Source organism: Rana temporaria, chromosome 7 (assembly GCF_905171775.1).
Source record: "Rana temporaria chromosome 7, aRanTem1.1, whole genome shotgun sequence".
Classification (NCBI taxonomy): Eukaryota; Metazoa; Chordata; class Amphibia; order Anura; family Ranidae; genus Rana; species Rana temporaria.
In genome coordinates, this window is record NC_053495.1 from 13,383,176 (window position 1) to 13,455,264 (window position 72,089).

General features: G+C 47.4%; 2 protein-coding genes across 6 annotated transcripts in view; one reads left to right on the forward strand and one right to left on the reverse strand.

Annotated features, from left to right (window-relative positions):
* The first annotated feature begins 14,895 nt into the window (after positions 1 to 14,895).
* On the forward strand, positions 14,896 to 45,315 carry DALRD3 (DALR anticodon binding domain containing 3). Of its 2 annotated transcripts, none has more exons than XM_040358926.1 (13): positions 14,896 to 15,141; positions 18,171 to 18,478; positions 19,784 to 20,076; positions 21,492 to 21,550; positions 23,067 to 23,183; positions 30,279 to 30,346; positions 33,072 to 33,130; positions 35,009 to 35,091; positions 35,570 to 35,693; positions 35,837 to 35,895; positions 39,570 to 39,683; positions 42,653 to 42,721; positions 44,860 to 45,315. In XM_040358926.1, the coding sequence occupies exons 1-13, from the start codon at positions 14,950 to 14,952 to the stop codon at positions 44,977 to 44,979; spliced, it is 1,665 nt and encodes a 554-aa protein (XP_040214860.1). In that variant the 5' UTR covers positions 14,896 to 14,949; the 3' UTR covers positions 44,980 to 45,315. The 2 variants fall into 2 exon arrangements, with proteins under 2 accessions (XP_040214860.1, XP_040214859.1); XM_040358925.1 differs by having other exon boundaries at positions 14,897 to 15,141; positions 30,276 to 30,346.
* Positions 45,316 to 64,775: 19,460 nt separating this feature from the next.
* WDR6 (WD repeat domain 6) overlaps positions 64,776 to 72,089 on the reverse strand; it is a 19,419-nt gene continuing 12,105 nt past the window's right edge. For all 4 annotated transcript variants that reach the window (XM_040358929.1, XM_040358927.1, XM_040358928.1 and 1 more), the window contains exons 5-7: positions 71,450 to 71,566; positions 69,248 to 69,363; positions 64,776 to 65,314 (exon numbers count right to left, since the gene is read on the reverse strand). In XM_040358929.1, coding sequence (XP_040214863.1) covers positions 64,866 to 65,314; positions 69,248 to 69,363; positions 71,450 to 71,566 — 682 coding nt within the window. In that variant the 3' untranslated portion in view covers positions 64,776 to 64,865. The remainder of the gene's footprint in view (positions 65,315 to 69,247; positions 69,364 to 71,449; positions 71,567 to 72,089) is intronic.

Here is a 72,089-nt window from a genome sequence, read left to right on the forward strand (position 1 = left end):
TATCTCTCTCTCTGGAGTCTATACAGTATTTAAATTAGGGTTGTCCCGATACCACTTTTTTAGGACTGAGTACAAGTACCGATACTTTTTTTCAAGTACTCGCCGATACCGAATACCGATACTTTTTTTTAAATGTGTCCCCAAATGCAGCCATGTCCCCCCCAGATGCAGCCATGTCCCCCCCAGATGCAGCCATGTCCCCCCCAGATGCAGCCATGTCCCCCCCATATGCAGCCATGCCCCCCCCATATGCAGCCATGTCCCCCCATATCCAGCCATGTCTCCCCCATATTCAGCCATGTCCCCCCATATGCAGCCATGTCCCCCCCAGATGCAGCCATGTCCCCCCCAGATGCAGCCATGTCCCCCCCATATCCAGCCATGTCCCCCCATATGCAGCCATGTCTCCCCCCATATCCAGCCATGTCTCCCCCCATATCCAGCCATGTCTCCCCCCATATCCAGCCATGTCTCCCCCCATATCCAGCCATGTCTCCCCCCATATCCAGCCATGTCCCCCCCATGCAGCCATGTCTCCCCCATGCAGCCATGTCTCCCCCCATGCAGCCATGTCTCCCCCCATGCAGCCATGTCTCCCCCCCATATCCAGCCATGTCCCCCTTACCTGCATCCCCGCTGCCGCCGACTGGTTAATACGCGCAGGGAACATCACAGCTTTGAATAGCTGTAATGATTCGCGCCTCGCTGCGTATAGACACTCCCCCTCGCTCGGGATTGGACATTTCACCCGAGCAAGGGGGAGTGTCTATACGCGGCGCGGCGCAAATCATTACAGCTATTCAAATGAAAGCTGTAATGTTCCCCACCCGTATTACCCAGTCGGCGGTAGCGGGGATGCGGCGTAACGGTGACGGCGGCGGGGGGGGGGTTTGGGGGAGTATTCTATTTCAGTATCGGTATAACCCTAATTTAAATGAACGTTTTTTCAGCTTAAAATTTGTTTAAAAAAATTGTCTGCCACCTTGGTGGTTCTAAACTTTAAATACAACCTAATTTTTAGTCATTGAAAATGTTTTATGTTTTTGAGTTGAAATGAGAAGAAAATCCGTCCATGAAAAGAAAAACTCGTACACAAAGGCACCAAAAAGGTCCCATCAAAAGGTCCCATCAAAAGGTCCCATCTTGAACTTTGTCGTCCTTTTGCTGTAGACAGTCAGAAGTTGGTCTGGCGTGACCATAAATTCTCAGATCACCTCTTGGCTGTGCGCAGCACTCAGGAACCAGTATAGAAATGGTGGAACGTGGTGAGCCATTGATGACGATTCAATCCTCTGCAGTTATCCAATCTACCTTCATACGCGGGGACTATCAGGATGTGCCTTTGAGGCTTGGAATTTTTTAGGAGGGGGTAAGATAAAAGTTTATCCATCCAGTATTTTTAGTGTTAAAGTGACACTAAAGGTTCAGTTTTTTTTAAATAACATACATATACTTACCTCCACTGTGCAGTTCATTTTACACAGAGTGGCCCCGATCCTCCTCTTCTGGTGTCCCTCGGCGGCTCTCGCGGCTCCTCCCCGCAATAGATAACCCCCTCTGGGAAGCTCTCTCCCTAGAGGGTTACCTTACACGCGCGCTCTCATGTCATACACTTTGCGTCCATAGCCGCCGAGTGTATGACTCAGCCCCACCCCCCAGCGACAACCTCATTGGATTTGATTGACAGCAGCAGGAGCCAATAGCTGCTCTGCTATCAATCTATCCAATGAAGAGCCGAGGAGCCATGGAGAGAGCGACGCGGGATCACACCCACGGAAATTCAGGGGGTCAGGTAAGCACAGTGGAACCTCGGATTGCGAGTAACGCGGTTAACTAGCGTTTCGCGATATGAGCGCTGCATTTAAAAAAAAAATATGTTTTTTCGAGTGTTGTCTCGCAAAGCGAGCAGGATTCAGGCCAAAGCGGTGTGCAGTACCGCTATTGGTCTGAGGTGGGGGGGCGCCGGAGCCAAATGGCGCAGATCGTCGCCGTTCGGAAATGCATGGAAAGGCCCGAGGACAGTTCAGCTGACCTCGGCAAACCTTGCAAAGGCTCGTGAACGGAGTCTTTCCGAGGTCAGCCGAACTGTCCTCTGGCCTTTCTGGCCGTTTCCGAGGCTCTCCGGCGCCTCCCCCCCCCCACCTCTGGCCTCATGCAGTATTGCATGCCATTGAAGTCAATGCGGAACAAATTATTTTAGTTTCCATTGACTTCTATGGGGAAACTCGCTTTGATATGCGAGTGCTTTGGATTACAAGCATTCTCCTGGAATGGATTATGCTCGTAATCCGAGGTTCCACTGTAAAGCGGGGGGGGGGGTATTTTTACATTTTAGAAAGGGGTGCAGAATTTTAGAGGGTGCCTTGGGTTGAGCTTTGTGGTACCCATCGTCGCCTCTTTGCACTTTGGTTCTTCAGACCACGAGAAGGGATCTCACTGTATGTGTTTATTATGTGCGTTGTGTAATTGTAACACTTGTAATACCTGCTCTGTGTTATGTCTTGTTAATTGATAAACCAATAAAGAAAAATAAAGAAAAATCTAAATTTGTATTTTTATTAGTTTACTAACTGCAGTCTCACAATATTCCTTACATAATCTGTAATAAAAACATCTTTGCCATTCTGAAGCTTCCCTCCAACCACTTTGCATGTTATTTTATATAGACTGTGATTCTGTATTTGCCAAATATGCTGCAGAAATCTCCCTGCACTGAGTCTGGCTGCCGCCATTTTAACTGTGGGCAGCTGAAGCTGCTGCCCGTTCACTTCCTGGATTTACACAGACACACACCTTCTGCCCTGCAGCTCTCATTGGCCCTCGTATGACTCACCCACCCTCCTTTCTCGGCAAACTCTCCCGTGAGAGAGAGAGCTGTGTATGATGTCATAAGCCTAGGCTAATGACCAGACAAGAAACAGGAAGTGGGCTGTATAAGGGATTTACTGGAAGAAAAAAAAACATTTTACAATCCAAAGTTAAAACAACAACAAGGGCAGAAGATTTAATAGATGGAAAGTTGAAAAAATGACTAAGGCTGCTTTCACACTGAGGCGTGCAGCCGCGGTGACGGTATAGCCGCGCTATTTGTAGCGCGGCTATACCGTCGTATTTACCGCAATATTCGGGCGCTAGCGGTGAGGTTTTAACCCCCGCTAGCGGCCGAAAAAGGGTTAATACCGCCCGCGTTTCGGGCGGTATTACCGCGCTTTCCCATTGATTTCAATGGGAAGGCGCGGTATAGGAGCGGTGAACACATCGCTCCTATACCGCGGTAAAGATGCGGCTAGCAGGACTTTTGGTGCGCTCCTGCTAGCGCACCGCTTCAGTGTGAAAGCCTTCGGGCTTTCACATTGAACACTACAGGGCATGATTTTTCATGCGGTATAGCAGCGCTATTTTTAGGGCTGTACCGCATGAAAAACGCCCCAGTGTGCAAGGGGCCTAAAGGTCCACTTTAATCTTGCCGACAGCACTGCTGTACATGCGAGGATGAACTGCCGCTCCGTAAAATGATATACAGTGAAACCTTGGATAGTGAGTAACGCGGTTAACAAGCGTTTTGAAAGATGAGCAACTTTTTTTTTTTAAATCCTGACACGGTTTGCGAGTGTTGTCTCGTAAAATGAGCAGGATTCAAGCCAATGGGGTGCGCAGTACCGCGTTTGGCCAGAGGTGCGGGGGCGCTGGTGACACTCGGAATGGTTCGGAGCCGTTTGGAAATACTCGGAATCACTCAGAAATACAGCTGAGCTGTCCCCGAGAATTTCCGAGGCTCTCCGGCACCCCCACCTCTGGCCACATGCGGTATTGCATGCCATAGAAGTCAATGTGTAACTAATTATTTTAGTTTCCATTGACTTCTATGGGGAAACTCGCTTTGATATGTGAGTGCTTTGGATTACAAGTATTCTCCTGGAACGGATTATACTCGTAATCCATGGTTCCACTGTAAGGGGCATTTCTAAAAACATGCATAGGCTGAAAAGTGGGTAACCGGTGTGCCATTTCATGTCTTATTAATAACACAAAAAGGGCCAGAGTATAGTTGTTTTGCAGCTCAATCATTAAAGCAAAACTAAACTGCATCTGAGCACCACAAACTAAAAACCCAATTTTAAGTGATTGTAAAGCTTAAATTTTTTTTTCATTCAAATAATAAACATGTTATACTTACTAGCTCTGTGTAATTGTTTTGGTCTCCTCTTCTCGGGCCCCACTCCTGGCCTCTCCCTTCTGTCCGGTGCCCCCACAGCAAGCAGCTTGCTATGGGGGCACCCAAGCCAAGCAGCTGCTCTGTGTGTCCATTCACACACAGAGCCGTGATTCGGCTCCGCCCCCTCCGTCTCCCGATTGGCTCTCTGGCTGTGATTGACAGCAGCGGGAGCCAATGGCTAAAAGCCCATCAGGAGTGCGAGTCCCCGGAGAGGCAAGGCTCTCCTGGACATCGCTGGATCCAGAGGGGGCTCGGGTAGGAGGGGGCTGCTGCACACAGAAGGTTTTTTACCTTCATGCATTCTATACATGAAGGTAAAAAACCTTCTACCACTTTAATTTATTTTTAATATTCTAAGAAAACTCCCCCATCCATTCATGTCTCAATGCTTTATTTTGCTGGAGAATAACCGTGGCCATCTTGAGTAAGGGCGGATGATTCATGTAGAATTTACTTCCTGGACACCATCTGCCCTTAGGTCTAGACATGTGCAATTCGTTTCGGTCTGAATATAAATTCTTACAAATTTTTGGTTATGCGGAGATCCGGATATATCCAAATCTCCAAATCAAATAGTAACAAATTTAATTGACATGAATTTAAATTGTGTTTCTTATATTCATTTTCTAACAAATTCCACATTTTCGGAATGATTTGAATCGGTTCAAAAATGAATTGACGATTAAAATTCTGTTTGAAGAATTGCTGGTTAAGGAGTGGACTGGGAAGCCGGCCACCACATCCTAAAAGCAGAGTTTCAGCCTTTTTTTATGTTTATTAAAAGTTAGCAGCTACAAAAAGCATAGCTGCTGGCTTTAAATAAACACACACTTACCTGCTCCACTGTCCAGCGGCGCACCGCCCGAGCTTCGCTCCTCTCCCCCCCTCTCCGCCGGCGCCTCCATTCCAACTGTGGGCACCCGGCCGTGGCAGCTTTCGGCTTCACAGCCGGGCACTCACTGCGCATGCGCGAGCGGCGTTGCGCTCTATGAGTGGTCAGGCGATCGCCTGGGACCTGTCACGAGTCCCAGGCGATCACCTGCAGGGAGGGGCCGCCGTAGGCGATATGACGTATCGCCTAAGCAGTCCCTAGTTGGAAGGAGGAAGTGGGACAGGAAGTTCCACTCCTACTGAAGCCCCCAATCCCCCCCAAAAAAATGACATGCCAAATGTGGCATGTAAGGGGGCGAGGAGTGGTTAAAGTGGAAGCTCCGCTTTAACAACCTTTGACTCGTCAGCTGGCCTCCCCACTGACAGCTGAAATGTAACCAATAGAATGCCGTCAATTAAAAATTCAGAAAACAAAAACAGCGTGGGGTCCCCCCAATCCAATCCACACCAGTCATTGGTTGTTAAGGACGTGGCGGCCGTCTTCCCGGCCAACTCCTTAACAACCAGCTATTCTTCACACAGAATTCAAAAATAGTTTAATTTTGTTTCGTATATTCATTTTCTAATTAAAAATTTTCAGAACTATTCGAATTCGGATTGGTTGAAAGATAATTGACCAATTCAAATTCTAAATGAAGATCAGCTGGTTAAGGAGCGGCCGGGAAGCTGGCCGCCACGTCCTTAACAACCGATGACTCATCAGCTGTTAGCGAGCTTTCCCACTGGCAGCTCAAATGTAAACAATAGAATGTCAGCAATGAAAAAGTCAGGAAAAAAAAAAAAAGCGTGGGGTCCACCCAATCCATACCAGTCCTCAGCTGTTAGGGCGCGGCAGCCGGCATCCCGGCCCACTCCTTAACAATCAGCTATTCTTCACATAGAATTTGAAATTCGTTAATTTCGTTTTGTTTTTTAATTGAATTCCTAATTTTCGGAACAATTCGAATTAGGATTGGTCGAAAAATGATCGACTGATTCGAATTCTGTTTGAACAATAGCTGGTTAAGGAGCGCGCCGTGAAGCCAGCTGCCACGTCCTTAACAACCGATGACTCATCAGCTGTCAGCCGGCTTCCCCACTAACAGCTGAAATATAAACAATAGAATGTCAGCAATGAAAAATTCTGAAAAAAAAAAAAAAGCGTGGGGTCCCCATGCCAATCTATACCAGTCATCGTTTGTTAAGGACACTGCGGCAGCGTGGGGTCCCCATGCCAATCTATACCAGTCATCACTTGTTAAGGACACTGCGGCAGCGTGGGATCCCCATGCCAATCTATACCAGTCATCGTTTGTTAAGGACACTGCGGCAGCGTGGGGTCCCCATGCCAATCTATACCAGTCATCATTTGTTAAGGACACTGCGGCAGCGTGGGGTTCCCATGCCAATCTATACCAGTCATCATTTGTTAAGGACACTGAGGCAGCGTGGGGTCCCCATGCCAATCTATACCAGTAATCATGACAGGTCCAGGGGTGGACTGACAAATCATGGGGCCCCCGGGCAATAGGAGATTATGGGGCCCCCGGGCAACACTAGATTATGGGGCCCCCGGGCAACAGGAGATTATGGGGCCCCCTGGCAATAGGAGATTATGGGGCCACACAGTATACATACACACAGAATACACATACACACACTGAAAAGGTACTGGAGAGGCGGGGCAGCTATAATCTTGGGATTTTTAGACCAAAAGGATGTCGGTAAGGGACATTTCAGGGACAGATGTAAAAAAAACACAACTTTTTACATACTGTCCCTGGTTTTACTGAGGCTGGCAACCCTGATGGGGGCCCCCTAGTGGCATGGGGCCCTCGGGCAGTGACCAAATGGTCAGTCCGCCCCTGGACAGGTCGCCCCTGTGGGAACCGGCTCTAACGAAATTAGTAACAGAACTAATATACCCCAAACAAAACAATTTAGCTGAGAAAGTCCCTCCCCTCTCCTCCAGATAAAAGAGAAAAAAAATGCCCATGAAGACTACTGGGATGTTTGACATCATTTTGGCCCAAGCCAGAAACCAGGGAGCAACTGAAGAAATATATAAAAAAAAAAGTTCAAACCAAGCAAATAGAATACACCAGTGGCGGCGTGTCCATAAAGGCGCCGCCCCCTCTCCCCATCCACATCCTCTATCACCAATGAATCTATCTATCTATGGCTGCTGCTGACACCCCCTATTCAGGCGCCCGTACCTTTTTCGGGCATCGGGCGCCTGAATTACAGGTATTTTTTTGAAGAACCTGATTAGAGCCATAGGCGTCAAAAAAGGTGAACAGCGAGCACCATGCTGGGCGCTTGCAGTTCACTCAGCTGTGTGTTAGGAAAGCGAATATTCATTCACTTTCCTAACACTGAATCGCCTCTCCGCCAATCAGGTGCTCGGGTCTGTTACCTGTCAACTGATTGGCTGAAACGACAGGCGCTGTAATTGGATGCCTATTAGGCGTCCAATCATAAGAAAGGATGGGAGGAGCGGGCGGGAGAAGACGTTAAGGAAGAGCATGAAGGACACCGGACAACGCTCGTCACCTGTCGCCCCACCGAGACAGAGTGCCAAGCAGACGGCGGGGGGGCAAAGTGGCAGCATTTTGAGTACAGTGGTAGCATTTGATGGGTACAGTGGCATTTAATGGGCACAGTGGCAGCATTTGATGGGCACAGTGGCAGCATTGGATGGACAGAGTGGCAGCATTGGATGGGCAGAGTGGCAGCATTGGATGGACACAGTGGCAGCATTTGATGGGCACAGTGGCAGCATTTGATGGGCACAGTGGCAGCATTTGATGGGCACAGTGGCAGCATTTGATGGGCACAGTGGTAGAATTTTGGGCACAGTGGCAGCATTTGATGGACACAGTGGCAGCATTTGATGGGCACAGTGGCAGCATTTGATGGGCACAGTGGCAGCATTTGATGGGCACAGTGGCAGCATTTGATGGGCACAGTGGCAGCATTTGATGGGCACAGTGGTAGCATTTGATGGGCAGAGTGGCAGCATTTGATGGACACAGTGGTAGAATTTTGGGCACAGTGGCTGCATTTGATGGACAAAAAAAAACACACAAAAAAAAACAGAAAAAAATATAAAACTTGCCTTTATAAAGATATGGCTTTAAGGAGAAATCTTCCAATAGGGCCAAAGTCTCAAAGCAGTGGCAACCGGTTAAGAAGAGAATTCCCTTCGCTTTGTATAGGCTTCCTCTTATTTCCTGTGGATTAAAGTAAAGAAAAATCTCACCAATGGGGCACAGACAGCAAAAATAAACTGACAGAGGTTTCAACACTTCCCTACTCCAAACTAATCCCTACTATCGAAAACTAAAAAAAAAAAAAAAAAGCGTGTACGCGGCATTAAGGTTTGACCTCATATTATATGGCTTTGGTAAAGACAAAATCCAGCAGAAAATCTAATAGAGTGTATGGGGCAGAGAGCTTCGAATATCTCCCATCTAATACTAATAACTTAAAGGAGTTGTAAAGGTACAATTTTTTTTTCCTAAATAGCTTCCTTTACCTTAGTGCAGTCCTCCTTCACTTACCTCATCCTTCCATTTTGCTTTTAAATGTCCTTATTTCTTCTGAGAAATCCTCACTTCCTGTTCTTCTGTCTGTAACTCCACACAGTAATGCGAGGCTTTCTCCCTGGTGTGGAGTGTCGTGCTCGCCCCCTCCCTTGTACTACAGGAGAGTCAGGACGCTCTCTACGTTGCAGATAGAGAAAGGAGCTGTGTGTTAGGCCCCTTTCACCACTGGGGCGGGAGGCGCGAGTTTTTCAGGCGGTATTTAGGCGCTATTTTTAGCGATGTACCGCCTGAAAAACTCCTCAGTGTGAAAGGGGCTTTAGTGGGCATCCTGACTCTCCAGTAGTCCAAGGGAGGGGGCAAGCACGACACTCCACACCAGGGAGAAAGCTTTGCATTACAGACAGAAGAACAGGAAGTGAGGATTTCTCAGAAGAAATAAGGACATTTAAAAGCAAAATGGAAGGATGAGGTAAGTGAAGGAGGACTGCACTAAGGGAAAGGAAGCTATTTGGGGGGAAAAATTGTAGCTTTACAACCCCTTTAACCACCATGTCGCAGTCACGAAAAAAAATCGCTGATCGCCGCCATTAGTAGTAAAAAAAAAAAATTAATAAAAATGCAATAAAACTATCTCCTTTTTTGTAAACGCTATAAATTTTGCGCAAACCAATCGATAAACGCTTTTTGCGGGGTTTTTTTACCAAAAATATTTAGAAGAATACGTATCGGCCTAAACTGAGGGAAAAAAAAGTTTTTTTATATCTTTTTGGGGGATATTTATTATAGCAAAAAGTAAAAAATATTGCATTTTTTTCAAAATTGTCGCTCTATTTTTGTTTATAGCGCAAAAAATAAAAACCACAGAGGTGATCAAATACCACCAAAAGAAAGCTCTATTTGTGGGAAAAAAAGGACGCCAATTTTGTTTGGGAGCCACGTCGCACGACCGCGCAATTGTCAGTTAAAGCGACACAGTGTCGAATCGCAAAAACTGGCCAGGTCCTTTACCTGCATAAAGGTCCGGGTCTTAAAGCGGGAGTTCACCTGAAAAAAAATTTTTAACATTAGATTGTTGCTCATTTTGTCAAGGGGAATCGGGTGTTTTTTTAAAAACTAAGCAGTACTTACCGTTTTAGAGAGCGATCTTCTCCGCCGCTTCCGGGTATGGTCTTCGGGACTGGGCCTTCCGACGGTCGCATACATCGCGTCACGAGTAGCCAAACGTCGGTGCGGCTCTATACGGCGCCTGCGCACCTACGCTCGGCTACTTTCGGAAAATCGTGATGCGATAGATGCGACCGTCGGAAGACTGTCAATCAAATAGGAACGCCCAGTCCCGCAGCCCATACCTGGAAGCGGCGGAGAAGATCGCTCTCTAAAACGGTAAGTACTGCTTCGATTTAAAAAAAAATACTACCCGATTCCCCTTCACAAAATGAGCCTCAATCTAATGTTAAAAATTAACATTTCTGGATGAACCTCCACTTTATGTGGTTAATTTACACAAAAAATATTTTTTTCTTATAAAATTTCGTATAAAGCGAGGGCATTTCCCAGCAAACCTCAAAACACGGGGGGGCCGGTCCCTGAAAAGCGCGGTCCTGTCCTCACCAGTACAGCTTTGTTGGAATAGAAGATCTATGTTGCAATACATAATTATGTCATTTAGGAAGTAGCTTGTGACTAATATTTTCTGCGGCTCGCTGTTGCAACCTGCCCAAAATTCTTGTAAAAAAAAAAAAGAACAAACATTACAAAATCATCATTTTACAGAGTCTACATTTCTGGCGATTTACTTTTCCCAGTCCTCTGTTTGTTAGACAAATAGTCACAGCGTTTGCCCTCATCGCACGAGGAGTCAGCCGACGCTGGGATCTCATCTGAACAAACGAATGTTAATTGTGGGAATTTGTTGGGTGACAGAAATCGGCATACAAGAGGGAGGAAAAAAAGACAATAACCTCAAGATAAAAACGGCTGAAAATGATTGACGGCCCCACGTGTCCTTGTGGCTTTTCACAGCAGATGATCCTCCTATCATCTGTACCAAAAGATTCCTAGCTGGATTCAGGTATCCGTGCCTAACGTTAGGTAGGCGTAGCGTATCTCATATACGCTACGCCGCCGTAAGTTAGAGAGGCAAGTACAGTGGGCCAGATTCATAGAAGAAATACGCCGGAGTATCTGCTGATACTTCGGTGTATTTTCAAATTTGCCGCGTCGTATCTTAATTTGTGATTCACAAACAAGATACGACGGCATTTGGCTAAGATCCGACAGGCTTACGGCTTCGTACGCCTTCGGATCTTAGGCTGCAATACTTCGGCCGCCGCTGGGTGGAGTTTGCGTCGTTTTCCAGCGTCGGGTATGCAAATTAGCTTTTACGGCGATCCACGAAGCTACTCGCGTGCGTTACGTCGTCGCAAGTCGTTTTTTCCCGTGGCAAAGTTAAGCCTGCTTTTTCAAGGCTTAACTTTACACCAGCCATGTTAAAGTATGGCCGTCGTTCCTGCGACGAATTAAAAAAAAAATTTCTGGCGCAAGTACGTTACACACGTCGCCATTCACAAACACGTCGGGGCGCCGTAATTTCGCGCAAAGCACGTCAGGAAATTTACTTAAATTTAATGGTAATTTAAATGGTACACACCCCATTTGAATTAGGCGGGCTTGCACCGGACGGCTTTACAGTACACCGCCGTAAGTTTACACGCAAGTGCTTGGTGAATCAGGCACTTGCGCTGAAAACTTGCGGCGGTGTAACGTAAAGACGATACGTTACGCCGCCGCAATTCTTTCTGAATCTGGCCCTGTATTCACAAAGCACTTGCGTCCTAAGTTACGGCGGCAAAAATTGCGCGACAAAAATGCGCAAATGGCGCGTTTTCGTTCATTTCTGTGGGAATGAATATTTGTCAAAAACACAAAAATCGGACCAATTAGAGCTACAAAAAAAATAAAAAAATCCTATTGGTTATTCATATTAACCAAATGATCTTCATACCAATACAACAAACTAAGAACAGCGAATGACAATACCACTGACCTGATGAATGGAGATTTCAGCCGGGTTTTCATCTCCAGCTGAATAAAGGTCTTTAATTAACAATTTTGCCGACTGAGTGGCTGCTAATTACTGCTGGATAATTATATGTGCAAACCACTGAATAGATCCTGAGCATATGGCCAGTGATATTTAAAGGAGACCTGCACTGTCCTCATCGGGTTCATTCTATTCAATTGTAGAAAATAACGTTTAACTCCTAAAAGCCTTCCACTCCTGTGAGCATTTGCGGCGCGGCCCGATTCACTTGAAAAGGGAAGAGGAATTTTCGCTGCTCGAACCATTGTGTCCCGTCTACGGCTGCCTATGCAGCTTAGGGGGACAATAGAAAGGTGGTTTAAAAAACAAATTTAATTACCCCCCCTCCAACTGCAAGTGTAAACTAGGCCTTAGGGAGATTTACAAAACCCACAACAGTAAAATCAGTCTGTATTAGACATGTGCGGTTCGTTTCGTTCCGAATTAAAATTTGTACAAATTTTCATTATTCATTATTTCATTATTCATTAGAAAAAAAATGCAGACGAAATTCGAATTCAAAACGTTTTCGAATACTTTTAATAGTTTTCCAAATTCCAAAGAGAATAAAATAGAATAGAAAACATAGGAATAGAATAGAATATATATGTATATTTGTTTTTTTATTCTATTTTCCATTTATTTTGCATTCTATTTTATTCTTTTTGGAAATTGGAAAACTATTAGATTTCGAAACACTATTTGAAAAACAGTTCAAATTTGAAAACTTTTCGAATCGATTCGAAAACTAAAAACAAAACGAATTCCCTGAACGAATTAAACGAAAGAAGCAAATTTAACAAAATGAATTTATGTAAATTATGAAATGAAACGAAATTAAACACATTTTTTCGTTCTGCACATGTCTCGTGTATATGCAATAAAGCATACTCACTGTGGAACATAAGGAGTTAATCCTCTGCATTGTGTAATGCAGAATCGAATGCCCCACCCCTACAGAATCTAATGCCCCTGCCCCACCCCTACAGAATCTAATGCCCTACCCCTGCAGAATCAAATGCCCCACCCCTACAGAATCTAATGCCCCACCCCTACAGAATCTAATGCCCCACCCCTACAGAATCTAACGCCCCAGCCCCACCCCTACAGAATCTAATGCCCCACCCCTACAGAATCTAATGCCCCACCCCTACAGAATCTAACGCCCCAGCCCCACCCCTACAGAATCTAATGCCATACTCCTGCAGAATCTAATGTCCTACCCCTACAAAATCTAATGCCCCACCCCTACAGAGTCTAAGGCCTTACCCCTGCAGAGTCTAATGCCCTACCCTTACAGAATCGAATGTCCTACTCCTACAGAATCTAATGCCCCACCCTTACAGAATCTAATGCCCTACCCCTACAGAATCTAATGCCCTACCCCTACAGAAGCTAATGCCCTACTCCTACAGAATCTAATGCCCTACTCCTACAGAATCTAATGTCCTACCCCTACAGAATCGAATGCCCTACCCCTGCAGAATCGAATGCCCTACTCCTGCAGAATCGAATGTCCTACCCCTACAGAATCGAATACCCTACCCCTGCAGAATCTAATGCCCCACCCCTGTAGAATCAAATCTAATTGGGGGAGGTGCTTGTACTAGAGGAAGGCATGGATTGGTGCCCCTGCTTTGCAGAGACACTGGATCCATGTCTTCTGTACTTTCAGAATGGAGATCTGCCTTTTTTTTAACAGAAAAAAGGCAGATTGTCGTTATCCCTCTATACCGAAGGATCGGCGGGTGTCGGCGGACATTGAGTCCACAGTAGCCGCCAATCAGCTCCTGCTGTATATAATCACAGCGGGAGCAGGGAGCCGGCGCACATGCGTGGCCCAGACCCGAAAGCGTCAGATCACGTACCTACGTGATCTGGTGCAGAATGGCCGCCCTGTAACAGAATATCTACGGTAAGCAGTCCGTAATTGGTTAGATAAAAATTAACTGTGCAGCTTTGACCAAAGTTGAATAATACCCTTGCTAGGTGTAGGCCATTTACGTACCTCATGAAGCCTGACTGGAAAACTCCCAGGACATTGCCAAGAGACGCCCAGCTGTTACTGTACATCCTTTACCATTACAGCTCTCAAACGCTGAGCTCAGAGCTACTGCATCCTGGGAGAGAAAGAGCATGTGAGGAGGGGGTTAAAATCAGAGAAAGAGTTTGCTCCTGATAGTGAGGGTAGTAATAGCCGGGGCTCTCTTAGCAACGTCCTGGGAATTTTCCAGTCAGGATTTATGAGGTACATAGTGTTCCAATAGGGGACAACCTGGGATTTCCTCTCACTTCCTGTTTTGGTTAGGGGACAGGAAGTAAAGGGAAATATACCCAATGGCACACAGATTTGCAACCCTCCCTTACTCTACCCAAAATGTTAAAAAGGTTTGAATTAAGTTCTACTTTCGGAGTGGGTGGATGGTTCCACATAGTGTGAAATGGGTGCTGCCATTGTTGACTGTCTGGCCTGTCCTCTGGTTTCACTACTTAGCAAGTTTCCAACCACAGACATGCAGTTAAAGCGGTGGTTCCCCTAAAAATAAACTTTTGACATTGCATTTGCTATAATAATTACAATTAGAATCGGCTGGTTTTATGTAAAAAATACCTCCGTACGTAGCGTTTGGTATATTCGTTCCCACCGCCACTTCCGGGTACGATGCTGGCGGTGGGCGTTCCTAATTCATGGACAGGCATCCGACCGACGCATCCATCGCGTCACGAGATGCCGAAAGAAGCCGAACGTCGGTGCGCATGCGCCGTATAGAGCCGCACCGACGTTCGGCTTCTTTCGGCATCTCGTGACGCGATGGATGCGTCGGTCGGATGCCTGTCCATCAATTAGGAACGCCTACCGCCAGCATCGTACCCGTAAGTGGCGGTGGGAACGAATATACCAAACGCTACGTACGGAGGTATTTTTTACATAAAACCAGCTGATTCTAATTGTAATTATTATAGCAAATGCAATGTCAAAAGTTTATTTTAAGGGGAACCACCCCTTTAAACAGAATGCCTGTGAAGACAATGGGAGTGACAACCTCATGTCAGCTCCATGTCCCTCCAATCACAGATTCACTTTGAAATATACCAGCTCTTCCCACAACAAATATGGCTGCTTCTGGACTGTCACTACCTGACGTGCTCATTGTCGCAGTGGGTCCGCGCCTTATTTCCTCCGGCAGGAAAATGTACACACATTGCGAAGGTTCCGCCTGTGAACTACTGCTATGGAGACCGGGGACGGCGAATTGCCGGGGCCGCTGTGGGTGTCGGAGACTTTGCGGGTGCTTGCTGCTGCCCTGCGGGAGTGCGGGGCGCCCTCTGCCGCCTGGTTCAAGGAAAGCAGCCAGAAGAACCTGAGGAGCCGGGACTTCCTGGTGCCCCGCGGAGCGCTGAGGAATTCCTTCCCCGAGGGAGAGGTGCACATGGCATGGGCGGGGGGCTGGGAAACCTGACAACTTAGTGCTGTCTATTGCAATGCAAGTCCCAACTTAACCCTGTTATCTATGGCACTACAAGTCCCAGCAAGCATTCCTCCCCCTAGTGTTATCTATGGCATTACAAGTCCCAGCATGCACTGCTACCCTAGTGTTCTCTATGGAACTACAAGTCCCAGCAAGCACTGCTTCCATAGTGTTCTCTATGGCATTACAACAAGTCCCAGCAAGCATTCCTCCCCCTAGTGTTATCTATGGCACTACAAGTCCCAGCAAGCATCCCTCCCCTAGTGTTATCTAAGTCCCAGCATGCACTGTTACCCTAGTGTTCTCTATGGCACTACAAGTCCCAGCATGCACTGCTATTCTAGTGTTCTCTATGGAACTATAAGTCCCAGCATGCACTGCTACCGTAGTGTTCTCTATGGCATTACAAGTCCCAGCAAGCACTGCCATTCGAGCAACATATATGGCACTACAAGTCCCAGCAAGCACCGCTACCCTAGTGTTCTCTGGAACTACAAATCCCAGCAAGCACTGCTTCCATAGTGTTCTCTATGGCATTACAAGTCCCAGCAAGCATTGCCCCATTAGTGTTATCTATGGAACCACAAGTCCCAGCAAGCACTGCCACCCTAGTATTATCTATGGAACTACAAGTCCCATCTAGCACTGCTACCCTAGTGTTATCTATGGTACTACAAGTCCCAGCATGCACTGCTACCCTAGTGTGATGGCACTACAAGTCCCAGCAAGCACTGCCACCCTAGTGTTATCTATGACACTACAAGTCCCAGCATTAAGGATGAGGTCTGGCGTGTTCGCATAGAACACGTGCAGAGCCCGCCAGGAAGTGTGCACGGCGCTGTGCTAATCACAGCCAGGGTGACATTGTCCTGATGCTCGGCTGCGGGGATCGTGAAATGTCTCCCTGGCTGTTATTAGCGCAGCGCCGTGCACACTTCCTGGCGGGCTCTGCACGTGTTCTATGTGAACACGCCAGAGCTTATCCTTACCCAGCATGCACTGTTATGGCACTACAAGTCCCAGCAAGCACTGCAACCCTAGTGTTATCTATGGCACTACAAGTCCCAGCAAACACTGCCACTCTAGTGTTATCTATGGCACTACAAGTCCCAGCTTGCATTGGATATTGCGGTGATCTTTTGCCGGAAGTGGGAGCAAATACTTGGATTACACAGGTATCGACACCCCCCCCCCCTCCCCCGGAAGGTGCCGAATATGACACCGGAGGGGGGGAGGAATCCAGACAGTGGAAGTTCAATTTTTGGGTGAAACTCCACTTTAATGACTTGGAGAGGATCTGCAGAGGAGTGGAACACAATCCCTCCTGAGATGTGCAAACCTGGTAAACCAACTACAAGAAACGTCTGACCTCTGTGATTCCCAACCAACAAGGGTTTCTCCACCAACTACTAAGTCATGTTTTGCTTGGGGATCAAATAATTATTTTGCTCATTAAAATGCAAATCAATGTATAACTTTTTTTGAAATGCGTTTTTCTGGATATTTTTGTTGTTATTCCGTCTCTCACTGTTAAAATAAACCGACCATTAAAATGATAGACTGATCGGGCCAGATTCACAGAATAGATACGACGGCGTATCTCCTGATACACCGTCGTATCTCTTGTCCTATCTATGCGGCTGATTCATAGAATCAGTTACACATAGATATCCATAAGATCCGACAGATGTAATTGACTTACACCGTCGGATCTTAGGATGCAATACTTCGGCCGCCGCTGGGGGGATTTTGCGTCGTATTCCAGCGTCGGGTATGCAAATGAGGATTTACGGCGATCCACGAAGGTTTTTGCGTTCGTTACGTCGTCGCTAGTAATTTTTTCCCGTCGCAAAGTTACACCTGCTTTAACATGGCTTAACTTTAGTCGAGCCATGTTAAAGTATGGCCGTCGTTCCCGGGTCGAATTAAATTTTTTTTTTGTTTTGGCGTAAGACGTCCGGGAATACGAATGGACGCTACGCATGTCGCCGTTCTAAAAAGTGACGTCACATCGCGCAAAGCACGGCAGGAATTTCTAAACTGAGCATGCGCAGTACGTCCGGCGCGGGAGCGCGCCTAATTTTAATGGTACACGCCCCATTTGAATTGGGCGGGCTTGCGCCGGACGCATTTACGATACACCGCCGCAAGTTTACAGGTAAGTGCTTTGTGGATCCGGCACTTGCACTGAAAACTTGCGGCGGTGTAACGTAAACGGGTTACGTTGCGCCGCCGCAAATGTATGAGAATCTGGCCCATCATTTCTTTGTCAGTGGGCAAACATACAAAATCAGCAGGCGAATACCTGTTTCCCCCTCACTGTAACCATCTTCCGAAATTAAAATTTTAAATAGAAAAGAATATAACAATCTTCCGAAATCCGAACGGAATACATTTGAATAGAAAACAATAGAATAGAGAATAAAAGAATAGTAAAAAAAATAGAATAGAAAAAAAACAATAGAATAGAATGGAATATAACCATCTTCCAAAATTCGAATTTCAAATAGAATAAGTTAGAATTTGAATAGAAAATAATAGAATAGAAATACCAATAGAATTGAAAGAATATAACCATCTTCCGTCTGAAATTATAATTTCTAATAGAATAAATTTAAATATAAGAAAATAATATAATAGAAAAGAATAGAGTAGACAATAAAAGAATAGGAAAAAAAAAAACAATAGAATGGCAGAGAGAGAATATAACCATCTTCCAAAATTCAGATTTTGAATAGAAAAATTAGAATTGGCATTCCATTCGAATTTTCCGAATTCGGTTCAATTGAGTTCAATATGAGCGAATTTGGAAAATTTGAATTAAATTCTAATAAACTAAACGAATTCTGAAAGCAAATTGAATGAGTTAGACAAAATTAACTTGGCAAATTTATGTAAATAACGTATTGAAACAAAACAAATTTTGGTTCTGCACATGTCTATACTGGAATCTTCCAGTCATCTAACGCGGTTTCGTTTCGCAGGTTCCGGCAGAGCTGATCCAGAAGCTGACGACTATAAAAGTCCCGGGAATTCTCCCTATAAGAAGATGTCTGCAGACGGAAGCCGGGCTCGTCATCCAGCTGGACAGACCTGAAACTTTCCATCGAATCCTGAGAGACTTCACGCCGTATCTGAAGCCCGTCCCGTCCTCCTCGGATGGTGTACAGACCACATTCATCCTGAACTGCGTCCCCCTGCATGCCTCCTCCAGTCTGGACACCTTCAAGCTCAGTCACCTTAGAGCCGTATTAGTAGCAGATCACCTGGCGGAGGTGCTCAGATTAAAAGGGTTCGTAGAATTATAAAGGACCGGGTTCGGTTAGAGCAATGGGCACCAAGAACAGCCAATTTTCCCAAGGAACTGGGGGGTGTTGGCTGGTGGACTGGATATTCACAGAGTCTGTCCTCAACCCCCCCCCTCCCCCCTTTAAAGCACAGTCCCGCCTTTATACCAGTGTCCTAAATTCCCCTTCACATTAAAGCCCCCCCCCTTTACTTCACAGTGCCCCTACAGTGCAGACCCCTTTACATCACAGTGCCCCTTTACATTGATGTAACAGGGACTGCTTTGTAAAGGGGGCACTGTAATGTAAAGTGGGATTGTGACGTAAAGGGGGGTTGTAATTTAAAGGGGGCACTGTGATGTAAAGGGGGGCACTGTGATGTAAAGGGGGCACTGTGATGTAAAGGGGGCACTGTAATGTAAAGGGGGATTTGATGTAAATGGGGCACTGCAATGTAAAGGGGGATGTGATAAAAAGGGGACTGCACAGTAATGGCAAGCAACCACCCCCACCCCGGCACTTACCCCATCGGTTGCAGGCGTGCAGGCTCCTATGGGTGAGTTGCGGTCTCTTATGGGTGGCGGGCAGCGACTCCTGTGTCCCCTGCATCACGTTGGCTCCTCCCTCCTCCTAGGCATCCAATAGGATAGCTTGTCCTTGCAGCCAATCAGGTGGCTGGTGTCAAAACACCCGCTTCCTGATTGGCCGGGAGGAGGATCAGTGTTACAACAGCCCCTGGGTGGGCTAAGCGCACACTCTCTGGGACCCGAGCCCACCCTATGTTGAAGCCTATTTGAGCCTCTGCCTCTAATCGGTATTTCAAAAAAACAGCCCCTCCGAATTGGAATCCATGCACCGGTGTCCTGAAAGGGGCCAGACGCATGGATAGGGAAGGCGGTGCCCGTGCACCCTTAATGTACGGGCCACCCCTGGTAAAGGTGGGTTGTGATGTAAAGGGGACTGCACTGTAAAGGGGGGCACTTTTATATAAAGGGAACTGCTCTGTAAATGGGGGGGGTCGAGCTATGCTTTGGGTGTCTACAGAAGCACACAGCCAAGCTTGGGAGCGAGCCTGCACGTGTGCCCCCATAGGAAGCAGCGTTCTATGGAGGACCCGAGAGGGCTGGTCGGGGACCCCAGAAGAGGAGATTTGGTGCCGCTCTGTGTAATACCCTTGCACAAAGCAGGTAAGTATGACATGTTTCAGCTTTAAACATATTTCTCCTTGAGTATTATATAAAGTAATCTGGTTTCTGAAGATGGTCCAGTAGCTGTAGAGCTCTCCTTTATGTTCATTTTTTGGTTTTTAGGGAACAAGTCCATCTGATTCCTCCAATCAGGAACAAGGAAGTTGGCGACTTTTTGAAGCAGCTGGGGATCACTTGGCCTTCTGATGTTAAATCTCCAGAGGTAGATCAGAACATTTCTAGGTACAAGCATTGCTTGAAGGAAGAACTTGGCAGCAACAGTGTCAGTGTGAACTCCCACCCGCCTGCAGATGAGTCTTCTGTGTCCGTCCTCTTCAGTGTACATCTGAAATCCCGCGCACAGGAGCATGGCCTCTGCCTGGAGGGATATGACCCGAATATCGACCATTTTCTGGGTAAGTCAGAGTTGTTACATTTTCATTCACAGTTTTTGGATATATACATTATCTCACAAAAGTCAGTACACCCCTCACATTTTTGTAAATATTTTATTCTATCTTTTCATGTGACAACACTGAAGAAATGACACGTTGATACAATGTAAAGTAGTGAGTGTACAGCTTGTATAACAGTGTCAATTTGCTTTCTCCACAAAATAACTCAACACACAGCCATTAATGTCTAAACCGCTGGCAACAAAAGTGAGTACACCCCCTGAGTGAAAATGTCCAAATTGGGCCCTTTTTTTTTTTTTTTGCTACACAAAAACGCAAAAAGACAGAAAAGATTGACGGTTATCGCCTTTCCTTTCCTCAGACAGTGACAGAGCTGAGGAAAGGAGATGCTGATAACCGGCATTTGTTTACATGTGATGAGCTGTGATTGGACACAGCTGATTGCATGGTAAAAGGCCGCTGTGATTGGCCCTTTGCCCCAATCAAAGAGCACGCCACTGGGGTCACAGAGCATGCCGATAACCGGCATTTGTTTACATGTGATTGGACACAGCTGATCGCATGGTAAAAGGCCGCTGTGATTGCCCCTTTCCCTTTATCACAGAGCACGCCCCTGAGGTCACAGAGCATGCCGATAACCGGCATTTGTTTACATGTCATGAGCTGTGATTGGACTTGCTCTGTGATCGAGGCAAAGGGCAAATCACAGTGGCTTTTTACCATGTGATCGGCTGTGTCCAATCACAGCTCATCACATGCAAACAAATGCCGATTATCGTCATGCTCTATGCCCCCCCTCCGGGGGCGTTCTCTGTGATCGAGGCAAAGGGCCAATGACGGCAGACTTTTAACCCACGGGCACACAAAGGGGCGGGGTTCTGGCAGTACGTTAATAGACGCCCTTCCAGAGCTGGACGACTGCGCTGTATAAATCTTTCGGGTATAGTGCGGACGGCAAGTGGTTAAATAGGAAGTTCACAGGAAGGGATTCAACAGGCCCATCAACCACGCCATCCACCCAGGTTCTAAGACTCTTGGCACGTTATCATCTTTGGGAATTACTTTGGACAGATTGTCCTTGTCCAGTCTGCGCATTGTTCTACTACCTTTGTGCATATCATGGTGGGTTGAGTCAACTACATTTGAATAAAAGTTCTCTACAAGAAGTGTGTGACAGTGCTGCAGTGATCGATGGGCATAGTGACAGGTTCACTTTTAAGTAGAAATCCATTGGAAATGTGGTGGGATAGAAGTGGCTCGCAGTTGGATGTCCAGGATTACAGGTGAAGAAGTCAAAGCAAGCAAAACAACTGCGGCAGACACATTACCAAATGACAGGCAGCCTAAGTTGCGCTTGGCGCTTGATTCTGTCTGTCTTTTCTTACTGAATCTCATCTATGCGTTTTGTCATTTAGTCAGCGAGGAAGACCTGAACCATGTGGCACAGCTGGAGAATTCTGTCAAGGTGTCTGTGGTGAGTACCTCCAGAGGTTAGCTTCTTTGTTATGAGAACTGCCTACATTGTAGCTTGCTAAATGTCTGCTTCCTCTTCCCACGATCACACTTTCGCCTCGGAGATCGTTCTTTATTGGGGTCTAAATGGTGGAATAAGGGCAGCACAGTGGTTTGGGATAACACTTCTGCCTTGCAGCACAGGGGCCCTCAGTTCAACTCCCAACCAAGACACTGGCCCGGATTCAGATACAATAGAGTATCTATCGGCGGGCGTAGCGTATCTCAGATACGTTACGCTGCCGTCACTTAGGGCGCAAGTTCCGTATTCATAAAGAACTTGCGCCCTAAGTTACGGCGGCGTAGCGTATGTGATCCGGCGTAAGCCCTCCTAATTCAAATGTGGATGATGTGGGCGTGTTTTATGTAAATTAATTGTGACCCCACGTATTTGACGTTTTTTACGAACGGCCCATGCGCCGTCCGTGAACGTTTCCAAGTGCGCCGCAAACTGTCAATGCTTTCGACGTGAACGTAACTTACGTACAGCCCTATTCGCGAACGACTTACGTAAACGACGCTGTTCGGTCGTTTCCGACGTCCATACTTAACATGACTTACCCCTGCTTTATGAGCAGTAACTTTACGCCGGAAAAAGCCTTACGCAAACGACGTAAAAAAATGCGCCGGGCGGACGTACGTTTCTGAATCTGCGTATCTACCTAATTTGCATATTCAACGCGAAAGTCTAAGGAAGCGCCCCTAGCGGTCAGCGTAAATATTGCTAAGATACGACGGCGTAGGAGACATATGCCACTCGTATCTAGGCAACATTGAGGCGTATCTGATTCTATGAATCAGACGCCGAGATGCGACGGCCCGCACTCAGAGTTACCACGGCGTATTTGGATTTCTGAATTCGGGGCTACTATCTGCATTGAGTTTGCATGTTCTCTCTGTGCTTGTGTGGGTTTCCTCTGTGTACTTTGGTTTCCTCCCACCTTCTAAACACATGCTGATAGGTTAATTGGCTCCTATCTTTATGGCCCCAGTATGTGTGTGCATGTGAGATCGGGCCCTTAGATTGTAAGCTGCATGAGGTCAGGGACTGATGTGAATGTACCATATCTAAAGTGCTGTGTAATAGGCCACATTTATACCTGTGAATGTGCTCGACCATTACAAGAACCCCAGTGGGGATTCCCAGCAATTATCTGCAGGAGACATCCGTATGAAAGACAGTCTGCATCCAGGACCGATCACTCGCAGGTGATCCTTGCATAGCTTCTACATGTGAGCAGCCTTGATTTGCAAATCTAAAAAATGCAAAAAGCACTACAAATGCCATAGGTGTGAACCGGGACTTAATGGGGCCGCCTTCTGCAGCGAACCACCGGGAACCTCCGCTGGGGATCACGCATGTAAACGCTGTCAGGCACATTTATAAGTGTGAATTTCTTCATCGATATATAAATACCTGTGATGGTAAAATATATATGTCCCATGCTTATGATGTGTTTATTTACCTCTGCAACCAGAAGGGGGCGGTACCCTGTGCTGTTCTTCACATTGTGAGCCGCGAGGAGGAGTTCCACCAACAGAAGCTGGACCTTCTCTGGAGGTTGATGGAGTCGGGAGCAGCAGCTGTCACTCAGGTAATGAACGCCGTCACCCAATACACAGACCTTGTGAAAGAAGGCAGTGCATGGAGTGGTGAAGAATGATATGCAAGGAATCCTTGACGTATTAGTAAGGTGTATCTCTAGTCAGAACTTTTTTTAGTTTTAAGCAACACATCCAGAAGTGAGAGGAAATCCTTTGAAAGTGAGGGCACATATTTAGACTTGAATAGATTAGGGTTAGAACCTCTGTCCTCCTTTTTTTATTTAAAGGGAATTCTCAAAAAAAAGGGAAAAATGGACGGGACTTTAACCACTTAACCCCCGGACCATATTGCTGGTCAAAGACCAGAGCACTTTTTGCGATTCGGCACTGCGTCGCTTTAACTGACAATTGCGCGGTCGTGCGACGTAGCTCCCAAACAAAATTGGCGTCCTTTTTTCCCACAAATAAATACTTCTTTTGGTGGTATTTGATCACCTCTGCGGTATTTAGTTTTTGCGCTATAAACAAAAATAGAGCGACAATTTTGAAAAAAAATAATGTTTTTTACTTTTTTGCTATAATAAATATCCCCCCAAAAATCTATCTAAAAAAAAAAAATTTCCTCAGTTTAGGCCGATACGTATTCTTCTACATATTTTTCGTAAAAAACAAAACAAAACGCAATGAACGTTTATTGATTGGTTTGCGCAAAGGTTATAGCGTTTACAAAATAGGGGATAGTTTAATGGCATTTTTATTCATATTTTTTTTTTTACTAGTAATGGCGGCGATCAGCGTTTTTTTTTTTTTTTTTTTTTTTTTTCCGGTACTGCGACATTATGGCGGACACTTTTGACAAATTTTTGGGACCATTGGCATTTTTATAGCGATCAGTGCTATGAAAATGCATTGGATTACTATAAAAATGCCACTGGCTGGGAAGGGGTTAACACTAGGGGGCGGGGAAGGGGTTAAGTGTGTTCCCTGGGTGTGTTCTAACTGTAGGGGGGGTGGACTCACTAGGGGAAATGACTGATCGCTGTTCATACATTGTATGAACAGACGGTCAGGCATTTCGCCCCCTGACAGGACCGGGAGCAGTGTGTTTACACACACAGCTCCCGGTCCTCGTTCTGTAACGAGCGATCGCAGGTGCCCGGCGGTGATCGCATCCGCTGGGCACGCGCGTCGGGATCAGGGATGAGCGGGGGGCGCGCCTAGTGCCCGCTTCGCGAGGCGACGAATAGCTGCGGGCTCTCGTGCAGGGGAGACGACCTGCCGCCGTATAACTGCGGCGGCTGGTCGGCAAGTAGTTAAAGGCATCAGGAGACACTTATAATTCAAACAATAGTATTGAATTACATTTTTTAATTTTTTTTAATTAAAACAAATTTTAATTTTTAATTTTAATACAAACCTTAAAATCCATATGAACTTGAAAACATGATGCATACAACGAAGTAGGCCATACATGTCAAGATCAAAAATTGCACATAATGTTGTTCCTCAAAACAATACTGCAGCACAACTATTCCCCTACGCGTTTCAACTATAGCAGGCTTCCTCAGGGAGTTCTTTGTTGAGGACTTCATTGAATGGACCCTAAAAGACAAATTCTACAAAGTCAAGTTTAGATATTTACATCAGACATAGAAGGTATGAGTATATCTTACACAATGTAAATAGGGAAATGATAAGTAGACTCCAGCTCCAAAGAAATACGAGAATCAAGAGAAGGCTATATAATATATAATAGAGATTGGATCAACATCTCATATATAACCGTACCCCAATAGAGGGGGGGGAGCCCACAATTGGTGGAGAGAGACGGAGAAAGATGTACAAAAGAATTTTGGAAAGAAATACTAATTAAATCCATAAGGGTCCAGCAGTGGTTGCTGGTGCTCAAAATTTTTGGTGGGGCGCAAACGAAAAAGAAAAAAATTGCAGCCTCAATGTGCCCATCAAATGCAGCCATCAATTGTCACCATTGTGCCATGCCATCAAACGCAGCCACTGTGCCATCAATTGTCACCACTGTGCCATCAAATGCAGTCACTGTGTCATGCCATGAAACGCAGCCACTGTGCCATCAATTGTCACCACTTTGCCATGCCATCTGTGCCATCCACTGTGCCATCAATTGTCGCCACTGTGCCAATTATCACCACTGTGCCCTTTAATTGTCTCCACTGTGCCCATTGATGTAACTGTGCCCTTTAATTGTCGCCACTGTGCCAAATTGTCGCCACTGTGCCCATTCATGCCGCTGTGCCAATCGTCCCCACTGTGCCCATTGTTGCCACTGTGCCCATTGATGTCACTGTGCCCTTCATCGCCACTGTGCCCTGTAAAATACCCCTTTCCTCCCCCCGCCCGGCACTTACCTTTACTGGAGTCAGCCATCCACGTCCCTCGATGTCTTCTCCCGCCCTCGATGACGCTTCAGCCAATCAGGTTACCAATAGCCAGAACCAGTGAACCTGATTGGCTGAGACGCCTGTCAGTCTTATCCAGGGAACGCACCGCCGGTACGTCCCGAGGATAAGCATTGGGAAGCCGACTACAGCCTGAGGGCTGTAGTCGGAAAGCCTATCGGAGCCACTGGCTCTGATAGGCACTTCCGTACAGCCAACCAGCTGCCGTTATTCAGGTTGCCGGCGCTCTAGGTCTGGCCATCTGAATAGACCAGCGGCAGCGGCGACAATAACATCGATTCATGCAATGCAATGAATCTATGTTATTAGTCAGTGGCAGTGCGGAGCCAGAGGGGGCGGCTCTCCAGCGCCCTCTATGGACGAACCGCCACTGGGGTCCAGACTTTTCCAAGGCAAAGTGGAGGAGACGCTGCGGCTCCAATGGTCAATACTCACTTTTGTTTTCTCAATAAAACAGATGTACCCCAAGGTTTCAGATTTTACAAAAAATAAAAAATTGCAGTTTGTTTGTATTTATATATTCTGCACAGACATCACTGAGCTAGGTAAGTCTTTAACATACAAGAGATGTATTCAATACGCAGCTTTTGATTTGCTGAGATTGCCATGCGGCGCACGCAGGGTTAATACCAAGCAATGGAATGAGACTTCCTGCCGTTACTGATTCCACTCTGATACTGGTCGTGTTTTCCTGTTCATGAAGATCATCAAGGCTTTGACTGCCTAACTGATATTTTTTAGTAAATGTGTCATAGGTTACACTTTTGGGTGATTGTTACACTTTAAAGAGGATCTAAACTCAAAGGGCAAACATTTCCTGTATTGCAGCTTACCAGTCCTTAGATGTGGTGGCTGCATTCGTTTTTTTTTTTTTTAGGCTGACAATATTTTCAGTAAGTAAGTTAAATACCACTTGATCTTGTAAGAAATCCACTTTTCTTGTCTATTTCTGTTTACTGAACGGAACTCTTAAACAATGTTGCTGGTCTTCCCAGCATTCTTCTGTGAACCACAGGAAACCTACCTTAGATGTGATGGAGTCTGTTGTGTTTGGGAATAAAATTAACCTGCCATCTGTTTCCTTAAAGCTGAACTCTAGGAATTCAGCCACTTTGTAAAATGTGCAGGCATAATATGAGTTAAGTCCAGTCAGGTGCATGCCACCTCTTGGACTTAATTCTTCATTTCACATTTGACAGTTTTATGGAACTCCAGAAGGACCGCTATAGCTATATTTCCAGAGCTCCAACACTGGACCTTCTGGTCTCAGCTCCTTCAGCTGCAGGGTCGCATGCAGCTGCTGCGACCACCCCTCACCTCCCCTGCAGCTGCTGCCACCACCCCTCACCTCCCCTGCAGCTGCTGCCACCACTCCTCGCCTCCCCTGCAGCTGCTGTGCCCACCCCTCTCCTTCTTTGCAGCTGCTGCGACCACCCCTCACCTCCCCTGCAGCCGCTGCCACCACCCCTCCCCTGCAGCCGCTGCCACCACCCCTCCCCTGCAGCCGCTGCCACCACCCCTCCCCTGCAGCTGCTGCGGCCACTCCTCTGCAGCTGCTGCGGCCACCCCTCTACTCCTCTGCAGCTGCTGCGGCCACCCCTCTACTCCTCTGCAGCTGCTGTGCCCACCCCTCACATCCTCTGCAGCTGCTGTGCCCACCCCTCACCTCCTCTGCAGCTGCTGTGCCCAACTCTTGCCTCCTTTGCAGCTGCTCAGCCCACACCTCGCCTGCTCTGCAGCTGCTGTGCCCATCCCTTGCCTCCTCTGCAGCTGCTGTGCCCACCCCTTGCCTCCTCTGCAGCTGCTATGTTCACCCCTCTCCTTCTCTGCAGCTGCTGTGCCCACCCCTCTCCTCCTCTGCAGCTGCTGTGCCCACCCCTCTCCTCCTCTGCAGCTGCTGTGCCCACCCCTCTCCTCCTCTGCAGCTGCTGTGCCCACCCTCTCCTCCTCTGCAGCTGCTGTGCTCACCCCCCTCCTCCTCTACAGCTGCTGTGCCCACACCTCACCTCTGCAGCTGCTGTGCCCACACCTCACCTTCTCTGCAGCTGCTGTGCCCACACCTCGCCTTCTCTGCAGCTGCTGTGCCCACACCTCGCCTTCTCCTGTCCAATCACAGAGCACTTTGTAGTCAGTGAACTCATTCACAAAGTACAAGGGCTCCTGTGAATAAGCAGCAGAGGGCAGGGGAAGGCAGAGCTGCTGTGTGTGAGAACACCGCATCTCTCCTCTCAGATCCCCAGAGTGTAGCAATTGCTATCCTCCCAGGACTCCATAAAACAGTCAAATGTACTGTAAATAAGAGAGATAAGTCCAGAAAGTGACATGCACTTCTTTGGACTTTATAGTATGCCTGCATGGTTTACAAAGTGGCTGGCTCCCCGGATTTCAGCTTTAAATCTGTTCTCCTATTACCACTACCCCATCAAGAGAAGCATGGTCAAAGTTTTTTTTTTGATCATACTTCTTTTGTGGGTCACAGGAGTGCACTTACTTTTGCTCTCCAATGACCCAGATTCAGCCAATAGCAGGCTAAAGCCTGCTGTCAGCTGACATCACAGACTCGCTCCAGGCTCTGAAAGGATCCTGATCGTATTGCTGGGATCCACACAGTATCTGATTGGCAGTTGGCTCCAGCTCTCAGCACTTGGCTGAGAGTCAAAACCAGCTGTGCCCGCTCCATCTCCAGCCTGGTGCTCCAATGAGCGTTGAAGGGGCAGAGTGGAGAGCAGCAACATCTCCTTTAACCACTTAGGGACCCCTTCACGCCGATATACGTCAGCAGAATGGCACGCGACCCGGTCCGAAGCTCTGTGACCGCGGGACTCGCGGACCCGATCGCCGCTGGAGTCCCGCGATCGGTCCCTGGAGCTGAAGAACGGGGAGAGCTGTGTGAAAACACAGCTTCCCCGTTCTTCACTGTGGCGGCTGCATCGATCGTGTGTTCTCTTTTATAGGGAAACACAATCAATGACGTCACACCTACAGCCACACCCCCCTACAGTTAGAAACAGAGATGAGGTCACACTTAACCCCTTCAGCGCCCCCTGTGGTTAACTCCCAAACTGCAATTGTCATTTTCACAGTAAACAATGCATTTTTAATGCATTTTTTGCTGTGAAAATGACAATGGTCCCAAAAATGTGTCAAAATTGTCCGAAGTGTCCGCCATAATGTCGCAGTCACGGAAAAAAATCGCTGATCGCCACCATTAGTAGTAAAAAATAAATAATTTATAAAAATGCAATGAAACTATCCCCTATTTTGTAAACGCTATAAATTTTGCGCAAACCAATCGATAAACGCTTATTGCGATTTTTTTTAAATTTATTTTTTTACCAAAAATAGGTAGAATACGTATCGGCCTAAACTGAGGAAAAAAAAATTTGTATATATATTTTTGGGGGATATTTATTATAGCAAAAAGTAAAAAATATTGCATTTTTTTTCAAAATTGTCGCTATATTTTTGTTTATAGCGCAAAAAATAAAACCCGCAGAGGTGATCAAATACCACCAAAAGAAAGCTCTATTTGTGGGAAAAAAAGGACGCCAATTTTGTTTGGGAGCCACGTCGCACGACCGCGCAATTGTCAGTTAAAGCGACGCAGTGCCGAATCGCAAAAACTGGCCGGGTCCTTTAGCTGCCTAAAGGTCCGGGTCTTAAGTGGTTAACTAATCACCATATTAGTTTAAAAAAAAAACTAATCTAAAAGCCCCTTTACTTACCTAAATCTGTAGTCATGTGAAACACCGGGTCCCATGTCTACTATCTTCTGGGCTGCAGAGATGGGAAGGGACGATCTTCGGGGGTCCTTGTCACAGTGACATTGACACTGCAATTGTCATTTTCACAGTAAACAATGCATTTTTAATGCATTTTTTGCTGTGAAAATGACAATGATCCCAAAAATGTGTCAAAATTGTCCGAAGTGTCCGCCATAATGTCGCAGTCACGAAAAAAATCGCTGATCGCCGCCATTCGTAGTAAAAAATAAACAATTAATATAAATACAATAAAACTATCCCCTATTTTGTAAACGCTATAAATTTTGCGCAAACCAATCGATAAACGCTTATTGCGATTTTTTTTTTTTTTTTTTTTACCAAAAATAGGTAGAAGAATACGTATCGGCCTAAACTGAGGAAATTTTTTTTTTTTAATATATTTTTGGGGGATATTTATTATAGCAAAAAATATTGATTTTTTTTCAAAATCGTCGCTCTATTTTTGTTTATAGCACAAAAAAATAAAAAACGCAGAGGTGATCAAATACCACCAAAAGAAAGCTCTATTTGTGGGAAAAAAGAGGACGCCAATTTTGTTTGGGAGCCACGTCGCACGACCGCGCAATTGTCAGTTAAAGCGACGCAGTGCCGAATCGCAAAAACCAGGCCAGGTCATTTAGCTGCCTAAAGGTCCGGGTCTTAAGTGGTTAACTAATCACCATATTAGTTTTAAAAAAACCTAATCTAAAAGCCCCTTTACTTACCTAAATCTGTAGTCATGTTAAACACCGGGTCCCATGTCTACTATCTTCTGGGCTGCAGAGATGGGAAGGGACAATCTTCGGGGGTCCTTGTCACGGTGACATTGACACCCCCAATTGTCTTTTCACTGGAGGGGCCCTTGGGCTCCAAAACACCGGCGCTGACTCTGTATGTTATCTATAAAGCTGAGTTTTAAAAATGTTTGTTTTCTTTCCAGAAGCATCTAATTTGTGGACCAGTGACAGTCCTCAGTCCACAGTCCCCGGTCAGCTGCGCTCAGTACTTTCAGTAAGTTATTTGTAAAGCTAAGTGCATGTTGTCTGTCATTGGTGCATCACACATATAAAGTCAGTTCTCTGATATGATGAGGTGTATTAGAGGTTCGGAATATACATATAGCGAGGGAAAAAAAGTATTCGATCCCCTATGCCCACTGACAAAGAAATGATCAGTCTATAACCACTTGCTTACTGGGCACATATACCCCCCTCCTGCCCAGGTGAAATTTCAGCTTCCGGCACTGCGTCGCTTTAACTGACAATTGCGCGGTCGTGCGATGTGGCTCCCAAACAAAATTGACGTCCTTTTTTCCCCCACAAGTAGAGCTTTCTTTCGGTGTTATTTGATCGCCTGTGCGGTTTTTATTTTTTGCGCTATAAACAAAAAAGAGCGACAATTTTGAAAAAAAAAATACAATATTTTTTACTTGTTGCTATAATAAATATCCCAATTTAAAAAAAAAAAAAATCTCAGTTTAGGCCGATACGTATTCTACATATTTTTGGTAAAAAAAAAAAAAAAAATCGCAATAAGCCACTGGTTTGCGCAAAAGTTATAGCGCCTACAAAATAGGGGACAGAATTGTATTTTTTTTTTTAGTTTTATTTTTTTACTAGTAATGGCGGCGATCTGCGATTTTTATTGGGACGGCGACATTATGGCGGACACATCGGACACATTTTTGGCGCCATTCACATTTTTACTGCGATCAGTGCTATAAATATGCACTAATTACTGTATAAATGTGACTGGCATTGAAGGGGTTAACACTAGGGGGTGAAGAAGGGGTTAAATATGTTCCCTATATAGTGTTCTAACTGTAGGTGGAGGGGGGGTGACTGGGGGGGTGACCGATCTGTGTCCCTATGTACAAGAGACACAGATCGGTCTCCTTTCCAGAGACAGGACGCTGTCTCTGTGTGAGCCGGCAATGAGAGATGATCTCAAATGTTTACATTTGAGATCATCTCTCATTGGCCGCACAGATCGCATAGCAAACGGCCACTCCGATTGGCCGTTCGTCGCGATCTGTGATTGGTTGTGTCCAAGGGACACAGCCAACACAGAGTTTCCCCCGCTGCGAGCTCGGGAGCGCGCGCCGGGAACGCCAAAAGGGGCGGACGTCAATTGACGTCCACTTGGATTTTCAGGTCCATGCTGTAGCCGTCATTCGGCTATAGCGCGGACCCCAGCTGGATAATTTAGGTTTGTTTTAACAGTGAGACACAGAACAACAACAAAAATATCCAGAAAAACGCATTTCAAAAACGTTATAAATTGATTTGCATTTTAAAGCGGAGCACCACCCTAAAGTGGAACTCCCGCTGATCGGAACCCTCCCCCCCTCCGGTGTCAGATTTGACACCTTTCAGGGGGGAGGGGGGTGCAGATACCTGTCTAAAGACGGGTATTTGCACCCACTTCCGGGCCACACAGTCTCGGGCAGACTGCGGGCATGATGTCACCAAACCCCCCCCCCCCTGTTGTGTTCTGGGAACACTCGGCTCCCAGTACACAATCGGCAGGCGTAGCGCGACTCGCGCATGCGCCGTAGGGAACCGGGCAGTGAAGCCGGAGCGCTTCACTTCCTGGTTCCCTCACTGAGGATGCCGGGGGGGGGGTGGGGGGGGGCAGCAGAGTGACGAGCGATCCAGGACAGGTAAGTGTCCTAATATTAAAAGTCAGCAGCTGCAGTATTTGTAGCTGCTGGCTTTTAATGTTTTTTTTTCAGCGGACATCCGCTTTAATGAGTGAAATAAGTATTTGATCCCCTATCAATCAGCAAGATTTCTTGCTCCCGGCTTGGAATCTAGCTGTTTTTCTTACCTGCAGCAGAGAAATATCGGATCACCAGGCTGGTTTTGCAGGACTATGTAGATCTCGGCACTGAATGGACAAAAATACAAATCCTCTGCCAGATAAGACGGCTCCTTTCTATGGCCCAGATTCTCGTAGAATGGCGTAAAACTGGGCGGGCGTAACGTATCTGATTTACGTTACGCCGCCGCCGCAAGTTTTTCAAGCAAATGCTTAATTCACAAAGCACTTGCGTGTAAAGTTGCGGCGGCGTAACGTAAATCACCCGGCGCAATTCAAATTCGGCGGGTAGGGGGCGCAATGCGCCGTCCATAAAATTTACTGGCGTGCATTGCTCTAAATGACGTCGCAAGCACGTCATTGGTTTTGACGTGGACGTAAATTACATCCAGCACCATTCACGGACGACTTACGCAAACGACGTAAATTTATAAATTTCGACGCGGGAACGACGGCCATACTTAACATTGGTTGCGCCTCATATACCCAGGGGCAACTTTACGCCGGGACAAGCCTAAAGTAAACGTCGTAACTTTACTGCGTCGGCCGCGCGTACGTTGGGGAATTCGCGTATCTAGCTAATTTGCATACTCGACGGGGAAAACTACGGAGGCGACACCTAGCGGACAAAAAAAAAAATGCATTTAAGATCCGACGGCGTAAGAGACTTACGCCTGTCGGATCTAATGGATATCTATGCGTAACTGATTCTAAGAATCAGTCGCATAGATACGACGGCGCTACGCAGAGATACGACGGCCCAGATTAGGACTTACGACGGCGTACATGGCGCTGCGCCGTCGTAAGCCCTTTGAGAGTCTGGGCCTATTTATTTAATGTGTATTGAGCTGTTGCTTGGATTTTTGCTTTAACATAACAGATCTGACGTACATGGCTTATTTATCTTTTTTTACAGCTTGCGGAAGACCCAGATGCACAAAGCTTCGGTCATGAAGTACGGGGACTGCGTACAAGGTTATGCCACTTTTCTGTGAATTACATGTCATGGGGTGCTGAGACTTGTAGTTATAAAAACGAAAATAACTGTTGTTTCATATAAGGCCCGGTTCACAGTGATGCGACAATTCGATCCAACTTTAGAGCAATTGTCGCATCAGAAGTCGAGTCTTATCCTGTGCAATGAAACCGTTGTAATCGGTGTGACTCAAGTCGCACCGACTGAGATAAAGTTTCCTGCGCTACTTTGGGTCCAACTTTGGGGCGACTTGCATTGACGCCTGTTACAGAAGTCGCATGCAAGTCGTGCCCCGAGTCTCGCTGCCATCCGATTTCAAAGTGTGGACCAGGCCTGGAACTCCAGTCTAGTGTTTTATGCAGCGCAGCCCCTCGCGTTTAGTATTGTTCAGTCTTTAGCTCCCAATGGGGGAAGGGAGTCACCGTTCCAGGTGGGTATACTAAGCAATCAAGAACCTCTCAGGAAACCAAGAGTGCCGGCAATGCACAAGGCAAATGGTGGAAACTTCGGAAGAAGGGACAGCCGCACTCCAAAAAAACTCTTGAGTTGTCTTTATTGTAGAATCAATGGTAAAATGCACTACAAAAGGCAGCAAAAATAGGGAAAACAGCCTACGCATTTCACACTGGATCAGTGCTTAATCATGGCTCAGCCATGATTTAGCTGCTGGCAGGAATCGCATGAAAAAAAAATCTGACAAGCTGGTTGTATTGAAGTCCTTCGATGGATGGACTTCAATACAACCAGGCTGCCCACTGATTGATTGAATCTCAGCCAGTCCCTGCTGAACCAGTTGAGATTCGGTCCATCTATGGCCGACTTTAGAAACCGTTTTGGCTGCTGGTGCCTAATTGTTCTGTCTTGTATACACATTTGCTGTTGGAGCCTAATTGGTCTGTTCTGTATACATATTGGCTGCCGGTGTCTGATTGGTCTGTTCTGTATACATATTGGATGCCGGTGTCTGATGATTGGACTGTTCTGTATACATATTGGATGCCAGGGTCTGATTGGTCTGTTCTGTATACATATTGGCTGCCGGTGTCTGACGATTGGTCTGTTCTGTATACATATTGGCTGCCGGTGTCTGATGATTGGTCTGTTCTGTATACATATTGGATGCCGGTGTCTGATTGGTCTGTTCTGTATACATATTGGATGCTGGTGTCTGATTGGTCTGTTCTGTATACATATTGGATGCCGGTGTCTGACGATTGGTCTGTTCTGTATACATATTGGCTGCCGGTGTCTGATGATTGGTCTGTTCTGTATACATATTGGATGCCGGTGTCTGATTGGTCTGTTCTGTATACATATTGGATGCCGGTGTCTGATGATTGGACTGTTCTGTATACATATTGGATGCCAGGGTCTGATGATTGGTCTGTTCTGTATACATATTGGATGCCGGTGTCTGATTGGTCTGTTCTGTATACATATTGGATGCTGGTGTCTGATTGGTCTGTTCTGTATACATATTGGATGCCGGTGTCTGATGATTGGTCTGTTCTCTTTACATATTGGCTGCCGGTGTCTGATGATTGGTCTGTTCTCTTTACATATTGGCTGCCGGTGTCTGATTGGTCTGTTCTGTATACATATTGGATGCCGGTGTCTGATTGGTCTGTTCTGTATACATATTGGATGCTGGTGTCTGATTGGTCTGTTCTGTATACATATTGGATGCCGGTGTCTGATGATTGGTCTGTTCTCTTTACATATTGGCTGCCGGTGTCTGATTGGTCTGTTCTGTATACATATTGGCTGCCGGTGTCTGATTGGTCTGTTCTGTATACATATTGGCTGCCGGTGTCTGATTGGTCTGTTCTGTATACATATTGGATGCCGTGTGTCTGATTGGTCTGTTCTGTTCACAGGTGACAGCTGGGATGAAATTATTGACTCTCTCACTTCAGCTGCAATCAAATTTGAGTTGATGGCAACACCTCATCGTACACAGGTATAAAAAAATAATCAACTCGCCTTCAGATGATCTTTCTTTCTTTTTTATCAGTTTTTTATTGGGTTTTACAATATATATAGAATACAAATTTCAAGGTCAAGGTCAAGCTAACACAGGCAGGGTAGCCGACCTGCACATGCTCAGTTGTGTCGTTTATGCTGGAGAGAACATTTCCTTGTTTTTCAGAGCTAGCCAGGTCACATGATATTGTCATCACACATGTGGGCGTGTATACAGGCTGCAGTGGAAATCTCCTTCTACCTGAATGTGAACATGGTATATAGATCATCCAAAAAGATATATAGTGGCAATATTTTAATGAAAACATTTTTTATAAGGGGGGGTGGGGGGGGTTCCTTCTCATCATAACCTGTATGGTCTTACTGTCTTTTTTGGGCCCCAAGCCCTATTCCATAGAAGCCATGGTTTCTATATACTGCACTTACAAGTCTTTTTGTTTTTATATTCCATCCAGGTAAACCTGAATTTAGAGGACACAAACATTACAACAAAAGGAACAAAAAGCGGGGCGTTTGTGATGTATAACTGTGCCCGGCTCTCCACGCTGTTTGACAGCTACAACAATGCCGTCAGCCAAGGTACAGAGTCCAGAGGGTTACATGCGGACAGATTGGTCATCAGTGGGGGGCGGGAGGTAGTGCGGGGGTGGGAAGGGGGCGGGGTAATGTAGGAGTGCTAAAGGTAATGTAGGCGTGGTCACTTTGTCTCCTCCCTTTTCCAGGACTGTATCCAGAACTTTCACCAGCTGCTGATTTCAACTATTCCAGCCTGAGCGAGGAGGTGAGGATGTGGAGATTTCATCCCTGACGAGGCTTTAAAGCCATTATAATTGTACATATTTATTTTTTCCTACAATAAAAAACATGTTGGGGCAGATCCACGTAGCGCGGCGCATCTTCCCGCCGGGCGTAGCGTATCTAAGAAACACTACGGCGCCGTAACTTTTTTATTTTTTTCGAATTCTCAAAGAATTTGCGCCGTAAGTTACGGTGGCGTAGTGTATCTTTGGCGGCGTAAGGGCGCGAAATTCGAATCGATGTGATGGGGGCGTGTTTTATGTAAATACGAACGTGACCCGTCGTAAACGGCGCGTGGGGGTATCCCAGTGCGCATGCTCGAAATTAAACCGGAACAAGCCATTGTTTACGACGGTGACGTCATTCTACGCAAATCCCTATTCGCGAACGACTTACGCAAACGACGTAAAAAATTCAAATTTCAAAGCGGGAACGACGGCCATACTTAACATTGAGTACGGCACCATATAGCAGCTTTAACTATACGCCGGAAAAAGCCAAACGCAAACGACGTAAAAAAATGTGCCGGACGTACGTTCGTGGATCGCCGTAACTAGCTAATTTGCATACTCGACGCGGAATTCGACGGAAACGGCACCTAGCGGCCGGCGGATAAATGCACCTAAGATCCTGACGGCGTACCAAGACGTTAGCCTGTCGGATCGATCCCAGATGCAGTCATATCTTGTTTTGTAGATACAAAACAAAGATACGACGCGGGAACTTTAAAATTACGCGGCGTATCCATTGATACGCCGGCGTAATTCTTTTGTGGATCTGCCCCGTTATGCTTACCTGCTCTGTGTAATGGGTTTTGCACAGAGTAGCCACACCGTGTGTGTCTTTGGACGCACACAGCCCAGCTCAGGAGCGAACCCACACGAGTGGCCCCCATAGCAAGTAGCTTGAGGTACTCGCATAAGAGGAGGAACAGAGAGCACCAGTGGGGGATCCCAGAAGAGGAGGTTTGGGGCTGCTCTGTGCAATACTTATGCACAGAGCAGGTAAGTCTAACATGTTTGTTATTTTAATTGCAAAACACTTTACTTTTTTTATTACACTTTAAGGCTTTACAATCACTTGTAAAAAAATAACGTTTTCCTTTTAGAACCAAGTAAGCCAATGGTTTTAACGGCAGAAGGTTTTTTATCCTAATGCATTCTATGCATTTAGATAAAAAGCCTTCTGTGTGCAGCAGCCCCCCTAATACTTCCCTGAGCCCCATCTAGATCCAGCGATGTTGCACGAGAACCTTGGCTGGCTGGGACTCTCCCTCCTGATTGGTTGTGACAGAGCAGTGGGTGCTGTTGGCTGCTGTCAGTCAAAGAGGAGGCAGGGCTGAGCACACAGTATACACACACACACACACACACATATACAGTATACACACATACAGTATACACACACACAATATATACACATAGGCCCAGATTCACGTAGGGTGGCTTTTCGTTGTGCGGGCATAGCGTATCGTATTTACGCTACGCCTGCCGCAACTTAGAGAGGCAAGTGCTGTATTCAAAAAGCACTTACGTCCTAAGTTACGGCGGCGTAGCGTAAATGGGCCGGCGTAAGCGCACGTATTTCAAAGAAGGCAGGTCGTGGGCGTGTTGTATTTAAATGAGGCTTGACCCCATGTAGATGCATGGCCGAACGAACGGCGCATGCGCGCGCATGCTCAGTATCACGTCGTCTTTACGCCGACTCAATGCCTGTGACGTGAACGTAACCTACGCACAGCCCCATTCACGGACGACTTACGTAAACGACGTAAAAAGATAACGCTTGTTCCGACGTCCATACTTTGCATTAGCTGCGCCACCTAGAGACCTACTTTATCTTTACGCCGGCGTATGTCTTAGGTAAAGGCGTAACTAATTGCGACTGGCGTACGTACGTTCGTGAATCGGCGTATCTAGCTCATTTACATATTCGACGTGGAAAGCAACGGAAGCGCCACCTAGCGGCCAGCGTAAATATGCACCCCAAGATACGACGGCGTAGGAGACTTGCGCCGCTCGTATCTTGGCCAAATCTATGCGTAACTGATTCTAGGAACCAGGCGCATAGATACGACGGCGGCCATTCGGACTTACGACGGCGTATCTGGAGATACGCCGTCGTAAGTCTTTGTGAATCTGGGCCATAGTATACACAGTATACATACACACAATATACACACACAGTATACACACACAGTATACATACACACAATATACACACACAGTATACATACACACAGAATACACATACACACACTGAAAAGGTACTGGAGAGGTGGGGCAGCTATAATCTTGTGATTTTTTTTTAAAACACAGATTTTTACATACTGTTCCCGGTTTTACTGAGGCTGGCAAACCTGATGGGGCCCCCTAGTGGCATGGGGCCCTCGGGCAGAGTGCCCGAACGGTCAGTCTGCCCCTGGATACAGATTGAGTGGAACCTTTAGATGTTTCCTCTTATTACACTTTTTAGTTGATGAAATGCATTATTGATTCAGCGTATTCACCAAAACAACTGTCCAATAGATAAGCCAATCTACACTGCAAATAGGATGCAATCATTGATACAACTTTCATATACACATTTTTTTTATGTACACCAAAACTTCAAAACAACAGGTAATTCCAAAAATGTATAAAATAAGATGGTTGAAGTAAATTAATTCCAAAATGTATTTTCAATTGTGAACCAAAAAAAAGACAGTGGGCCATATTCTGAGTAGAGTTACGACGGAGTATCTCAGGAAACTCCGTCGTATCTCTCTTTTTTGACCCGCGTATCTATGCGAGTGATTCCTAGAATCATTTTCGCATAGATACGCTGAAGATCCGACATGTGTAAGTCACTTACACTGTCGGATCTTAAATGTAATTTGCCGCCGGCCGCTAGGTGGCGTTTACGTTCAGGTCTCATTTGTTTATGCAAATGAGCCTGATACGCCGATTCCCGAACAAATTTGCGTCGCGTAGCCGTCGCTTATGTCGTTTGCGTAAGCGTAAACTTACCCCTGCTATATGAGGGGTAAGTTTACGCAAGTCCGCCGTATCCATGTTAAGTATGGCGTCGGGTCCGCGTCGTCTTTTCCCGTCGGGTACGTAGTTTTCCTAAGTCGTTCTTGAATACGACTTAACGTCAATGACGCACACGTCGGCGTCATTGACGTTTTCCGCCGAGAACTGGAGCATGCGCACTGGGCTATTTTTAGCCCGGCGCATGCGCAGTTCGATCAAAACGGGGGCGCGCTTAATATAAATACAAGCCGCCCCCTTTGAAATACGCGGGGATACGCCGGGCCTTTTACACTACGCCTCCGCAAACTACGGAGCAAGTGCTTGAGGAATACGGCACTTGCTCCAGTAAGTTGCGGCGTAGTGTAAATAGCTTACGTGATGCCGCCGCAGAAACTACAAGAATATGGCCCAAAGAAACAAACGGTGAAATGAAAAAATATGACGTGTTTTTTTTTTAATCTACAATACAGTATAGTGCAGTGACTTTGCTATGCTTTGAATGTAGCTGCCTCTAGCACCATCTAGTGGCTTTACTTAGGAACTGCATGAACACTCTCTATAAATAGGTATCACTTTCTGCTTTGGATGGTCTCTTATTAAGGAGAAGACATATGTCGCTCACGTCTCCTGTTTTGTCACACAGGGAGAATGGCTCCTGCTCTTTAATTACATCCTAATGTTCCCAGAGGTCCTAAACGAGGCGGCACAGATCTCACTGACGTCCCCAGGCATCCGGGTCACAGCCAGCACCGAAGCGGTAAGAGGTCTCGGGGGGGGGGGGGGGGGAAAGGTTCATTGTTTGCAGGTGAGAGGGAGGATCCCGAAATCCCGATACCTCTGTAGGTCATGTCCTCATTCTCCACTGAACTCCCCCTGCAGACTTACCTGAGACAGGATAGCTTTGCATGTTTTTCACATATTGCCTTAGAAGAAAAAGGCTCACAAAGGAAGGTAGCTGAAGCAATCGATGATACATTTTTAAAAACGTAACCAACCGCCGGGCTCAGTTTTCGGAATCCGTCCCGCAATCTGCCCCTAATGCACTTATAGCTATAATTAAGAGTACTGACCCCCGCACATCAATCTCGGCCTTCTACGGTATGCTCACTACCCCCGTTTCCACCAAATTGGCGTATAAACTCAGACCTCGCTGGGAGAGAACGATGGGCCCTTTGGAGGATGAGGAATGGGAGGAGGCTTTGGAATCCTGCAAGGCTGTCTCGCCCAAGCTCTCCGACAGACTGACTCAAATTTATATTATCCGCCAGGCATATCTCACCCCCCCCCTCCGAGCTGCCAGATATAGAAACACCCAATCTACCCTCTGTCAGATGTGTGGGAGGGAGGTGGGTACGTTCTTTCACTTAATCTGGTCATGTCCCAAAATACAAGGCCTGTGGGCAGAAGTTGTAACAGTTCTGCACGATCACATGGGATCCCCGGTCACACTAGACCCGAAACAATGCCTACTTGGGGTGCTTCCACATACCATAGACAAATATACAGGGCCGATCCACCCTATAGGCTCACTATGCAAGCTGCTTAAGGCCCCGCAAAGGTGCAGGGGTCCCCCCAAATTACTAGAGGCCCCGCCTGGTGAGAAGTCATTTTTGGCCCCTCACCCCGCTTCTCAACTCGCTGGCTGCATGGGAGAAGAGGTAAGAAGTCAGCACCTCCGCCTTCTCACTTTAATGTAAGATGCCATTTCTGACAGCAGAACACCCCCTCCCCCCGCTTCTCAACTTTAATATTTAATGTGACATGTCATTTTGCTTAGGGCCCCAGGGAGGTCAGGATCGGCACTGCAAATATACGAAGACATTCCTGCATGAGACCTTGTTCTCGGTGCGGAAGGTTATTGCCCAGAGGCGATTCCGTTTGCATGTGTTGCGCTATATAAGTTTCTCACTCACTCTAAAAGGTTATGTATATTAACAGGGAATGCCCGGCCAAATATGACAAAATATGGGACCGTTGGTTACAAGACTCCGATACTTATACGTAAGGCGTCTTGAGTCTGTGTTGCCAGATGGGTGGTTTACCCCTGGGTGGGTGTGTTGTTGTGGATCTAGATGACGTACATGGTCGGCACCAGGTATTGCTATCTTTCTGTTTTTGTTATTTTTTTCCATATTTTTGTTATTCATGACACCGGCTTTGAGCTGTCTGTATTATGCTTACTGTACACCAGGCATGTCCAAGGTCTGGACCGCGGGCCAATTGCGGCCCACGTTCTGGTTTCAGACGGCCCGCCTGGTAATTTTGGCATGTATATGTTTTGTGGCCCCCAACGAATCGCCGGGGGCCTGAAAAGATTAATATGCTGGTGCCTTGGAGGGGAGGGGGGTGGGAAGAGTGCTGTACATACAGGAGTCCTGTATAAAAGGAAGTCCCGTCTCCTGCGCTGCCATTGGACGACTGTTCTGTCCATCACAGGAGGCAGAACTATCTATTAAAGAAGCTGCCGAGAAAACAGGAGTTTCTCCTGTATGTCTGTTGGCGCTTACCCCGCCCCCTTTCTGTCTCCTACGAGGCTGCAGATGGGCATGAATCAGGCTGCACCGATGGCAATGATGAGTCTGCATTCATGTCAATGGGATGCTGCATTCATGGCAATGGGGCGCTGCATTAATGGCAATGGAGTGCTGCATTCATGTCAATGTGGGTGCTGCATTCATGTCAATGTGGGTGCTGCATTCATGTCAATGTGGGTGCTGCATTAATGGCAATGGAGTGCTGCATTAATGGCAATGGAGCGCTGCATTAATGGCAATGGGGCGCTGCAGTAATGGCAATGGGGCGCTGCATTCATGTCAATGGGGTGCTGCATTCATGTCAATGGGGTGCTGCATTCATGTCAATGAGGTGCTGCATTCATGTCAATGGGGTGCTGCATTCATCTGAACACTCCCTTAGGGCACACTTAACCCCTACAGCGCCCCCTCCTTGTTAACCCCTTCGCTGCCAGTGTCATTTTCACAGTATTTAGTGCATTTTTTATGGCACTTTTCGCTGTAAAAATTACAATGGTCCCAAAAATGTGTCAAAAGTGTCCGATGTGTCCGCTATAATGTCGCAGTTGCGAAAAAAATCGCTGATTGCCGCCATTACTAGTAAAAAAAAAAAATTATTAATAAAAATGCCATAAAACTATCCCCTATTTTGTAAACGCTATAACTTTTGTGCAAACCAATCGATAAACGCTTATTGCGATTTTTTTTTTTTTATACCAAAAATAGGTAGAATAATACGTACCGGCCTAAACTGAGGGAAACAAATGTTTTTTTTTTTTTTATATATATTTTTGGGGGATATTTATTATAGCAAAAAGTAAAAAAAATATTGAATTTTTTTCAAAATTGTCGCTCTATTTTTGTTTATAGCGCAAAAAAATAAAAAATAAAACGCAGAGGTGATCAAATACCACCAAAAGAAAGCTCTATTTGTGGGAAAAAAAGGACGCCAATTTTATTTGGGAGCCACGTCGCACGACCGCGCAATTGTCAGTTAAAGCCACGCAGTGCCGAATCGCAAAAAGGGGCCAGGTCCTTTACCTGCATAATGGTCCGGGGCTGAAGTGGTTAATGAATGTCACAGATTTTAATTATATTGAAAACAATGTTTGAAATGACATTAAATCTTCTATGATATTTTAGCAGTTGGGCTCAGACCTGATGTAAATTGGATCGGACTTCTTCTCTAATATGAATGTTTGATTGATTCTAGATCTGCAAATTCCTTGTCAATCTCAGTATGGACTTCAGCTGCTACTATAACAGAGTGCATGTCCTGGGGGTAAGTGACGCTCGATAAGAGAATCTCTTCAAGGATATCTAAACCTCACCCTGCCCTCGCCCCTTTACCCCCACCCTGCCCTCGCCCCTTTACCCCCACCCTGCCCTCGCCCCTTTACCCCCACCCTGTCCTCACCCCTTTACCCCCACCCTGTCCTCACCCCTTTACCCCCACCCTGTCCTCACCCCTTTACCCCCACCCTGTCCTCACCCCTTTACCCCCACCCTGTCCTCACCCCTTTACCCCCACCCTGTCCTCACCCCTTTACCCCCACCCTGCCCTCACTTGCCCCTTTACCCCCACCCTGTCCTCACCCCTTAACCCCCACCCTGTCCTCACCCCTTTACCCCCACCCTGCCCTCACTTGCCCCTTTACCCCCACCCTGTCCTCACCCCTTAACCCCCACCCTGTCCTCACCCCTTTACCCCCACCCTGCCCTCACTTGCCCCTTTACCCCCACCCTGTCCTCACCCCTTTACCCCCACCCTGTCCTCACTTGCCCCTTTACCCCCACCCTGCCCTCGCCCAACTCCTTAACCCCCCCACCACCTCCCAAACCACCCCTCTACATACTTTTCGTAGGCAATGGGTATCGGTGAGTACTTTTAAAAAAAAAGTATCTGTACTTACCAAAATAGTATCGGTGCATCCCTATAATGCAGCCACCACATCTAGGGGCCAGTGAATCGCATTATTTGAAATGTTTGTTTTTGGATTTCGATTTAAAGCTGTACTCTGGGGAGATTTTTAAAAATCGACCTTCCGGTGCCCCCCCCCCCATCCTGCAAGGGTTAAATGCTTGTTTTTGTATAGGGTAGTGGCCCTTTGTTTACTTTCATCCGACCCTTGATGCACAATTGCTCCCCACTGACACCAACAATGGGGGCACAATTCCTCCCACTGATCCCAATGATGGGGCACTATTCCTCCCTCTGATACCAACAATGTGACACTATTCCTCCCTCTGATACCAACAATGGGACACTATTCCTCCCACTGATACCAACAATGGGACACTATTCCTCCCACTAACACCAATGATGGGGCACTATTCCTCCCACTGATACCAATGATGGGACACTATTCCTCCCACTGATACCAATGATGGGGGACTTTTCTCTTCCACTGATACCAACAATAAGGCACTATTCCTCCCACTGACACCAATGATGGGACACTATTCCTCCCACTGATACCAACGATGTGGGACTATTCCTCCCACTGGTACCAATGATGGGGGACTATTCCTCCCACTGGTACCAATGATGGGGGACTATTCCTCCCACTGGTACCAATGATGGGGGACTATTCCTCCCACTGGTACCAATGATGGGGGACTATTCCTCCCACTGGTACCAATGATGGGGGACTATTCCTCCCACTGGTACCAATGATGGGGGACTATTCCTCCCACTGGTACCAATGATGGGGGACTTTTCCTTCCACTGATACCAACAATAAGGCACTATTCCTCCCACTGACACCAACAATGGGGCGCTATTCCTTCCACTGGTACCAATGATGGGGCACTATTCGCCCCATTGACACCATCAATAGGGTAATAATTTGTGCACTGACACCCACAATGTAGCTCTATTCCTCCCACTGACCCCAACGATGGGGCACTATTCCTCCCACTGACCCCAGCGATGGGGCACTATTCCTCCCACTGACCCCAGCGATGGGGCACTATTCCTCCCACTGACCCCAACGATGGGGCACTATTCCTTCCACTGACGCCAACGATGGGGCACTATTCCTCCCACTGACCCCAATGATGGGGCACTATTCCTCCCACTGACACCAACAATGGGACACTATTCCTACCTGTCCCTCAAATCCTCTTCTCTTTGGCGTTCCGTTCAGACGTAGTGTGATGCCGTCATGTACAATGCAGGACTAGCAGTCCTTCATTGTAAGTGAGGATGCCAAGGGCTCGCCCACAACCCAGGAGGGTCAGAGGGAAGAGGAGGGGGGTGGCTGCCAGAGGAGTGATGAGGCAAGTAAGACTTCTTTTTAATGGTTCCTTAGACAAAGACAAGTACTGCAAGAGTTCAGCTTTAAGTACCACTGTGATTTTGTTATTTTTCTCCTCCACAAAATGACGCTTTATTCTTGGGCTTCTGTTCCCTTCCAGGAGCCGTTGCCCCATCTCTTCGGTTTGATGTTTTCTCGCCTGCAGCTGATGAACGCCATTAGGAGTTTGCTGCGTTCCGCGCTGTCTACATTCCATATACAACCTCCGGCCCAGATATGAGTGTTGTGAGAACAAAAGTCCAAACCCGGCATGGTAAAGACAACCCTGACCAGGGGGGACGAGGGGTTGTCTGAGCTGATGCAGAAAATGCACAATTACCCGGGACATTGACAGTACCCTGCATCGGGAGATCAGAGGATTTCATGCACAGAGAGGGAGACCAAAGAAGAGACTGGAAGGAAAGGAGCATGTATTGTGGATGACCAGAGGCATAGGCTGCCATTGCTTTGAAGCAGTGTTTTTCCACTCCAGTCTTCAAGGTTCCCCAACAGGTCAGGTTTTCAGGATTTCCCTCAGATGAAACAGCTGTGGCAATTACTAAGGCAGTGAAACTGATCAAATCACCTGTGCAAAATAATGGAAAGCCTGAAAACATGACCTGTTTGGGGCGCCTTGAGGACTGGAGTTGAGAAACACTGGCTTAAGGCTGGGTTCACACTACTACACTACTTTCATCCTACTTCAGCGTTTCTCAACTCCAGTCCTCAAGGCGCCCCAACAGGTCATGTTTTCAGGCTCTCCATTATTTTGCGCAGGTGATTTGATCAGTTTCATCGCCTTAGTAATTTGCACAGCTGTTTCATCAGAGGGAAATCCTGAAAACATGACCTGTTGGGGCGCCTTGAGGACTGGAGTTGAGAAACACTGTCCTACTTTGCTCTGCTACATTGGTCCTACATCCATCCTACTTTCATGAACAGGATACTACTTTGGTCCGACTTCAATGATATTCAATGGGCCTGAAGTAGGATCAATGTAGGACCAAAAGTAGTACAGGGAGCATTTTCAAAGTCGGACCGACTTGTGTAGGACGCTACAAGACGCTCTCATAGGGAAACATTGAACACAGAGCAAAGTAGGATGAAAGTAGTGTAGTAGTGTGAACCCAGCCTAAAGCAGGGTTTGACAAATTTGCTTGGAATCTAGGAGCCAGCTAAAAAAGTTAGGAGCCAGAAAACGCACCCTGTCCCGACGAGCTTGCGCGCAGAAGCGAACACATACGTGAGCAGCGCCCGCATATGTAAACGGTGTTCAAACCACACATGATTGGTAGAGCGAGAGCAATAATTCTAGCACTAGACCTCCTCTGTAACTCAAAACATGCAACCTGTAGATTTTTTTAAACGTCGCCTATGAAGATTTTAAAGGGTAAAAGTTTGTCGGCATTCCACGAGCGGACGCAATTTTGAAGCGTGACATGTTGGGTATGAATTTACTCGGCGTAACATTATCTTTTATAATATTTAAAAAAATGGGGATAACTTTACTGTTGTCTTATTTTTTAATTAAAAAAAGTGTAATTTTTTGCCAAAAAAGTGTGCTTGTAAGACCGCTGCGCAAATACGGCGTGACAGAAAGTATTGCAACGATTGCCATTTTATTCTCTAGGGTGTTAGGATAAAAAATACATATAATGTTTGGGGGTTCTAATTAGAGGGAAGAAGATGGCAGTGAAAAATGACATTAGAATTGCTGTTTAACTTGTAATGCTTAACTTGTAATACCAACGGCCACCACCAGATGGCGCCAGCTCACACATATGGTGGTAATAACTTGTAATACCAACGGCTCACCACCTTCCAAGCCAAGTCGCCAGGACACCATTTCTAGTCGCCATGGCGACCTGGCGCCCGGGATTTGTCGAGCCCTGGCTTAAAGGATACGTTCACCTTTTGGAACATGTTACATGATGTTCCACCTGTATTTAGGGTGGAGGGTGGAACATGTTCTAGCTCCTTGTGATCAAGAAAAAGCTTAGAGCGACGTTCAAAGCCAAGGCTCGAGTGTCTCCCCACCAGAACTCAGATAAGATAAGAGCAAGCGTCTGGTTCACTAATCCAGGAGTATCAAAGCATCGTGCATAAGACACCGCTCAGAGCGACTCGGTGCTTGAAAAAGATTTGGCCTCAGTCAGCCCTGCTCCGGCCACACCTACTGACGCATTTCACCCGAAGAAAAGGGATACCAAAAGGTAAAGCTGGGTCGGACTTTTAAAAAAGGAGAAAAGCAGCGCCTTCTAAGCGTAGTAATTTAAATATTTATTCAAAAGACAAAAATATAAGAACGACACTCACAAAGGAGCTAAAACATAGGGCTTATCTGTAGTTTTTTTTCATCCGCTATGTCCCCGGATATGATTGATTCTTTGTCTGCCTGTGATGTTGTAAGGCGAAATCCCCGTGGCTCCTTGCCTCTGTCGGCAGCGGTGGGGGAACCACACACTCTCGGTGAATGGAGAAGGAGGAGGGCGTTCCGTGGAGCACAGCCGTGGGATGATGTCACTTCCGGGTACAAGGTCACGGGGAGGTGCACAGGTTTGACGCATGCGTGCTTCTTCATTAGGCTTCGAACACATGCACCTCCCCGTGACCTTGCGCCCAGTAGCGGCCGCGATGCACAGCACGTCATGACGTCCACTCTGAAGGACGGATAGTTCCTGACGACGTCATATTATTATGGCTCGGTAGGGAACCGGTTAATGAAAAAATGCTGACGCCAAAAAACGCAGGAAAACATACAACAGCGCTAATGTAAAAATGCGGCTAAACGCAAAAAAATGGGCGTTTTGTAGCGCTGCCGTTTTTAAAACATCCTGTGTGCATGAGCCCTTAGAGTCATACGATTCACCTAATTTCCAGTCTGAGAATGCATTCCTTCATTTGGAAGTTCTTATTTATGAAAATGTTTTGTTATTTTTGTCATTAAAGTTTTAACAAAATAAATAATTTGTATAAGGAAATAATTATCCTCATTTAATAAAATGTGTCCTTCCTATACAATTTCAGCAAATGTCAAACTTGCAAGGGAGGACAGTGAGATAATCATGTTACATACATAGGGCTAGATTCAGAAAGCCCGCCGTAAGTTTGTACGGGCGTAGCGTATCTCAGATACGCTACGCCACCGTAACTTAGTGAGGGTGGGGCTGGATTCACAAAGAACCTGCGCCCTAAGTTACGGCGGCGTAGCGTACATCTGTCGGCGTAAGCGCGCCAAATTCAAATTGTCAAGAGGTGGGCGTGTTTTATGTAAATAAAACATGACCCCACGTAAATGACGTTTCTCACGAACGGCGCATGCGCCGGCCATGAACGTATCCCAGTGCGCATGCTCCTAATCACGTCGCAAATAGTCAATGCTTTCGACGTGAACGTAATTTCCGCAAAGCCCTATTCGCGAACGACTTACGCAAACGACGTAAAATTTTCAAAATTCGACGCGGGAACGACGTCCATACTTAACATTGGCTATGCCTCATATAGCAGGAGTAACGTTACGCCGGAAAAAGCCTTACGCAAACGATGTAAAAAAATCCGCCGGGCGCACGTACGTTTCTGAATCGGCGTATCCAGCTCATTTGCATATTCTACGCTGAAATCGACGGCAGCGCCACCTTTCTCCAATCGCAAACAGGGGGCGGAGATTGCGTCTCTCCCGACATTCCCGGCCAGGACAAGTACCGTCAGTGAGTCAATCGGCGATGTGGCCCATTTTGGAGGCATCAGATCGGCCTGGGGGTGGGAGGGGGTGTCTGTATCAGTTTCATTTCGGGACACTGTATTGTCCTGGAATAAAGGTGCCCGGGACAGACCTGCAAAATGCGGGACTGTCCTGGCCAATCCGGGACATGTGGTCACCCTACTGGGCACAGATTATCTGAAATCCAATACTATACATTGTGCCAGCCCAAAAAAAATAAATAAGGGTTCACAAATCCTCCAGGGATGGAGGCAGCCTGGCAGTCATTGTGTGAGCTGTCCCCGCTGACCCCAAGAAAACGTCTAAATCATCCCTGCTCTGCAATCTTGGGTCGGTATCATTTTATTGGAGCTGCCTCATCAGCACATAGACGGTTTTCTGACGCTGGAGCCAGTGCTGGGGGCCCAGGTGCTGAGGTAGCTCGAAGAAAGAGAAACTAAAGTTGCGGCTGAAGTTGAGCTCGGTCACCGCCGGCACGGGCGGCAGTTTGATGCTATGGAACTTGTTGACGGTCCTTCTCTTGGTGACGCCGGTCCTTGCCTTCTGCTTGGCTCTGTTGTGCGCTTTTTCTTTCAGGGGTTGTTCCTCGGGAGCCTGCAGCCCCCAGCTGACCTTGTTCACAGCGTTTATCGGAGCTCCCTGGCCGTGCCGCTGGTCAGCCATGTTGTCGCGATACGTTGGCGGAGACGGGAGGATTTGCATTAGAGCGGTTAGGGAACTCTCGGAGGGCGAGGCTTTCACCCACGGCGTCATGTCCCCAGAGGCGGTCGGCTCGGGTTTGAGCTTTCCTCTCTTCTGCCATTTCTTCTCCGGGTGAGAGAAGTCGGTGCTCTTGTTGATGATTCTGTTTTTTGCCGCTGGAAAAATAAATGAATATTTACCGCAGAAACATTTTAAACATAGAAACAGTAGTAATCGTGCGTGAATAGAGACGATATTTTGTACTACAACTAAGTCCCCATACACACTATTAGGTGGATTCAGGTGCAGTTACGCCGGCGCATCAGTAGATACGCCGTCGTAACTCTGAATCGACGCCGTCGTAAATTTAAGCGTATTCTGGAAACCAGATACGCTTAAATTAGGCTGAGATACGAGCGGCGTAAGTCTCCTACGCCGTCGTATCTTAGGGTGCATATTTACGCTGGCCGATATGTGGCGCTTCCGTTGAGTTTGGCGTAGAATATGCAAATGACCATGCCGATTTACAAACGTACGTGCGCCCGTCGCAATTAGTTACACCGTTTACGTTAGAGATACGCCGGCGTAAAGATAAAGCTGCTCCCTAGGTGGCGCATCCCATGCAAGGTATGGACGTCGGAACAGGCCTGTCTTTTTTACGTCGTTTGCGTAAGTCGTACGCGAATCGGGCTGGACGTAATTTACGTTCACGTCGGAACGGCGTACTTTGGAGCAATGCACACTGAGATATATCCACGGACGGCGCATGCGCCGTTTGTAAATCACGTCGGGTCACAAATAATTTACATAAAACACGCCCCCCTCATCCTCATTTGAATTAGGCGCGCTTACGCCGGACCATTTACGCTACGCCGCCGTAACTTAGGAGGCAAGTGCTTTGTGAATACAGGACTTGCCTCTCTGACTTACGGCGGCATAGCGTATATGCGATACGCTACGCCGCCGCAAAAGTGAGCCGCCCTACCTGAATCCATCTATATTAGATTTTCTGCAGATTTTTCTCTTCAGATTTACCAAAACCAGTGACTGCATACAAATTGAAAGTCTTAGGCCCCATACACACGATAGAATCTATCCGCAGATAAATCCCATCGAATGGGTTTCTGCGGATAGATTCTATGGTGTGTACACTCCGGCGGATATTTATCCGCGGATATTTCCGAATTTCAGCAGATAAATATTTGTCGACATGCACAGCATATCTATCTGCTGGAATCGGATCCCACGGATGGATCCGCTCGTCTGTACAGACTCACCGGTTCCAATCCGTCCAAAGGGATTCCCCGCACGCGTCGTAATGATTTGACGCATGCGTGGAATTCCTTATATGACAGCGTCGCGCCCGTCGCCGCGTCATAATCGCGGCGACGGCGCGACACGTCATCGCCAGAGGATTTCGGCGCGGATTTCAATGCGATGGTGTGTACACGCCATCGCATAGAAATCTGCTGAAATCCTCGAGAGGATTTATCCGCGGATACGGTCCGCTGTACCGTATCCGCGGATAAATCCTCTCGTGTGTATGGGGCCTTATGCCGCGTACACACGATCGGAAATTCCGACAAGAAAAGTTCAATGTGAGCTTTCTGTCGGAATTTCCGACAGCAAAAAATTGAGAGCTGGTTCTCAATTTTTACGACGGGAACATTTCTTGTCGGAAATTCCAATTCGTCTGTATGCAATTTTGACGCACAAAAAAACACGCATGCTCTGAATCAATTTGACGCATGCTCAGAGTCGGTGAACTTAATTTTTCTCGGCTCGTTGTAGTGGTGTACGTCACCGCGTTCTTGGCGGTCGGAATTTTGTGTGACCGTGTGTATGCAACACAAGTTTGAGCCAAAATTCCATTGGAAAAAAATCCACGGTTTTCTTGTCGGAATTTCCGATCGTGTGTACGCGGCATAAAAGGGGTTGTAAACCTTCGTGTTTTTTCACCTTAATGCATCTTATGCTGAGTCCTGCATTCGGCAGCTACGGACGCCGAATTCTGGACACGGGAGCACGCACGCAAGGTAACCCCCATTGGGAGAGTGCTTCCCAGAGGGGGTTATCTGATGCAGGGAGGAGCCAAGAGAGCCGCTGGGGGACCCCAGAAGAGGAAGATAGGGCCACACTGTGAAAAACGAGCTGCGCAGTGAAGGCAAGTATGACTTGTTTGTTATTTGAAAAAAAAAAATCTAACCTATATTATCACTTTAACCACTTACCCCCCGGACCATATTGCTGCCCAAAGACCAGAGTACTTTTTGCGATTCGGGACTGCGTCGCTTTAACAGACAATTGCGCGGTCGTGCGACGTGGCTCCCAAACAAAATTGGCGTCCTTTTTTTCCCACAAATAGAGCTTTCTTTTGGTGGTATTTGATCACCTCTGCGTTTTTTATTTTTTGCGCTATAAACAAAAATAGAACGACAATTTTGAAAAAAATGAATATTTTTTACTTTTTGCTGTAATAAATATCCCCCAAAAATATATAGAAAAACATTTTTTTTCCTCAGTTTAGGCCGATACGTATTCTTCTACATATTTTTCTAAAAAAAAAATCGCAATAAGCGTTTATTGATTGGTTTGCGCAAAAGTTATAGCGTTTACAAAATAGGGGGTATTTTTATGGCATTTTTATTAATATTTTTTTTACTAGTAATGGCGGCGATCAGCGATTTTTTTTTCGGTATTGCGACATTATGGCGGACACTTCGGACATTTTTGACACATTTTTGGGACCATTGGCATTTTTATAGCGATCAGTGCTATAAAAATGCATTAGATTACTATAAAAATGCCACTGGCAGTGAAGGGGTTAACACTAGGGGGCGGGGAAGGGGTTAAGTATGCCTGGGTGTGTTCTTACTGTGGGGGGGGGGGGGGTGGCCTCACTAGGGGAAACACTGATTTTCTGTTCATACATTGTATGAACAGAAAATCAGCATTTCCCCTGCTGACAGGAACGAGAGCTGTGTGTTTACACACACAGCTCCCGTTCCCCGCTCTGTACCGAGCGATCGCGTGTGCCCGGCGGCGATCGCGCCCGCCGGGCACACGCACGGGAGTCGGGGGCGAGCGGGGGGCGCGCGCGCGGGCCTCCGGCGGCGCGCGTGCGCCCCTAGTGGCGGCTAATAGGCAGGACGTCCATTTACGTGGTCTCGCCTAGGAGAGCCACCTTGTGGACGTATTTCGGCGGTGCAGCGACGGCAAGTGGTTAAAGGGGCTGTAAAGGTTTGTTTTTTATTTTCTAAATTGGTTCCTTTAAGCTCGTGCATTGTTGGTTCACTTACCTTTTCCTTTGATCTCCCTTCTAAGGCCCAGATTCTTAGAGGAGATACGGCGGCGTATCTCTGCGTCCGGCCGGTCGTATCTATGCGCCCGATTCTTAGAATCAGTTACGCATAGATATCTGTTAGATCCGACAGGCGTAAGTCTCTTACGCCGTCGGACCTTAACTGCATTTTTACGCTGGCCGCTAGGGGCGTGTACGCTGATTTACGCATCGAAATATGTAAATGAGCTAGATACGCGCATTCCCGAATGTACGCCCGGCCGATGCAGTAAAGTTACGCCGTTTACGTTAGGCTTTTCCCGGCGTATAGTTACCCCTGCTATATGGTGGCGTAAGTGCGGCGTAACAATGTTAAGTATGGCCGTTGTTCCCACGTCGAAAATTTGAAAAAGTTACGTCGTTTGCGTAAGTCGTCCGTGAATGGGGCCGGACGTCATTTACGTTCACATCGAAACCAATGATGTCCTTGCGGCGTACTTTGGAGCAATGCACACTGGGAAATTCCACGGACGGCGCATGCGCTGTTCGGGAAAAACCTCAATCACGTCGGGTCACAGAAGATTTACATAAAACACGCCCCCCTGATCCAAATTTGAATTAGGCGGGCTTACGCCGGCCGATTTACGCTACGCCGCCGCAACTTACGGAGGAAGTGCTTTGAGAATACAGCACTTGCCCGTCTAAGTTGCGTCGGCGTAACGTAAATCGGATACGTTACGCCGCCGCAGAGATACGCCGCTGGACGAGAATCTGGCCCTAAATGTTTTTTTTCTTTGTCTGAATTTCTCACTTCCTGTTCCTCCTCGGTAAGCTTGCTCCATCATCTGAGCCGTTCTGGCTGGGGGTTAGTCAGCGTGCTCGCCCCCCTCCCTTGGGACTACATCACAGTGTCTCCCTGCAGGCATATAGTCCCAAGGGAGGGGGCGAGCATTCGTCTCAGTCCGTCTGTATGGAACTCCGACCGAGAAAAAAATATGCATGCTCGGAAACAAGTCGACGCATGCTCGGAAGCATTGAACTTAATTTTTCTCGGCTCGTCGTAGTGTTGTACATCACCGCGTTTTTGACGGTCGGAATTCAGTGTGTCTGTGTGTATGCAAGACAAGCTCGAACAGAATTCCGTCGGAAAACCCAGTCGGAGTTTATTCCGACGGAAATTCAGATCGTGTGTACAGGGCATCAGAGGAGTCCCCATTTTGTGCTGCCGAACCGGACCCAGTGTGCCCAATGACCAATTCAGTGACCATTATAACATTTTCTAGTTTTTGGTATATTTGATGAGTGTCAGTGAAGTGATCCTGAACACCTTATGTGAACCCGGGTCATGGCAGACGGTGTTTGTTCAATGGACTCATTGGGGTCTCTGATTTGATACGAGAAGATTAAACTGGCATCAGGTGGCACCGGCTTTCCTTTGTTGTGCGCTGGCGTTGGGTGTTGCCTGTTCACCTGCAATCAAAGAGCAGACGCAGGTAACGCCCGTGACATGTAATCTAAGGACCCCTGAGCAGCACCACGAGATGAGGTAAGAGTAGGTGACAAGGGCGTGCGCGTGCCAAGTTCTACGAAAACAAAGCTTTGTCATTCAACGGACCTTTTTCGTCGCCTCCCCCTTAACGTTCACGGCTGTTGGCACTTCCAAAGCTTTCTACACATGGCAGGTGGGAGATTAGAATCCCTGGCACAGGCTCAAGAAACCTGCACATTGTCAGGGCATCTGGAACAACGCTTCGGAGGGCGGTGCCCCACTGGCCTCTCAAAGCGACGTGTCGCCGCGGTTCACTGGAGACGGTGAGACGCAGCAGACATCTGTACTCGGGTCACGCCCTCTCCCTGCGGACATATCACATAGACGGTCGGCTGGGAGAAGTGACGGCCGGACGGCCCAGATGTTGCCAACGCCATGCCATACCTGCTGCCTGAGTCGCTCCTCTCCTGATTAGCGGCAGAGTTGATTGCGCTTCTTTTTGCGGTTGGCTGATCGGATCTTGGGAATTCCTGGTGCTGGTTTCTGCCTGAAACAAAACGATTAAATAAAGTCATAAGATTCCTGTTTCCAGAGAAGCTTCGAAAAAAGTGGGACATTTCCAAAATATCAACTTTTGAAGGGGCCACAAAACTTAAATCTAAGTCCACAAAGGGCGCAGGAGTGCCCCCCCCCCCCTCTCCTGGCACCGCTCTAATCCACATAGATATATTCATGCATTGCAAGAATCTATCTATGGTCGCTGCTGACACCCCCTATTCAGATGTTTGGCCCCTTTTTGGTCACCGGGCACCTGAATTACAGTGGGGGTGTTTTTTTGGAAGCCTTCGGCTCTAATAGGCATCCAAAAGTGTGAGAAGCGGGCGCAACGCTGTGCGTTCGCTTCTCACTCAGCTGTATGTTGGCAAAACTAAGGAATTCGCTATGCTAACATTGAACCCCCTTTCAGCCAATCATGTGCGTCGGGTCTGTGTTACCTGTCACCTGATGGGCTGAAACGACAGGGCACTGTGATTGGACGCCTATCGGGCATCCAATCATAGCAGAGGAGCGGGCGGGAGAAGACATCGGGTCAGGGAGGAAATGGAGGACACCAGACGCTGCCTGCCGCTGCCCACCCGAGACAAGGCAAGTCCCAGGCAGACGGGGGGCACAGTGGCAGCATTTGAGGCACATTGGCAGCATTTAATGGGCAAAGTGGCTGTGTTTAATGGGCATAGTGGCTGCATTTGATGGGCACAGTGGCTGCAATTGATGGCACAGTAGCTGCGTTTGATGGGCACAGGGGCTACCTTTCATGGGCACAGTGGCTGCGTTTAATGGGCAAAGTGTCTGCAATTGATGGCACAGTAGCTGCGTTTAATGGGCATAGTGGCTGCGTTTATAGTGGCACCCTCTCCTATTACAAAGCCTCTAGTCCTAAATCCCCCCCCCCCCCTGCCACACACACACACACTTCAAATCCCTCCCTCCCCAGCAAAAATTCCCCTCAAATCCCCCTTCCAAGCACAAATCTTCTCCCATCCCCCCTCCCAACACAAATCTCTCTAGATTACCGTTCTTGGCACTACCCCCCCCCCCCCTCATTTACCCTCTTAGAGCAAGACCCCCTGCCTCCCCCCATATCCCTTCCAATCTCCTTGCCAAAAGGCTGTAATCGGAAACAGAGGCGGCTCTAGGCTGTGTGAGGCCTAAGGAAAAACTTGACATGGGGCCCCAATCACACCCATGATGGGAAAAATAATTCAAGGACAAGAACCTCTTCCCCACAACCCTGGCCGGTGGTTGTGGGGGGTCTTCAGGCAGGGGGGCTTATCGGAATCTGGAAGCCCACTTTAACAAGGCGGCCCCCAGATCCTGCTCTTTAATAACTAAGGGGCGGGGGCCTCTCGGAGATGTCACCTGGTGAACCCACCCCCTTGTGACGTCATTGACTGAGGGGATGCTGGGTCATTGACATCACAAGGGGTGGTGTCACCGATATTCACTGGTTGTTTACGGACGCTGGACGCTGGCGGCCCCGCTCCTGAGTCAGGGCTCTTAACGCTGCCTGAGCACAGCAGCGTTAAGGTCCCCTGTCCCTCAAAACTGGGGTAATGCATTGGGAAACTTAGGCGGCCGCGAGGCCCATGTGAGAATTAAAGAGCCGCCTCTGAACGGAAAGCCGTTGGCTCTGATAGACACTTCCAAGAACCAACAAACTAATGTTATTCAGATGGCCGGCACTCACCAGAGGGCCGGCCATCTGAATAGTGGGCGGCAGCGGCGGCGCCAATACATAGAGATTCATGCAATGCGTGAATCTCTATGTATTGTAGACTTGAGTGATGGCGCAGGGGAGAGAGGGGGCGGCGCTCCTGCGCCCACTATGGACGCACCGCCGCTGTTGCCAGGTATTGAGTGACATCTGGCCGACATCTTGCTCATCTGGCCAGTGATTGAGAGATGAATAGAAGTGGTAAGTATTTCTCTGCCCTTGCATAGTGAATTATATTGTGCCGCGGCCTTTAGGGTACCGTTCAAATACAATTTTGTAAATACATCCTGAAAAATACCCTTTAAAACATAAATGAGCAAAGCCATTCTGATTTTAGTTTTCACTCTTGCACTACATACTCTTAGACAGCAGGTGGCAGTCTTGCAATTTAGTTTCTCATACAAATGATATTCTTGCTTAGAGGCAGATTTGCATACAATTGTTATTATATGGCACAGACATGCGAATTAGACAGTGTAACAGGTCCGAGTTTTTTTTTCATTACTCTGAAATCTTGTTAATGTGCCAAGTTCTTTGCATACAGCTACTAATATCCGTTATAAATTTGCTTCTCCTCCTAATGTAACCAGTCGCAGCCTGATAATAAAAGGCTTGAAAGCTTTATAGAGAGGCACTCGGAACAACAGGGATTAGTTATACAAAATTGCTAACGGTCAATCCAATTCACTTTGGTAAGGCACAATCTCCCCTAAAGAGGCTGCACCTGACGAATAGGGTGTCTGTCCCTAACTGGGGTACCTAGAGGCAGTGGCGTCACTAGGGTTGGTGTCACCCGGTGCGGTAAAACATGGTGTCACCCCCCCCCCCCCTCTGTCTAGGCTGCCCAGCACCAAGCAGGCAGCGCACGGGCACAGGGCGCACCCCAAACCAGCCCCTGTAAATGATAGTATAGGGCAGTATAGTGGCAGGTTAGGGTAGTATAGAGCGGTATAGTGGCAGGTTGGTGTAGTGGGGTGGTATAGGACAGGTTAAGGTGGTATAGGGCATGTTGGGGTGATATAGGGTAGTTTGGCGTGGTATAGGGCAAGTTAGGGTTGCATAGGGCAGGTTGGGGTGGTATAGGGCAAGTTAGGGTGGCATAGGGCAAGTTGGGATGGCATGGAGAAGGTTGGGGGTGGTACAGGGCAAGTTAGGGTGGCATTGGGCAGGTTGGGGTGGTATAGGGCAAGTTAGGGTGGCACAGGGCAAGTTGGGGTGGCATGGGAAAGTTTGGGGTGGCACAGGGCAGTCTGGGGTGGTACAGGGCAGGCTGTGGTGGCACAGGGCAGGCTGGGGTGGTACAGGGCTGTTTGGGGGGTACAGGGCAGGCTGGGGTAGTATAGGGCTGTTTGGGTTGGTACAGGGCAGTCTGGGGTGGTACAGGGCTGTTTGGGGGGTACAGGGCAGGCTGGGGTGGTATAGGGCTGTTTGGGGTGGTACAGGTCAGGCTGGGGTGGCACAGGGCAGGCTGGGTGGCACAGAGCAGGCTGGGGTGGTACAGGGCAGGCTGGGATTGCACAGGGCAGGCTGGGTATGTCAGATAAAAAAAATGGGATGGTGTCACCCCACTAGCGGGTGTCACCCGGTGCGGACCGCACCCCCCTAGCAACGCCTCTGCCTAGAGGGAAAATTCAAGAAGAAAGACGTTGTTTAAAGACTGCCATCCAACGTGAGTCCAAGAAAACATTGTTTATCAGACAAATTAATAAAGTATCCAACGCGTTTCAGGGGTCTGAACAATTACCCTTCATCAGAGCTTGGATATTAAATGCACAGTGCCTTGAAAAAGTATTCAGGAACATACTCCTCAGAGAGGCAGAATGGGGATCTGTCAAGGTACACATTCTGTCAGGGAAGTAGAGAGAGATCACTGTTCCTGATCACTAGGAACAGCAGATCTCCCTCTACTCCCAGCTACTACACTCGCCCCCACAGTTAGAAACACCTCCTAGGGAGCACTTAACACCCCCTAGTGTTAACCCCTTTGCCTGCCAGTGACATTTATACAGTGGGGCGTTATTCGAGCGTTATTACAGCATTATTCGAGCGCTATTCGAGCGAAGCCTCATCTGTAATCCCAATGTGCTGCTAAAGCACTGCTAAGACCCCAACGTTTTTGGGCATTTTTGTAGTGTGAAAGGGTAAGGCATTTTTACAGCGCTTTCCAATTAATTTCAATGGAGAGGGGCGTTTTTGGAGCACTTTTTTCAGCGCCCAAAAGCTGCTCCAAAGATGCTGCTTGCAGGACTCAGTGTGAAAGGGTCCATTGAGATGCATGGAGAGCGTTTTAAATGCGCTGTAAAACCGCTTCAGTGTGAAAGGGGTCTGATTGAAAAAGTTCTTGCAGGATGGGATCCCGGAAGAAATTATTTCTCCTTACAACACACCCACCAACCCGGGTGGATTCTTTCGGGGTACCATGGGTGCTATTGGGACCTATGGGGTCATTTATGGCCCTCAGTAATTCGTGGCTATTTTTAGCTCTGATCGCTGTATAGAGGTCAATGGTCCCAAAAAAAGTGTCCGACCTGTCCGCCGCAATGTCGTAGTCCCACTAAAAATCGCAGATCTCCGCCATTACTAGTAAAAAAAACATTATTAATAAAAATTACATAAATCTTTCCCCTATTTTGCAAACATTTACCAAAAAAATTTAGAAGAATACAGATCGGCCTAAACTGATGAAGAATTTATTTTTATTTTTTTGGATACTTATTATAGCAAAAAAGTAAAAAATATTGTTTTTTTTTCCCCAAACTGTCGCTCTTTTTATTTTATTTTTTTGTTTATAGCACAAAAAATAAAAACCGCAGAGGTGATCAAATACCACCAAAAAAAAAAGCTCTATTTGTGAGGAAAAAAAGGACATCAATTTAGTTTGGGTACAACGTCGCACGGCTGCGCAATTGTCAGTCAAAGCGACGCAGCGCCGTATCGTAAAAAATGGCCTGGTCAGCAAGTGGGTAAATGCTTCTGGGGCTGAAGCGGTTAAGGTCCCGACCACCTCTTTGTATTCAAATGCAGAGAAAGGCGGCTCTACAAAGTATTGACTCAGGGGGGCGCTATAAAATGTACCCCCCACACTGTTCGCATATTTATTTGTAAAAGAAATGGAAAAACATTTATCATTTTCCTTCCACTTCACAATTATGTGCCACTCTGTGTTGGTCTATCACATAAAATCCCAATAAAATACATTTACGTTTTTAGTTGTAACATGACAAAATGTGGAAAATTTCAAGGGGTATGAATACTTTTTCAAGGCTCATGTTTCATTATCATACTAAAAGAAAACTAAGGCAGCCACCACATCTAATGAGTGGTAACCTGCGATATATTACATTTATGGTTTTGGATTTAATGCCGCTTTACTCTTATGATGAAGTGGCAGCTTACCTTATACATGAACCTTTCATGGTGAGTCCTCCTGGTGCTGCTCCAGTCCGGCAATTCCTCCAGTGCCAAAGACGCCGAGTTATTTGATCTGCAGAGCCGTTGGGGGGACGGTAACGTCTTGGTTCCATGTGTACCATCATGTGAAGAATTAAGCACCGTGGCTGGTTTTCCGCCTACCTCCCGCATGGTTCTCCCTCCCTTGGGGGAGATGTTCTGATTCATGGTGGCCAGTAGTGAGATGGTGCTAGCAATGTGGCTTCCCCATAAAGCTACCTCAACATACAGGAGAGGAAGAAAAGGAGGCTATCCCACCTACAGGAGAGGAAGAACAGGAGGCTATCCCACCTACAGGAGAGGAAGAAAAGGAGGCTATCCCACCTACAGGAGAGGAAAACAGGAGGCTATCCCACCTACAGGAGAGGAAGAACAGGAGGCAATCCCACCTACAGGAGAGGAAGAACAAAAGGAAATCCCACCTACAGGAGAGGAAGAAAAAGGAGGCTATCCCACCTACAGGAGAGGAAGAACAGGAGGCAATCCCACCTACAGGAGAGGAAGAACAAAAGGAAATCCCACCTACAGGAGAGGAAGAAAAAGGAGGCTATCCCACCTACAGGAGAGGAAGAACAGGAGGCTATCCCACCTACAGGAGAGGAAAAACAGGAGGCTATCCCACCTACAGAAGAGGAAGAACAGGAGGCTATCCCACCTACAGGAGAGGAATAACAGGAGGCTATCTCACCTACAGAAGAGCAAGGGCTATCCCACCTACGGGAGAGCAAGAATAAGAGGCTATCCCACCTACAGGAGAGGAAGAACAGGAGGCTATCTCACCTACAGGAGAGGAAGAACAGAAGGCTATCCCACCTACAGGAGAGGAAGAAAAGGAGACTATCTCACCTACAGGAGAGGAAGAACAGGAGGCTATCCCGCCTACAGGAGAGGAAGAAAAAGGAGGCTATCCCACCTACAGGAGAGGAAGAACAGGAGGCTATCCCACCTACAGGAGAGCAAGAATAAGAGGCTATCCCACCTACAGGAGAGGAAGAACAGGAGGCTATCCCACCTACAGGAGAGGAAGAATAGGAGGCTATCCCACCTACAGGAGAGGAAGAATAGGAGGCTATCCCACCTACAGGAGAGGAAGAATAGGAGGCTATCCCACCTACAGGAGAGGAAGAATAAGAGGCTATCCCACCTACAGGAGAGGAAGAACAGGAGGCTATCCCACCTACAAGAGAGGAAGAACAGGAGGCTATCTCACCTACAGGAGAGGAAGAACAGGAGGCTATCTCACCTACAGGAGAGGAAGAGCAGGAGGCTATCTCACCTACAGGAGAGGAAGAACAGGAGGCTATCCCACCTACATGAGAGGAAGAACAGGAGGCAATCCAACCTACAGGAGAGGAAGAACAGGGGGCTATCCCACCTACAGGAGAGGAAGAAAAGGAGGCTATCCCACCTACAGGAGAGGAATAACAGGAGGCTATCCCACCTACAGGAGAGCAAGATGGAAGGCTATCCCACCTACAGGAGAGGAATAACAGGAGGCTATCCCACCCACAGGAGAGGAATAACAGGAGGCAATCCCACCTACAGGAGAGGAAGAATAGGAGGCTATCCTACCTACAGGAGAGCAAGATGGGAGGCTATCCCACCAACAGGAGAGGAAGAACAGGAGGCTATCCCACCTACAGGAGAGGAAGAACAGGAGGCTATCCCACCTACAGGAGAGGAAGAACAGGAGGCTATCCCACCTACAGGAGAGGAAGAACAGGAGGCTATCCCACCTACAGGAGAGGAAGAACAGGAGGCTATCCCAAGATCTACTTGTTGCTCCAAGTCCAAGTTCACTGTCCAAATGTGACGGGTTCAGCTTGGATGCTCCTATAGAGAGCTCGGGAGATCAGGGATTAATTATTTACAAGACCCTTGGCTTGGGAGTGGATCAGCCTTTCAGGGTGACAAATACTCAATAATTCAGACAAGCGCTAGCAATGCGGATTTGTATTCATTATAAAAGCTGTCAACAGGGCGACAGGCAGTTAGCGGGGTCTCAAATGTCAATGTACAAAGAGGAAAAAAAAAACCCGGGAGCTCCAGGCCAGGGAGGTCATCTGTAATGAAGGACGGGGAGATTATTCAGACACGCTCACGCGAAATCAGAGAAGGACAAATATTGGGGACCGGTGGGTGAAAATTGATTGGTTGGATCACCTACTGATTTCTTAAGACTGGGTTCACACCATTGCGAAATGGATACGGTTTCTCCACATCCAATTCGCAATAGCAGATTTTGACCGGCTCTCTACGGAGCCGATTCACATATCTCCGGTGCGATTTGCACAAAAACACTGTGCGTCTTTTGGTCCGTTTCAGGTCCGAATTCAGCCCAAAGTGTCAATATTTTGTGTGGCTACCATCATTTTCCAGCACTGCCTTAACCCTCTTGGGCATGGAGATCACCAGAGCTTCACAGGTTGCCACTGGAGTCCTCTTCCATGCTTGTGCAGGGTAACTGGTCTGGTCTCCGCCCTCTCCTGTAGAGGGTGGAGCCTGCTGGGCCCCTCCCACAGCTCTGCTCTCTCTGCTTGTGCAGGGTGACTGGTCCGATCTCCGCCCCCTCCTGTAGAGGGTGGAGCCTGCTGGGTCCCTCCCACAGCTCTGCTCTCTCTGCTTGTGCAGGGTGACAGGTCCGGTCTCCGCCCCCCTCCTGTAGAGGGTGGAGCCTGCTGGGTCCCTCCCACAGCTCTGCTCTCTCTGCTTGTGCAGGGTGACTGGTCCGATCTCCGCCCCCCTCCTGTAGAGGGTGGAGCCTGCTGGGTCCCTCCCACAGCTCTGCTTAGTCTATATACCGCACAGTATCTGTTTTTTCAAAGGCATTTGGTGCACTCAAAGTGGATTTCACCATTACCAACTGTATCCAAAAAAGCAAAGTTCTGGAGTTCTAGAGATGTGCTTTAAGTTCCATGGTGAAATTATTATCACAACAGATGCCGTCTTCTTCCCTTTCCATAACGTCATTACAGAGGTGTCACCCGAATTAACTGCACCATCCATTTCTGTTTATTTTGCATTACACAAGGAACATTAGATCAGGTTTCCGATGGGTGCGGAGGAGGAGGAGGGGGGGGGGGGATTCTAATGGGCTTATTTAATTGCTGTCATTCTACAGAGATAAGAAGCCAGCATGCGACTCCCAGCAACCTCGGCCACAGAGCTGATCCTCTTTGTACTTCCCTAACTGATTTATGGGATCTAATTAGAAGCAATTTATTTTTCCTTATAATGTGGAGAGAAGGATTCTGCGTGAAATCATTTATTCTTTACAAGAAAATCTTGATGTTTCCGATGATCATTAAGTGAGATTTATAAAAGATTCCCATTAATCCAGAGATCTCTAAACTTTTCAGTATGAGGGCCCATCCTATATTTTACAAATATTCACGAAAAAAAAAAAAAAAAACAGTTTTATAAATGAACAAATTACATTTAAAGAATCAAAGTTTACTTATAGGTGTTTTTTTTGGTGTAATAAGAATGATATTATTTAGAACAGAAAAAAACTTTAGCAAAACAAAGCAAAGAAATTCCACATTATACTATAGTCCCCATTACATCCTAGTCCCCCTCTTACATCAGAGACCCTATCAAAGTCCTCCTTACATCACAGTCCCCATCGAGTCCCCCTTACATAAGAGTCTCCCTTACATCAGGGTCCCCATCAAAGTCCCCCCTTACATCAGAGTTCTCATCAAAGTCCCCCTTACATAAGAGTCTCCCTTAAAACAGGGTCCCCATCAAAGCCCCCCCTTACATCAGGGTCCCCATCAAAGCCCCCCTTACATCAGGGTCCCCATCAAAGCCCCCCTTACATCAGGGTCCCCATCAAAGCCCCCCCCTTACATCAGGGTCCCCATCAAAGCCCCCCCCTTACATCAGGGTCCCCATCAAAGCCCCGCCTTACATCAGGGTCCCCATCAAAGTCCCCATTACATCAGAGTTCTCATCAAAGTCCCCCTTACATAAGAGTCTCCCTTACATCAGGGTCCCCATCAAAGTCCCCATTACATCAGAGTTCTCATCAAAGTCCCCCTTACATAAGAGTCTCCCTTACATCAGGGTCCCCATCAAAGCCCCCCTTACATCAGGGTCCCCATCAAAGTCCCCCTTACATCAGAGTTCTCATCAAAGTCCCCCTTACATAAGAGTCTCCCTTAAAACAGGGTCCCCATCAAAGCCCCCCCCCCCTTACATCAGGGTCCCCATCAAAGTCCCCCTTACATCAGGGTCTCAACAGAGTCCCCCTTTACATTAGAGTCTCCATCCCCTTACATCACGGTCCCCTTATAGATCAGTGTGTCCATCAGTGTTCACCCTTACATCAGGGTCCCAACAGTATCCCCCCTTATATCACGGTCACCATCAGAGTCCCCTTTTAGATCTCCCCTTATATCACGCCCCCCCCCCCATCAGTGTTCACCTTTACATTAGTGTCCCCCCTTACATCGGGATTCACATCAGAGTCCCCAACGTACATCAAATTCCCCTTTACATCAGAGTTCCCACCAGAGTCTCCACATACATCAGGGTCCCCCCCTTATATCAGAATCCCCATCTGAGCCTCCTTAAATCAGTCCCTATCAAAGCCCCCCCCTACTTCAGAGTCCCCTTTACATCAGAGCCCCCATACATCAGTCCCCAACAAAGCACCCCTTACATCGGATCCCCCTTTACATCAGAGCCCCCCCCTTACATAAGTGTCTCCATCTGAGCCCCCCCCAACATTAGGTTCTCCATCAGAAGGACAGATACACTCTTGTAGTGCTTCAGCTTTAAACCTGTGATCTGTAGTTTAGAGGATTACAATTTAGGAGATTCAATGAGAGAAGGGCAGTGAAAAAGCAAGCAAAGCTCATATTGTGCTTTTGTAAAAAAAAAAAATCATTATATATATATATGATACACACACAGTATATATAATAAAATATATATAAAAATACATTAAAACTTAATAGAAAAGACCAAAACCGTTATAGGTTCCCTTCACTATGTTCAGATTGAAGAGTGTATAAACCTGAAACAATTAGCCTCATTCAAACATATGAGACCCGGACTTTCAGTACACCGGCTGGTGCAGACACAGAGACTTGAGCAAAGCCACTTCATTCAATGTATTGCCACCACACAGGTCCTCCAGCAGATAAAAATCAGATTTATTGTTTACGAATGCTGCAGATCTACTCCTGCATATTATTTCTTATACACGTAATCACAATGGAATGTCACGTTGAGTGTTTGCACACCACGATCTCCAGTCCTTGCCCACAAAGCACACACCAGTGTCCTCCACCCCCGCTCGTCCAACAATCCAGATCGGACACGTCGGCCACGTGACAGAACCTGGTGGTGAGGTGCTGGAGGCCGTCTGCACTGAGGTTCCACAGGGTCAGGCGCTGGTCCACAGAGGCCGAGGCCAGGAGGTCGTGCCGCAGGATGCGCAGGCCGGTGACGTGAGCAGCATGTGCAGAGGTGATGGAGAAGGACTGGAGAAGACGAACTCCACCCGTCTGTCCGTCCTTAGATTTACCATCCAGCTCCAGCTTACAAACATGGATGGAGTTGTCATCTCCTCCACTGGCCAGCAGGAACTGACCCTCCATTGTGTTCCGTATGTGTAAGCTATTGATGCCACACTGGTGGGCGGAGAGGGTGAAGCAGGCCGATCCCAAGTCTGGAAGGAAAATCATTTGTACCAATTATTGTCAGGAAAAGGAACTTTATTTAAAGAGTACATGTACTGCAAAGCGTGGGGAAGGGAGGGGGGGGGGGGGGGGGGGTACCGTATGTCTTCCAGCAATGAAAGTTACAGAGAATTTTTTCAATACATCGGGCCAGATTCAGCAACGAGATACAACGGCGTATCTCTGAGTGTGCGGCGTCGTATCTATGCGCCTGATTCTTAGAATCAGTTACGCATAGATTTCCCTAAGATCCGACCGGCGTAAGTATCTTACGCCGTCGTATCTTAGTTGCATATTTGCGCTGGCCGCTAGGTGGCGCTTCGTTAAGATTTACGCATAGAATATGTAAATTAGGTAGATACGCCGATTCAGAAACGTACGCCCGCCCGGCGCATTTTTTTACGTCGTTTACGTTCGTCTTTTTCTGGCGTAAAGTTACCCCTGCTATATGAGGCGTAGCCAATGTTAAGTATGGACGTCGGGCCAGCGTCTAATTTACCGTCGATTACGTTGTTTGCGTAAGTCGTTCGCGAATAGGGCTATGCGTAAGTTACGTTCACGTCGAAAGCATGGACTATTTGCGGCGTAATTTGGAGAATGCGCACTGGGATACGTTCACGGACGGCGCATGCGCCGTTCGTAAAAAGCATCATTTACATGGGGTCACGATGATTTTACATAAAACACGCCCACATCTTACACATTTGAATTAGGTGGGCTTACGCCGGACAATTTACGATACGCCGCCGCAACTTACGGAGCAAGTGCTTTGTGAATACTGCACTTGCCTGTCAAAGTTGCGGAGGTGTAGCGTAAATAGGATACGCTACGCCTGCACAGAGTTACGCGCTCCCTACCTGAATCTAGCCCATCATGTTTAAGGGCCGATTCACACTGGTCCGACATGCGCTCGAGAGCTCAAGTCGCATGACATGTCAAAAATCAATGGTTCCCTATGAGAGCCGTTTTAACTGGTCCAACTTGTGTCAGTCTGACTTGGGCACAATTTCCGCCCATTGATTTGAGTGGAAGTCGGGATCGTCATCTTAACTGATCTGACTTACGGCATGTGACTTGTGCTCTGAGGATCTGGAGGGGGAACCCCACGCCATTTTTTTTCCATGTTGGCGTGGGGTTCCCCCTCAATATCCTCAGAGCACAAGTCCCATGCTACAAGTCGGATCAGTTAAGATGATGATCCCGACTTCCATTCAGATCAATGGGCTGAAATCGTGCCCAAGTCAGACCAAATTAGTCCCGCCCCCCCCCCCCCCCCCAGATCCATACCATAGATGTCAATCTCAATTTCATCGTGGGCCGCATCAGCATTATGATTGTCCTGAAAAGGGCCGGTTGTATCTGTAAGATTAGATGTCCAGCGCATCCCCTCCCCTTTACATTAGATGTCAAGAGCCATCCCACCATCAGAAGTTGAGTCCTCTACTCTCCCTTACATCACAGTGCTGCTGCTGGGAAGAAGCTGGATGCATTGCTTGAAAGCAGAAAGTAGGGGGCTGGAGCTTTCCTGCAGGGGTCAGGTAAGTAAAACGGGGGCTCGGGGGGGGGGGGGGGCCTTGGCATCATCAGATGTTTTTAGATTGCATTAAGGTGAAAAAAAATGTAGAAGATAAATCAGGTCCCATGGAGCCATTTCTGGGTAAGTAATAGGTACAAGTATTACTTAAAGCAGAGTTCAACCCTAAAGTAGAACTTCCGTTCATTTGATCCCAAAACCCCCCCCCCCTTCCGGTGGCACAATTGGCACCTTTCGGGAGGGAAAGGGGGGGGGGACAGGATATATCTTTGACAGGTATCGTTTACCACTTCTAGGAGTCCGGGCCGCAGCCTGTGACGTCACCGTGGGGCTCCCTCCTCCTCCCCCGGCCGCCGGGCCAGTAGGAGAGATGAGCGAGCCTCGTGCATGCGCAGAAGGGTTCCCCGGCGTGAAGCCGAAAGGTTACACTGCCGGTTTCCCTTGCCCGCAATGGCGGCAGCAGCACCCGACAGCTGATGGTAACATCAGCCGCGGATCCTGACATCGAGGGACTGCAGGACATCCTGGCCGCTGATTGGCTAGAGCGGATGGATTGAGAGCAGCGCAGCCATTGGCTGGCGCTGCTGTCAATCACATCCAGTGACGCGGCGTGCCGAGGGGCGGGGCCGAGTGATATGGTGCTGCTGTATCACGGGAGTGCGCCCGCAAGGACTCATCACCATGCAAGCTCTCTCGCATGAAGGTGATAAGTTCTTGCGGGGAGGACCAGAGACAGCCGCCGAGGGACCCCAGAAGATGATCGGGGCCACTCTGTGCAAAACGAACTGCACAGTGGAGGTAAGTATGACGTGTTTGTTATTTTTAAGAACATTTTTTTTTTCATTTAGTGACCCTTTAAGGTAGACAGGGTCAGTTGCGAATTCCAAATACAAGCAGTGACAGTTCTCTGAGGGCGCAGAGGACTTCTGCCATTGACATGTCCGAACGCTGACCGTCACGGTGTTCGGCTGGCGAGTAATGATGCGCACCATAACCCCCGGCGTCCGTATGTCACCGATGTGTCCCAGATCGGATTCTCTCCATTGTCAAAAGCCTGAGGAAATCACTCGGCACCTCATGAATGTGTAATGAGCCTCATTGATGTGCGCGGATCACCTGAAGTGCTCGACAACCTCGCCAAACACGAGCCGCGGCGGCTAGTATTACAGCATTTAACGGCTAATCTCTCCTCTTCAGCTCACAATAACAACCGCTCTGATGACCTCACTAATCCTCATATCCTACAACCAGTATTACCAGTATCTGCATAACTAAAACTCACTTCTTTACCACAGCTGAAGAAATGAAGGAAAGCCACCAGGAACCAGGCCGGGTTCTGTCTGACCGGCTGCCATACACACGCGCTGATTGTCAGACGTTTTTATTGAACCGGCCGATGATGCCGGTATTCAGCCCACGCATACGGGGCTTAGGAGAGGCCTTCCTCATAATTTCAGGCTCTGCTGCCCGTTATGTGATACCTGTGCTTTCACATGCAGCAAGTTCACTTTAATATCTCCTTCCTAGTTATACAGTGCCTTGAAAAAGTATTCACACCCCTTGAAATTTCCCACATTTTGTCATGTTACAACCAAAAAACGTAAATGTATTTTATTGGGATTTTATGTCATAGACCAACACAAAGTGGCACATAATTGTGAAGTGGAAGGAAAATGATAAATTATTTAAAACATTTTTTTATAAATAAATAAATTCCTAAATAGCTTCCTTTACCTCAGTGCAGTCCTCCTTCACTTACCTCATCCTTCCATTTTGCTTTTAAATGTCCTTATTTCTTCTGAGAAATCCTCACTTCCTGTTCTTCTGTCTGTAACTCCACACAGTAATGCGAGGCTTTCTCCCTGGTGTGGAGTGTCGTGCTCGCCCCCTGCCTTGGACTACGGGAGAGTCAGGACGCCCACTAACACACAGCTCCTTTCTCTATCTGCAACGTAGAGAGCGTCCTGACTCTCCTGTAGTCCAAGGGAGGGGGCGAACACGACACTCCACACCAGGGAGAAAGCCTCGCATTACTGTGTGGAGTTACAGACAGAAGAACAGGAAGTGAGGATTTCTCAGAAGAAATAAGGACATTTAAAAGCAAAATGGAAGGATGAGGTAAGTGAAGGAGGACTGCACTAAGGTAAGGGAAGATATTTAGGGATTTTTTTTTTTACCTTTACAACCCCTTTAAAGAGACTTCATTGGTGTGCGGCCCGTTTTCTCTGAAATTGCTCACGGCACAGAGCGGGTTCCTGTGCTCTGGCACCTAACTGGCCCCGGGTATTTAGGATTTACACAGTAGCTGGAAGTGGCGGGACAGAACTGCCATTTATAGTATCTAAAAAAAAAATGATGAACAACATTGGCAAAGGTGGAGAGGACTCACCCCAAGGTCGCCCATCTGTGTATTCATTGTCCAGCAACTTGTGAGCACAACCTACAGTGCTGGTTACATCCCAGAATGCAATGCGGCCATCAGTGGAGGCGCTGCACAGCCAGACTCTGCAGTAGAAAAAAAAACAACATATTACTGAATGTATTAAATACATAAATGTGTCAGACAATGATGAAAATAAAGGACGTTTAGTTCCTGTCCAAACCTGTGCGATTTTACACACCATGGCTGATAGGAGAGAATGCACAATAAGAGGATTAGCATTATTTTATATGGGGCCCGTTCACACTTGTGTGTATCTCTACCCCCCCCCCCCCCTTTTTCCCTGCTCTCGGGAGAAGTATCTGCTCATACTACTCTCCATGCCCCCCAAAGCTGGGATGCATTCTATACATGGAGGAAAAAAACCTTCTGTGTTGACACCCCCACCCCACCCCATACTCACCTGAGTCCCATCTCTATCAAGCGATGAGCACAAGAGCAGCGGCTCTTTCAGGTCTCCTCCTCATTGTCAATCACAGCCAGTGAGCCAATGAGGAGAGAGTGGGGGCGGGGGCGAGCCGCAAGGTGTTACAGGCATCAGTTTAGGGTTGGAGTTCCTCCGGTTTTGTTGGGGTGTAGCATGGTTTGCTGTGTTGTTTTCCCACCCCTCGAATTTTTTGACACTGCTTGGGGACGTCCCTAAGGTCAAAGGCTGCTGTGTCCGTCCATGAACGGAAGAGAAAATAGGATTTTTGTACTCACCGTAAAATCCATTTCTCTGAGTTCATGGAAGGACACAGCACCCACCCCTCCTTTTGTTTGTACTGCTTGCTGAGGCAGAGTGTGGGTTATACCGGGGGACCACACCCCCTGGGAGGAGCTGTACTGAGGAAAGTGTTGTTAACACTTAAAGTGCTGTTTTTCTGCCTAATTCTCCTGGAAGGAAGGATATAATACCCCAAGGTCAAAGGCTGCTGTGTCCGTCCATGAATGGAAGAGAAAAGTGATCTTATTACTTAAAGGGATTGTAAAGGAAAAATGTTGTAAAAAAAATAACTACTGTATATACTCGAATATAAGCCGAGTTTTTCAGCACATTTTTTTGTGCTGAAAATGCCCCCCTCGGCTTATACTTGAGTCACCTTTTTGCACCTGATCTCCCTGACTTTGGGGACCCGGTACCGGCCGGCCGTAGTTCCCCTGGACCCCCTAACTTGGCACACATGTAGCCCCACTCTACAAATGTGCAAAGTTTGTTGCCCCGGGGATTTACGACCGGGGAGCACCTATTTTTCAAAGCCGGGCACCCCTTCCATAGACTACCATGTTAAACGGTCATTTCCCCGGTGAGTTTGGGAACCCGGTACCGGCTGGTCCTAGGTCCCCTGGACCCGGAGCTTGGCGCACCTGTGGCCCCATTTCTCCTGTACAAGTGTGAAAAGTTTGCTGTCTGGGGGACCTATGGCTGGGGAGCACCGATTTTTTAAAACTGGGCACCCCTTCCATAGACTCCCATGTTAAACGTCAGTCTAGTCATGGGCACAGTGAGGCATGGGCACAGTGAGGCATGGACACAGTGAGGCATGGACACAGCGAGGCATGGACACAGCGAGGCATGGGCACAGCGAGGCATGCAGATGGGCAAAATGGGTAAAATGAGGTGCCTTGGCTTATATTCGGGTCGGCTTATACTCAAGTATATACGGCAACAAACATGGTATACTTACCTGCTCTGTGCAGTGGTTTTGCACAGCGCGCTGGGCCGCCCCCCCCTTCCCGAATGCCCCCATAGCCAAGCTGCTTGCTGTGGGGGCACTTGTGCATGCTCACTCCTGAGTGCACCACTCACTGGCTGCGATTGACAGCAGCGGGAGCCATTGCATCTCAGCCAATCAGGAGGGAGAGACCTGGTCTTGCTGGATCGAGATCGGGCTTAAGTATTGGGGGGAGGGGGGTAAAAAAAACTTTCAGCCTTTACAACCACTTTAATAATGTTACTATGTGTCAGGCCCAACAGAAGTAGCGACATTTAAAAGTTCCATCCTGTTTATGTTTGGTGAAATAAAGGGTGTGGACAGAAGAGGATCGAGCCAACACAAATATGGCTTCACCACCGCCAAGTGTGGATATCTGGTGCTGAGCGGGGATTGCGGTCGCAATAAGGAGGTCGGGGGCTCAATCAATACCACAGTAACCTTCAGGGATCGTCACCTGTCAGAGTCCGCAGATCGGTGGACAAACGCCTCCACTTTCATCACACAGCGCTGGTGATAGAAGGTCTCCGCCACCAGAATCATCTTCCGCAAATCCTCACACATCATGAAAAACCTAAAAAAATATATATATATAAAAAGGTAATATAAATCTTTCTAGAGCTTACAGAGATCTGATAGCAAAAAAAGGCAGATGATCTTGTGAATCAATTAATATACACTATATTACCAAAAGTATTGGGACGCCTGCCTTTACACACACATGAACTTTAACCACTTAAGCCCCGGACCAAAATGCAGGTAAAGGACCAACTGACAATTGCGCGGTCGTGTGACGTGGCTCCCAAACAAAATTGTGTCCTTTTTTTCCCACAAATAGAGATTTCTTTTGGTGGTATTTGAGCACCTCTGCGGTTTTTATTTTTTGCGCTATTAACAAAAATAGAGCGACAATTTAAAAAAAAATTCAATATTTTTTACTTTTTGCTGTAATATCCCCCCAAAAATATATAAAAAAATATTTTTTTTCCTCAGTTTAGGCCGATACGTATTCTTCTACATATTTTTGGTAAAAAAAAAAAAAAATCACAATAAGTTGGTTTGCGCAAAATTTATAGCGTTTACAAAATAGGGGATAG

Excerpts from the sequence above, each read along its gene's own strand:
- DALRD3 (XM_040358925.1), top strand. The coding sequence starts at position 14,950 with ATGGAGACCGGGGACGGCGAATTGCCGGGGCCGCTGTGGGTGTCGGAG. Across the intron at positions 35,694-35,836 it reads CAACAATGCCGTCAGCCAAG|GACTGTATCCAGAACTTTCA; the intron begins GTACAGAGTCCA and ends TCCCTTTTCCAG. Across the intron at positions 42,722-44,859 it reads ACAGAGTGCATGTCCTGGGG|GAGCCGTTGCCCCATCTCTT; the intron begins GTAAGTGACGCT and ends GTTCCCTTCCAG.